The 63048-nt window shown below is 44.3% G+C and overlaps 1 protein-coding gene across 1 annotated transcript; it reads right to left on the bottom strand.

Moving 5' to 3' along the window:
• Window positions 1–5547: 5547 nt before the first annotated feature.
• Window positions 5548–30975, bottom strand: YWHAZ (tyrosine 3-monooxygenase/tryptophan 5-monooxygenase activation protein zeta). The gene is made up of 6 exons (XM_072327863.1): window positions 30817–30975; window positions 28648–28951; window positions 12913–13036; window positions 9956–10119; window positions 9760–9855; window positions 5548–6594 (listed from the first exon to the last, which is right to left on the bottom strand). Exons 2-6 carry the CDS (start codon window positions 28939–28941, stop codon window positions 6535–6537), a joined length of 738 nt encoding a protein of 245 aa, XP_072183964.1. The 5' UTR covers window positions 28942–28951; window positions 30817–30975; the 3' UTR covers window positions 5548–6534.
• Window positions 30976–63048: the final 32073 nt, after the last annotated feature.

Here is a 63048-nt window from a genome sequence, read left to right as displayed (position 1 = left end):
CAGGGAGACCCCTGGGACAGGCAGGTGGCTCTGAGGGCTAAATAGCTTTTGCTGGTTCTTTGCTACAGGAGCTATTGCAAGGAGTGGTACAGCCTCATTTACTCAAGGGACAAGTATAGAAGCAATAGAAACCCGGAGGGTTTTGCAGGAGCTGCTCGGCTGCGAGGGAACCAGCCACACAACAGATGTAGGAATCATCCCACCGTGCAAACCTTCACCTCCAGCCCCACGTGGGGTGCCTTTTGCAGGAGCCCTCCCATACACATTAGCTCAGAGCCACCCGCTCCCAAGGATACAGACTTCTAAGCACAGGCACAAGTCAGGACGCAGGGACAGCTCCTCCACCTGCAGCCACCAAACCAGGCTGACTTATTATGGCCCTGTGGTGCACGCAGTCAGGATCATTAAGCAAGTCCATTATGACTGCAAGGAATCTTGGATCCATCTTTTCCGTTTCTTTTGGTTCGGAACATGATGTACTATTAAAATATTATCAAAGGACTCCACAGGAGATGTTTTCAATTGTTACAGCTTCCCAACGCATCCCAACTACCAGCACCATTCCCTCCTCCTTGCTGAAACTTGATCCAGCCTTTCCTTCTCACAGAATCGTTTGAGTTGGAACAGACCCTTAGGGACCATCTGGTCCAACTCCCCTGCCATGAGCAGGGACACCTACAGCTAAAGCAGGCGCTCAAAGGCCCTCCGGCCTGACTTGGAATGTCTCCAGGGATGGGGCATCCACCGCCTCACTGGGCAACCTCTGTCAGTGTCTCACACCCTTACCATAAAAAACTCCTTCCTTACATCATATCTCAATCTCCCCTCTTTTAGTTTGAAATCATTTCACTGTCTGATCACAGCAGACCCTGCTAAAGAGTGTGTCCCCTTCTTTCCCGTACCCAGCTTTCAGGTACTGAAAGGATGCTATCAGACTTTTCTTCTGGCCAATTCCACCCCTCTCCCATCTGCCCACCGCACTTGGTGGCAAGGCAGCCAACCCTGACCACAGCAGCCCCTTCATCCTCACCCCCAGCTGTGTGCCGGGTGCTGCTGTAGTGCTGGGGGCAGTCCTGGGCAGCTGGGAACATCAAGGCTGATTTTGGTTTTACTTTTCGATCCCACAGAAAATCTCTAGCCTTGTTGATACTGCAGATTTAAGAGCAAGGAAGAATTATTCCTTGTGTATATTATATCACTCTAATGGTCACTGAAGTGAAAACCCTCTTTGCTGAACGACCCCTCAGGATAATCCACGTGAGCTGTGCAATAATAGCTAACGAGAGAGCATTGAGCCTGTGATGACATTCCCCAGCACTTGTCAGGTGCTGGCAGCTTTTTTATTTCAGAGAAATCAGAGTCAGTTGGGAGCTTCCTTTAAAACCCTCATCTGTGCAACGCTCCGTGCCTGCACTCTGAAAACATCCCTTCAGATACCCGCACAGCCTTCATTAGCACCTGAGTTTCCAATGGAGACAGGCCACATTCTTTCTAAAAATTCTCATTTCACGAGGCCACGTGTGAATAGTTCCCCAACCCTTCCCAGTCCTACACAATGGAGGAACTACCTCCCTGGATGCGCTGCTCTGATCTCCCTCACCGCTGTGCGCAGATGTTGGGCAGCGTAAGCCCCAATGTGCTTTGAGGCTGGCTTCCTGCTGCTCGCTTCCCTCTCTCTCAGCAGCCTTCTTACTTCCTTTTGTTGTGGGCTTGTTAGCAGAACTTTCTTTGCTCACTGCTCCACAACCTGCTTGGATTCTCTTATTATAAAAGAACGATTTAACTCCAGAATATATAACACCACAGGCTTATCCTAACATTTAAAAGTAAGCTGCTCCTACAGCCCCAGCCACGCCACCTTCCAGCACATAAATAATCCTGAATCTAACAAAATGCATCTAACAAAAGAGACTGGAAAAAGATCAAGTGTACACAAAACATGCTATGCAAAATTAGGCTTCTTTATTACTACTGATGGGCAGCCGCAAGTAACTCACATCCTCATGCTGTGGCAGGTCAGCACTAAAGCTCCATCCGAAACTGCAGGCTGACCACCAGCTGCTTCGTCTTGGAGGCAGTCACTTGTTGCTGATGTTCACTGCTTTAAGTAACGGGTCTGTACTTCTGTTTTGCTGCTATTAAGAGGTAACAGCTTTGCTGCAGGAACTGACTCTTTTTCACTCTCATGAAGGAACCTGTCGCCCCTTCACAGCTGAAACTGGTGAAGTTTGAAAGCCGTTGTACTTCTGCATGAAACTGTTCTTTAGTATATACTCACAACCCATCTTTCCACCACAGACATATGGCAGGATGAGAACATCAGAGCTGAACGGTCTGGGTTCACACAGAAGCACCTTATGTCTTCCAGCCTGGCTGACATCTCATTCAGAATCAAACCTTTCCCTACTTTGAACATTACTGTGAAATCAACTAAAGGAACAGCGTTGGGTCTCCAAAAACACACATACAGATGTTTTGCAGAGGTCTGGTGTTCTCTGTCTGAAGCATACAGCCCTGCTACCTCCGGGCAGCCAAGGACACATTAAGCAACAAGGGGCAATGCTACATCAGTGTCTTCAGTCAGAGAAACTGTGCTGCCTGTGGGCAATGGACAAGCACCATATTACACAGCACTGGGTTGGGGAGCACCCTGCTGTGTGGCCAGCAGAAAGCCTCAGCTCAGATCACAGCACGTCTCAACAACGAACATTAAACCTCTGCAAGGTTTACACCCGCTGGCAAACTGCTACTGGTCCCCTGGGATGTCTCTGGCTATTTGCAGATGCACTCGATCTAACTGGTGGAGGTGAGGGATGTGCAGCAACACCTTTGTCCTGTGAGCCAAGGGTCCCCCCACATCAGTGGGGATGAGCAGCACGTTCTTGTGTGGACACACGGAGCACCATGTTAAGGCCACAGAGCCAAGCTTCATTTTCTGGACTCGTATTGAAACCAGCTTTTGTCATGAATGTTTCTGCAGTTCTTATAAAGCAGGTAGGGGTTCTGGCAATTAGCACTCGACAGCTTTAGAATGATTTTTCTTTTAACTCCAGGCTACACAAGGGTAGGAAAAGATTCCTTAATTCAAGTATTTTGGTTACATTAAAACAGAAGAATAAACCGATCGACCTTTACTGCACTATCCAAAGAGCGGAAAGGCTCGGGTGTTACTCACCACAATGAGCAGCTCCTCCTCCAGCTGAGCACTAATTTGACTCCAGGTTGCACTCACTTTTCTAAAGGTGACGAGGACAGAAGTTATTCTCAGTCATATCCACAAGATTAACACATGACCTATGAATGCAGCTTAAAGGCTGTTTACAACAGCTCTCACTTTCAACAGATTCCTTATGTGAATTCTGAGGCACTTAAAGCTCCATCACCAGCAGCTTCCCCCCTCTGAAAGCGTACTTGGAGTAAATGCTGAAAGCAGAAAGCTGCTACCTCGAGTCATCCAACAACTTTTAACCACACCACTGAAGAAAGTAAAGCAACTTACCATAAGAAACCCTAGGGAAGGGTGGAGAACAGGGGCTAAAATCTCATTTTCCAACATATTTTCTTATCCACAGAGCTGCTCTTCCCTCTTCCATTTAGAATCTAGAAACATTGGCTTGCCAGGACCTTGATGAGATGTAAACTACTAGAAACAAAGAAGCACACCCAGTCACACTGCCAGCTATGCACGCACCTTATCAATACAGGATGTGGCTAGCTTAGCTATCCAAAAGGACAGAAGCAAGAGGCATGATAAATAACAGGTAACTAACTGGGCTATCAGAGATCGCTTCTGAGGTATCTCCAACTTGTATCTCTTTCCTTTGGGCGAAGCTTCCACATGCCCACACTGTCATTGTGTTAGTGTCTCCCTCCAGAAGGGCAGCACAGCAGGTGGATGATTTGCTGTCCTGAGTGCAAGACGTGGTTCTGTTTTAAGCACTTCAACTTCTCATTGTTCAACCTGAGCTGTCTGGACTGCAGTTCCCACACAGACAGCTTTGTGTTGCCATAGGAGGTGACTAATTGTTCACATGGGAAATTATTTCCATGATCAAATGCTGTGGATCACTTTCTAGCTGTGGAATGTACGAGATATAAAGTCAAGGACAAATCTCTTATGGTACTTAGATCAGTTTAGACACCCCAATAAGAAAAGGCTTTCAAAAAACAGAAATCCAGTGACTTTTTATGTAAAGGCTCCTTCACATTCAGTGATTAAAGATGAAAAGAAAAACACTCCTGATGCTATATTCCACTGGTGCCCATTTAGTCACCTGCCTTTTCATTACGGATTTCTCCAGATACATGGGATGGCTGCACAGAACCCTATTAACTCAGAACTTTCTTAAACAGTTGGAAAAAGGTTAATGAAAGAAAAAAAGCAGCAATTTCAGGTCAAGCTATTCTGTATAACTTCCCATTCTGGGAATGGTTACTATTGTTCCTAATTACCTTTATTTTAAAGCCTAACCCTAACCCCCCCTCTTCTACTAACCTCAATACTTAAATTCTGGGATAAGAGACTCAGCTGTTTCCATGAAGCACACACTGAATGCAACGATCAAAAGTGTTTTCTCAGAAGTGTTTTCGCCTTTCATTATTAAAAAAGAAAACAAAAGCAGGAAGAAGCCTGCACTGAATTTCTAAGAAGTCTGACCTGTAACTTAAGTCCACCCCATGCACAAAAGGTTAAGGTAATGCTGTTCCCTTTCAGCAGCTTGTTTCATCTCATTCCTTCCAGCAGCAAAACAAACGTGCTGACACTAAGGTAGCTTCCCCCCCAAATATAAGGTAGCTGACATTACAAAGTACTTCAATCTCTGCTTACATGAGCAGCTCAATCAAGAAAATAAGAACAACAAAAACCCACTCCAAGTTCCTTCGTGGTGATTACATAAATACGTTGCAACAGGAACTTGAACAAAGTTTAACCATTTTCTAACAGTTTCAGCTCCTGACAGATGTGATGCGATTTGAAAATATAGTCCACTTTCCTGTTATTTTTTCAGCTTTAAACTAAATGTCCTAAAACACCACAGTTATTCTGTGAATACCACCAGTGCAGACATCAATGGGGACAAGGAAAGGAAGAACACCATTACTCCATGGAACCTTTTGCTTGGCTGAGCTAAGAAGTCCAAACCTCCTGAATGCTATGGAGGCTCCTGCTCAGTTGTACCCTGAAGAGCTCAGAGAGGGAAGCTGGGCGCTTTCCACTGGCTAGAACTGAGCCAAAGGTCAGCTCTTTAATTACTGCGTATGCATTTTGCCCTCAAGTATGGAGACCGTATGTTTAAGACCACTCCAGAGTGCCAGCCAAACAGTCAGAAAGCAACAGTCACCTAAAAAGCTGTGAATTAGAGCAATGAAAAATCTGATGTGAAATATTCAGTGTCGATTCCCATGCATTTAACTCTACACTCAAGTGTGCCTTAAGATTCCCCTTAAGAGAACCTCTTCCATATTTAATCCATGTATGATAAAACTGCTGCTACTTTAAGAAGAGTGGAAAGAGATGACATGAAATCTACAAAGGTAGTTGAAAAGTCCATTCATAAAACTTTTATTCCACTTACATCAACTTAATACACATGTTCTGAACAGTTATGCTTGGATTGTTCATGAAAATTTCATAAGACATTAAACAAAGCTAGCCATCATCAAGTTATTTCCCTGTTAACTATTTTTACAGCACATGCATGTTAGGCAAGTATCAAAAAAAAAATAATCACAAAAGCAAAAAACCTAAAAAAGTTAAATACATGGGTTTTTGTTTTACTGCTGTGCTCGATATACAGTGTCATTATGGATATCAAGCAATTCATTTTTACTGCATCTTTACTTGTACATTTGTTCTTAGGTTGCTTAAACCATTTAAATACAAAGAAAATGTGTAGCAAAAATAATGAAAGCAACAGCAGGTAACTTTACAAATAATGGAATGTGAACCGTTTCTCTGTCCTTCTCTAGAGAAAGTTGACTGGGTTATCAAACTGCCTTAAGGAACACTTCAGCTGCAATCAGAGATGTACACTTGATTGGTATATTCCACAGATTTCACATGTTTACTCGACATGCAATATCTATGGGACATCAGTTTATTCACAGCCATGTGTGTTCCAGCTTGATTATTCATGCTAACTACACCTGTGGCTGCAACCGATTATCCCTTTTATTCGACCACGACAGACCAATATGCAAGCAGTCTTCCTCGCTTGACACAGAAAGCTGTTTTAACACTGGCCTTGTGGAAGCCACAATGTACCAAAAGTACTATGCCAAACATGTAAAACTCGTATAAAAATTTCACAACCCTATATTGGCCACCTCAGATGAAGACAGATAAATTCCCCCAATGTTAACTGGCTCTATTCCCCTAATATTAAACAAAACCACATGGGAAATATAGAAATCCAAATAGAAGTAACATAAACCTGTCAAATCGTAAACAAAAACTATGTGTGGGACAGCATGGATGACGAATGGTTTACTGTGTAAATTTCAGAATGAGGCAGACGGAAGTTGGAAGGCTGGTTAATTTTCCCCTCCTTCTCCTGCTTCAGCTTCATCTCCTTGGGTATCCGATGTCCACAACTGTTTGGGAAAGAAAAGAGTGAAATATGCACGATGTTAATATTTACAACAAACAATCATTATTTGGCAGGCTAGCTTTCTTGCCAGTAATACTGTAAGAGGTTACGTGAAGTGCATGGGAAAAAAGCACACCCACATATTGCTCTTTGCAGACAGCAGGAAAGGTAAATAGCTTTTACTTCTACATGAAAATGCACCTCTAGTCCTAGCTGACCTAACCCTACACTGCTTTTAACGAGGAAGTTCACGACTAATCAAAACCAAGACTCCATTCACATGGTTCAGTATGTTAGAACCACAAGCAGGCAAGAGTCCGATACAGAACAGATGCATGTGATTAAGGAACAAACAATATTTGCTTCTTTGAGACTTCAAGTGAGATTTACGCATCTTTCACTGAAACTTTTCCTTCAGAAAGTCTCTCACTGCGCCCAACAGAAGACTGAATGCTCCCTTTTCTTCAGTACAGGCATCTAAAAGGCTTGCCTGATTTGTTTTTAATTAATAAAACCAACAAGACAAACAACAGAACATTTCACTGAAATCACTATCCCTTGGCTACACAAATAAAGAGTTGCATAAAGAGCAGCCCATAGTGCTTCCAAACCTGGAGGGCAGGGAAAGAAGGGAAGAAAGATCTGGCTGAATACGTTGTATGCACCAAATCCTATTTTCAGCTCCATAAAACACGTTAAGGAGCCATATATCAAAGTTAAGCATCACTTAGGAAACTAAGCATCAGCTCCAAAGCAACGTCTGGAGCAAAGGAATTATTATTATGTGAACAAACTATTACCAGCCTAATGCTGTTTGTAATCTCTCTCTGGAGGTTCAGCAGCCTTCACCGAGTCCTTCATGCTCTATGGTAGTAAGCAGTAAAGCCAAATAACAACTTAATTCTTTGCCTACCCACATTCTAGCATGGTTTGGGATCTAACCTTTTGAAGGTCCCATATGAGGCAAAAAAACCCAAAAACTTCACACCAGAAACACTTTACCCTTTTCAGAAAGTACAAGACAATAGAACTCTTGCACAAGCCCAATAGCCTTGTTCTTACTACAAATAACACGCAGTAGCTGCACTAAGCACTCCTTACTGAAGATATTAAGCAACAAGGTAGCCTACTTGAGACAGCAACACACTTGTCTGTTTCTAACATTCAAATCCATTGCTCTCTATTTCAGCACCACTCCATGCGTTTCTAAGAAATGCAGGAAGAAAAGTTTAAGCTAGAAATGTATCAGATGCTTCACTTCTAAAACCTTACCTCTAAAATATCTAGGAGATACATACATCACTTTGTTCACTAAGAGCCTGCCTGGCATAAGGATTGCCAATTGAGACAGCAGAGTTTAAATAATTAGCTGGGAAAAAAGCCTTCAGGGGAACAGGAATGGGCAAAGATACCCCCCATTCCTCAAAACCAAACACATATGACCATTTCATAACTCAAAGATGAAATACCCAGCAATCCCAGTAAAACAAATTTTGATCTGATGTATTAAAAACATCCTCTGAACACTTCTCTGCCTTCAGTCCCCAACAGACTTCTTCAGACAGATGAAACTCAATCCAGAAAGAATTAACAACTGAGAAAAAGCTGCTACTACACGTAAGTGATCAGCATGCTGAATCACTGTCAAAAGCCTGCGTCTAAAAGATGAGAGGACTGCATAACTAGCAGAGCAGACCCTTTTACGCTTAAGATACTCACTGCAGTCTTTGTCAGAAGTTGCATCAGAGGTCATGGAAAAAACATGGAATTAACGTAAGAGCAATACTCATGCAGATCATGGTAAGCACCTAAGACAGGATGTATCCATCTGGCAGGGACATGAAATCTTGCAGCTATCTAGAAATACTTCCCTTCCAATAGAAACCTGACGTCAAATCTCAGGCCCTGCTAAGGTAACACATACACTGCGGCAGCTCAGTCCAACTTTTGCTCCAGGATGAGGCAATGCTCTCAAACTGTTACGGCAAGCTGTACGTTATTTTCACTCGGAAGCTGGCAATTAAAGTTGCTTCTATTCTCTATTTTTGATCCCTCATTCAAGGGACAGCTCTTGAGCAATCTCACCCAAGTGACAGCACACACTGAGTAAAGCCAACGCTGTATCTGTCTCCCTTATAGACATTGAGAAATTTCTGCTATTTGTTTTGTAAGCAACAGCTGGAACTATTGCAAGCAGTTCTCCAGAAATATATTGTGTTGTCATTAGTGGAAAAGGTTCCAAGAAACAGACAAAGAAATCCCTACAAACAGAAACAGAAAATACAGCAGCTTCAGTTTTATGTAACTGAACAACTTCGCTTTGGTTACAGTAAGAAAAATCCAGGTATTTGCAAAGGTCTCCAACACCAAATGCATCTAACATATGAACAAGGAGTTACACCTGGCACCAAAAGAAGAGCTGCTTCTTTCTCTGCTCTTGCTTGTAGTTCCCCCTTTCCTCCACAAGATGACTGGCAAGTGAACTATGTCATTAATTACAGCACTGCATGCTTGCTTAAGTTCACAGTTTCGTTTAGATGTTTATCTTTGCCTTTTTTACAGTTCAAGGTAGGTTACAAAAACTACAAGATGAACATTTTGTTTACTCTGAGTGACAGCCCCCATCTTACACCACAGGTAGCTGAGTCCAAGTAAAAAAGGAATAAGACTCTGTGACTGCCCTGCAAATAGTCTGTCTTGCAACGATTCCAATTTTAGCTTTACTGAAGTTAAAAACAAGCCAGAAATCCACAACAACAGGCCCCTGGATTTGGTATGAAGTCTTCATACAGTCTCCTATACATGAGAACAATGAGAGCAACAAAGAACAAGCAATATGAAATTTGACTGAAGTTTCAAAGTGGCAAATGTAACCGTGTTTGCTGATGCTGTTACAATAAAAGGTAACTGTTTTGTTTCCAAACCATGTTATTTTAGCATGCTAAATGAATTGAATAAACTGACTAAAACATTTGGTCAAATTGTTTTTCCTGTTAGAAAAATGTGGCAGTTGCCTATAGAGACAGGAGAAAGATATACACTCAGAAACACAACGTGAACTTGTCTGTAAGTGACAGGCAATCCCACAGCTAGGGATGAACCCAGCAACCCTGAGTGCTGGAAGGACCGGTTCTGCTATGAACAGCCTGTGAAATGTAACGATACTCACTGTCAAGTTGTCTCTCAGTAACTGCATTATTAGCGTGCTGTCTTTGTATGACTCTTCACTTAATGTATCAAGTTCAGCAATTGCTTCATCAAAAGCCTAGAGATGAAAGAGACACCCAAAGCTCGTTAGCCACACAACAGAAGGTTATGCAAATAATAATCGGTGGAACGCCCTCCCAGCCCCCCCGCAAACCTACCGTTTTTGCAAGGGAACAGGCTTTCTCAGGGGAATTGAGAATCTCATAATAAAACACGGAGAAGTTTAGAGCCAGACCTAATCTGATAGGGTGTGTTGGCTGCATCTCCTTTTTACTGATTTCAAAAGCTTCTTGATACGCCTGTTGTGATTGCTCCACAATCCCTTTAGGATAAAACAAACAAAACCCGCGGCAAGTAAGTAACTCAAATACTGTACTCTGACATACAATCAGTTCACAGTTGTGAGTCAATTGTGTTAAGAGTGAACACTTACAAACAAGGTATCTTAAATGTTCATTAACATCCCACTTTTTCTAATCATCTAAAAATTTAGTAAGTTATCACTGACTACATCACAGATTTAAATATCTCTGTTACCCTTTGACTGCCTGTATTAACAGGTCAGATATTTACAACACTTTTTCAGTGCTTCACCAACATAAAACCCACAGTCTACAGGAAGGAGATACAATTTTGAAGGTTTAACTACACACAGGTTTGATGCAATGCAATTTCAGCGTATTCAAATACTGCAAAGCACTACAGATGCACACTGGAGTCACAGAAAGTCCCAATGACCTTTGCCTATCCTGTTCAATCCTTTCCTTAACAGTCACCTGTGACGTCTCATTCAAATTGCTTAGCAAAGGTAACGTTTAGCACACCTAAACCTGAAGTAAATATGGCCCAGCACAGCTCAGAAGCTGGACTATGCCCTTGATGACCACAGGAGGCAGACACTCAGAACAAAGGGACCATTATTCTGCACTCTCAAAGACTGTTAGACTATCTGAGAAGGAGGTGGGCAGGAAGTAATTCAATTCAGACAAGAAAATTCATTCCTGATTCACATCCTGATGTTTCTGGATCAAACCAGAAATCCACGCAGAGTGATTTCTAAGTGCCAGTCACATGTATTCAAAAACAAAGGGAAAAAAATCTTTAGGTTAAATAACTCAAAAATACCAGTATTTGCTTTCAGATTTTGAGTGCTTCTCATACACAATATCTACTGTTTCAGCTTTGAAGATTTATAGACATTAAAGCATCCAATTGTTGTCCTCAGTGTGGAAGAGGGAGGACACACTCTGCTCTGCATGTTCGGGCAAGGCTCTGGCTCTCTTAATTCACTGCTATCACATGAGCACTTCAGAGAAGTCAGACAACTGCTGTACTGCCCTGAAAAGGACCAGCACTCTGTACACTACTGTTGAGAAGAACTGGTTTTACAGGAAGTTAAATTTAGAAACAGTGGGAGGTGTTTTACTATTTCCATAATGGGGAAAGTCTTAGAAAATGGTGCTGCTTATGAAAGCCAAAACAAGCAGCATGAAAAATAAGCAGCTTCAATTAACTTCAGCATTTTATTTCAATATGTTTTTGAGGAAAAGCTCCCAAAAAGCACGTTTTTTTCCTTACTTGACAGGGTACTGGAGAGCACTGATTCATGGAATTTATAGCAAATTTAGGTATATTCTGTTTATTTTGAAGTGAGTCATTCAGTGTAAGAAACATGCAGGAGTTTCAACCTTGTCCTCCTCAGACAGCATCGTACAGCACCAGAGATGAAGGCTGAAGCAGCAGGGTGAGGCTACCTGCTTGACATTCCTGCCCACCAGATTGCCATAAGATAACTCTGGTCAACATAATAAGCCGATTTACAAAGGCAAAAACCCAGTTCCTATAACTGAGAGCTATATATGGACACCCTAAAAAAAATCTGCTTAACTAAACGGACATTATTTGCTACAGTCATTATCAGTTGCTCCTTTTCAAGGTTAGGCATCACAGATAGCATGAAGAAAAAAGCCTCCAAGATGAAAGACTTGAGGAGCCATAGCAACTGAGAGCCAGATGGGCTTTCCAAATTGTTTCTTCATCTGGCAAGTCAGAACCCACTGGTAACTGCTGAGCTGAATAAAAATGAAGTTTAAAGTTACGTTAAACAAAGATTTTACAGTCAGTAAGTACCCTTGTGAGAGCATACCTTCCAGTCTGTAAATGAGAGATTACTGAACAAAAATACATCTGCATGGTACACAGTAACAAGTTTATTTATTATACACGTGATTCTGCAGTCACCAAGACTAGGCCAGCTTGCATGCAGCAAACACCAGAAGTCAAATCAGACCCTTGTTTATTAGGTCTTATCTTACTAGTCTTTGTAACCTTACTATCCAGCATACTGTGGAGACTGACTCCAGGAAACAGCCTGGAGTTTGCAGTGAACAGTGCTATCTAAACGTAATATATTCTCCTGAACTGAAGGTGACTGCACAAAGGCAAGGTGTTATTTAGGTGCCTCCTCAATACACTAGGTGGCTTAACTGCTGCAGTTAAGTACATTAGTTTAACTTTACTTACCAAACATGAGTAAAGGCAACTTACCTGCTATTAGGACAAGCTACACGAGAAATTTAGGAAATAAAAACCATTTAGAAATCAAACTACCGTTGTTATGGAAAAAATTTACTGAACAATAACATCTTTTATGAATCCTTTCCTTCCCCAGGTGTATTCTAGTCTCTCTGCTCACTAAACCCATGCAGACTTTCTTGTATGCTGCAGAAACGCAGAACTAGCACGAAAAACACTTCATTCAGAAAGCTACAGTGACTCCCTGCAAAGAGGTAAAAACAATACTCAGAGAGCCAGGAAAAAAAAGCACGAACTGGTATGTCAGTGATAAGGCACATTCTTGTATGCATACACTGGACCTGATTGCAAGATTTTGTGACTGCAGACTGCACATCTGCTTCAAACTGCAGAGGTACACAAACCTTCACAACTCATCTGAAAGCCAGCAGCCTATGATTTTCCTCTAGAAAACAGGAAGGTTATTACTAAGGAAATTTACATCTGAAAAAGAAGCATTCCAAAAGTTACTGTATAGCGTTGCTGTCCACTAAAAGCAATACAATTGACCAAAGATTTAATGACAATTGACATACAATACCTTTCTTGTCATCTCCAGCAGCAACCTCGGCCAAGTAACGGTAATAGTCACCTTTCATTTTCAAATAGAAAACTTTGCTTTCTGCTTGCGAAGCATTAGGGATCAAGAACTTTTCCAACAGAGACTAAAACAGAAGCAAAGAACAGCGTTTTGAACATGCATACTTTCACAGCTTTTGAACCAACAGTTTGATTATGCTACCATCTATTTCAAAGTCAAGACAAAAATAGGCAGAAATAAAGCTGTCACATCCTACATAGCGTATTCAGCTAAGGAAAAAAATGTGTTCTGGATGACAATTCTGGGTACTAAAAGGAATGATCCATGCTGTGACTCTATAGGGAGAACAGGAAAGAAGTCTGTTCATTTAGCAGATGAATGCTGAAGAGCCAAAGGAACGGTTTCTGTAGGCCCTGACAAAGATAATGTCATCCAAAGAGTCTGGGCAGAGCATACACAATGGAACGAAGTCAGCATCCACAGATGATAAAAGGACTCAAAATATCAAATCAGGGACCCAAATATCTTACATACACAGGCAGTGGTAACTAGGCCAAGCTAATGAGGTTGTTTATTTTTAATTAGTATTAAGTGGAACTAGAATCACCAAAGAGAAACTGCACAGTGAATCTGGATTCCTGCCTTTCTAGACAGTTGAATCAACAGCTGTTGAGCTATGTGACTACATGCTGCCCATCCCTTCCAAAGCAACGGCAGCTCTCTGGAGTCACCCCACCAAATCCCCCCCTACAAGCTGCCAGTTAAGACCAGGTGTTTTTTTTCTAGATTGTTCTAACTGCTTATTAAATTAGCAATGCAAGTTACCAGCTGAAGCAGTCATGTAATTTAGCAGGAGTTCTATTATGATGAAAAGAAGGAAAAAAAAAAGTATCACTAGCTCCAACACATTTAGTCAAATTAAGGCACAAGCCTGTCAAACTTCTTGATAGTGAGTGCTTCAAGTCAGACTTCGAAAGAAAAGCCAGTTATTTAAAAACCAGAATAAGTGCAGAAGTGCTGTTGAGTACTCAAAATGAAATTAGAAGCAGTTACATAAACTTTGCTAAGGCTATGCAACAATTGCATGTTTTATTTTTCTCTGAGAATTTTTGGATGTCTTCCCCCTCACCCCCCACTTTCAATTAGATGAATGACATTTCAGTTTTGCTGTTTTCAGCTCATCTTTCCAATGACACCACAGAAATGTGTGATGCAATGCAGTTCAAGCCCACAGAATTATGGCTACCTTACAGTACTTCCTTGCAGATAGCAACCTGTGTGTTAACTGCATGTCTCCTGTGATAGGCACAACAGGAAAACAGCACCACTGCACCCCAATGGTACCTGTGCACTGCTTTGGCCAATAAGCCAGCTGACATTGAGCTACAGAAAACTTTGTCAGAGACAGGAAGAAAAAGAGTGAACAAGTTTAAGTACTGCTAATTTATTTATACAGATCATGAATATTTAGTCTAGTAGACTCAAACTTGTGAAAACTGTCAAAGTGAAGTGACCTATTGCAGTAGATCTCTGCCAGCAGACAGGGTAATGTAGAAGTTAGGCTGCCAGAAACAGAAGTTAGAAAAGGTTCAGCCACGCTTATGCTCCAGTTAGATTAAAATAACCCATACTAAGTGGGCTTCATTTGTTTCAACATAATGGGGGAAAGAGTCATCTTTACTAATTGCTATTTCCAGCATGGCCAGGGCTGGCCTATAATCTCACTTTATAACAATGCAAGGATACATCAAGAAATACCGTGCTCTTGCTTCCTGTTAAGAGTGACAGCAGAGATGATCCTTTGGCAGCAAAGGGAACGTAACATGAGCAAGGCAGCAGAAGCACAGTCACAGAGTCAAACAGGCTGCCAAGCTGCCAGAGGCATCATTCTGGAAGGCACAAGCTATACCAGGAGGGCTTGGTGCCACTGCTGCCACAGCACTACTGGCACAAGCAGAGGGCTGCCAAGTACACAAGGCACACATTGACTCTCTGTAACTACTTACAGCTCTGCTCTTACCCTTATGGAACTTCAGCATTCACAGCTATGATACTTATCGTCCTTGCCAAGACGGTGACTTCAGTGACAACTGAAGGTTTTTCTTACTACTGAGAGTAAGTCTTATTATAATTAGGCTGTCTTCATAGGACTGCAATTAAGGCAGTTGCAGACTGCACCCACCACCCTCCCAGCACCGTGGGGAGTTGCCCTCCTTCCATACACTCCATTAATTGGCCTGATCAAGGTATTTGCACTGATCAAGAAACAAATTCTCCATTTCTAAAGGAAGCTGACTGAAGAGTGCAGCTCTGCCCAGTCCCACTGCAACAACCAAGTTTCCAGACCTGAACTTCACTTAAGTCTCAAGCGAGTTAACCATACAAATAGACATGGAGGAGAAAAGGCTATCAATTAAGTCTTAATTATCAGATAGATGCCAGCAGGGCGATAGCTGCTTGGAGAATAAGAATCCTAGCAAAAAGTGATCTAAGCCAACATTAAAGACTTCTGAGGTAGGAAAACCCCTTTGAACAGCTGCTCACATACACAGCATAACCTATGTCAAGTCTAACTCCTGGACTGCACGTGCAGCCCATTCCTATCTGGATGAAGGAAGTCTCTTCTACCTTGATACCAGGTAGGACTGGTAGGTCACCTATCTTCATGAGCATGCTGAATTCAGAAATCACTGAAAGATCCTTCTCCTACTATTTATCTATTAGGATTTAGTACTACATATTTCATTTCTCTTACTTATACCAGTGTTTTCATTTCACATTGTACCCCTTTACTGGCATGAAGTTATAAACACAGAACACCTTTAAATGCAGCATGAAGATTCCAAGTATACTCAAGTCATCCCATAGCTGCAGTGACAGCAGCAATCCACATGGTGTGGCTACTGAAAGTCACACATGAGACCAATGAGACCAGTAAAATAAGTAACCTTTTAGAATTGAGGTACAGAATACACCATAAAACAAGGGGGGGGGGGGGGGGGGGGGAGGGAAAGGAAAACCAACAACAAATAATCTAATGTTATTTAATAGCATCCCCCCTTCAGTTTCTGGGGAATTCTGTCTTAAAGGAAAATTGAACTGCAAGGCTGATTTGTAAGATGCAAATTTTTCTCTCACAGGGAGAAAATCACATTATTTGTCCAAAAATAAGATTCCTTCGGAACTGATTTGACAGTGCTGTCAATGCTGCACTCAACCGTCCTAATATATGGCTACCTTCTTTGTCCCTTACCAGCTGATATGACAATGTTTATCAGCAGAGTTTATCACTGTGTGGGTCACTGATGTGGTAACAGCCAGTCCACAACACCTCCAACATGCTCATCTATTATTACAAAGCTTGTTAGGTAAGCCACATCACCGCAATACATGTGGCATCCCAACCACTAAAGGAAGCCCATACAAGAAGGGTGCATTACATCTACATGGTATGTACCCAGGCTCTCATGCTCATTTAAGATATTCCAGCTATTGTGCCAAGCTCCTGTCCATTTCTCATACAGGTATTAGTATGCAGTAAGTACAATGCCATGGGCAACTACAATGCCCAAACAACAACCTAGCAGAAACACCTGCTCAAGGAAAAGCCACCCCTCTTCCCAACCCATGACTTCTCAGCTGTAGCTGACAGAGGTTTTAATATGGCAGCAAAGGTTAACTGCTGTAAAACAAACCATGGCATTGCAGTCAAGCAGACAAGTGCAGCAACAACTCAGAGCAGCTAAAACCTGTAACAGCTTGTACAAGTGCTTCAAATACTTTTCATAGCAAAGTTGAAAGCACTCTTTCCAAGAAGATTTTCAATGAAAAATTATATTTTCCTATCTGTTTAACATACATGCATTAAATTTGAATATCAGCTCTTATCAGTATGCAATGAAAAGCTCAAGCTTCAACGCTTCCCAACCAGTTGCAATCACAATTGTGGATAATAGGTTTTGTTATGCTGGACTGGGACAGACAGCACTTTCAGGCTTACAGATGCCAGCAATGCTCACACATACCACAGATAAGCAATCTCACAAATGCAGTGCGTTCCCCCACTAAGTATGCAGCAGAGAAAGCCTTTGTCTCAAAAGATGTGACAGACTGAATCAGCACAATTTTTTTATTCCACCAGTGAACTTCAATTCTGGCTTATATTAAACACTAAATTAGAAAGAGTTCACTTTCCTACTTTCTTAATTAAGTTCTTTAGCCAGAGCAGGACATACTCAATGACATTAGCCATAAGCACAATGAGTTTTGAGCCTATTTTCATAGAAACCTCTATGAACTTGTTCTGCAGTTTTGCAAGCCAGTCTTAAGAATTAAACTCAGTATCAGAGAAGTACAACAGAGGTCATTCAGTCTTTAAAAAAACAACCCAACACCCTCTACAAAAAGCTTGCCAGCTTCTACTGCAAATGAGTGTTCCAGAACAAATGCTTCCCATTTTATTATGTTAGCCCACGACATCAGCAGCAGATGTTGGTACTACGGCAGTAGAAGCAGAACCTTCCCAATAGCACACAGTTGCATGTTGTTGCTGTCTGACAGATGGCAGCAGAGGGGCAGTCTGACTGAACAGCATCTGACATGGAAGTCTGTAAGGAGCAAAGGCATATTACTGAATTCCCCCATGCAGGAAAAATGGCACTCAGTGACATCCACCAACACTTGCTGAATGCTTATGGAGACCCAGCTGCAGATGCCAGCACAGTGCGGTGGTAGGTGGTACATTTCAGCAGTGGCAACAACAACATGAAGGACAAGCCATGTTCTGGATGGCTGTGCACAGCTGCAACACCACAAAATGAAGAGCAGCTCCATCAGATCCCCCAGGTGAACTGGCTAACAGCAGTGACTATACCAAAGATAGCTGAGAATTTGCTCAATCAAACAGTGTTATTGTACTCTTTGTATCTGCTGTATATTCTTTGGAAACAAATAGGAGGCATTATTTTTGGAGATATATGCTTCTGTCTGTCAAGCTTTTGTGAGAACTTCTGTTGAAGACAGGAAGGCAACCTATTAGAAACTCAAATAGAAGTTTTTATTTCTTACAGCCTCCAAATATCCTTTTGAAAGTATCTGTCTGTATCTCTGGTAAATGACTTGTTTGGGCCCCAAAGACTATTCCCAAATCCACTATACAAGCATTAAAAAAAAACCCCAATACCTCAATTTCATTCCATTACCTGTAGTTCTGTGCATATTTCCCTTTATTAAAAGCTCAGTTTCAGTACTGTTATTGCCTGGGAGCTTTATATAATTACTAAAGTGCCTGAAGATTTCAACAGCTCGGTTCTCTATTTAAGATATCCCCCTCCTGACAAACAAGTCATAACAATAAAATCACCTGATTCTACAGTAATACAGTTGTAAATGAGCAGGTAACTTGCTGTTTAAGTACTGGGAACAAGCAGCTCTCTAATTACCAAGAATTAACTTTCAGCAAGGCAGGTAGTTGAGTAAAAAGTTCCAAAAAGCGCAAAGAATTATTTGCCTGCAAAAATTGAAAGGAATCCATTCAGAAGCCAATTTAAATGGTTATCAGTTCGGCTCAGAACTAACATGGCAGGGCTTCTTTTTTCCAGTAGCATCAAAAGCCATGTGACAGTTATGCCATTATTCCTACTTTAGGAGATAAGCTAAGCAGGAGTATTTGCAGAATTTTAATTACTTGTCATCAATTTGTGCTCTTCTTTCCCCCCAGTTCACCCAGAAGACATAAAAAAAAACCCCAGCATATCTTTTTTAAGCTCAGCCTGAAAACCCATTTCTTTGACATTGGGCATTAACTGACAGTGTCCTAATATTTTCACAATGCAGGCTGCACGCCATTATCTTTATTCAGGACATGACATGAACACCACTGTGACTGTACTGGCCAACAGGACTATTGTCTACTACCTCACCTCTAGCAACGTCCCACAGAAGCTTCTATTAGAAAAAACACCATGCTGCTGTTGATCTCCATCTACATGTAGGGACTTTCTGAGCTAAGTGTGGTTTTGAAGACTGTAGTAGCCTTCACCAGGTCTATTTTTTTACCCACGTGTCAAAGAAGCTGCAGATACTGAACTACCTGGGCATGAGGAAGCATTAATTAAAGAAGAGAAAGAACAAGAAACATGGGATGGCTGTTAAGAAAAGCAACATACAGCTGAAGCACTGCGGTAGAACAAGCAACACAATTACAGCCAAGTGAAGTTCAGTGAATCCTATGATTTAGCTTCTCAGATGTATTGATACACTTACCAGCTGATACCAGGAGAGTACTGAGCCCCTCTACTGTTCCAGAGCTTTTCCAAGGAGACTTTGAAGTCTGAGGCACAAAACTACCCAGAATGTTTGTACAATGACTTGGTGCATTATGCCTTACCTGCACAGCTGAGCTCAAGTATTTTCAAGAGCTATAAAGGATCAGGTATATACAGGCAGACATTCAAAATACTGATCAACATTTCAGGCACACACATTGCAAGAACTGCATGTACTTAAAGCAGATCCAACTACTTAACTAGAATAGTAGCTAACAAAGATTTTCTGCACTTATTTCCTTACATGCTTCTATTTTGATGACAGAATCAAAGCAGATCACAAGTGTTGGACAAGTTGAAGACACCTATCATTCCTATAATAAGCCAGCATTTGGCTTTCCATGCATGTTTTCTGTCAGCACCACAGCCAGGGAAGTTACACAAGCTATGAAATGTTACGTGCAATTAGCTACACACAGAACTGCACAGATCTGCACACTCACTACAGAGGGTTCAACCAAGCCATCTGTGGCCAGCAGTTTTATTTTGACACACCTACCTGAACAGTAAGAGGAAAATGACAGTTATTTTTAAGAGGGATGTTTTCAAACAATCCCTTCCCAAGCATTTTTGAAACAGCCTATTAGGATGCTTTTGATGACAATTCTACTCAGAGTTGAGGATCAGGGCTCTGGGACTGCTGCCTCATGGATGGCCTCCAACTCTCTTGGTTGGGGGGGGAGAGGGAAACAACCCACAGATGCCACAAGAGGACCATTCTGCTGCCAGCCTTCTCTTCTACTAAGGCCAAAAGCAAAGGCTCTTGTTTAAAGCCAGCTGAAGATTCTTTTACCCACTAATTCACTCAACAGAACAGGTATATGAGAAGGTCTGACGAACACCAGTAGCTGCTATTGCACTGGAGATCTCTGATGGAACAGCTGAAAACAAACCTGCTGCCTGTTCTCACTACCCATTATCCCTTTCCCTACCAAACTGACTGCCCACACAGGAAGCAAGCAGCAGCTTTAGTCAGGCAAGGAGAGAAAAGATGAGCCTGAGAAGAAGAATTCAGACTTTGGGATGATAGGACAAAGGAAAGCACAGACCATCCTGTACGCAGGGATTCAGCTGCAGAGTTCATGCAACAGTAGGACATGCAACATGCATAGGGACACCTGGCACTGGTGAGCAGGAAAAACGTAGATCTGATTATGGCAAAGCAGCTGCTTATCTGATGAAGAACTAGAAGGGGAAACATCACAAAGCCTGAGTAAACAATGAAGGGAGGGGAAAAAAAAGAACTAAAGGATTAATGGAAAAAAAGGAATCCTGTGTAGCAGAAAGAACAGCAATACATTTGAGCTCATGCAGAAGATCCTGTTAAAACAGTCTGAATGTGTTTCTGTAAAAAGAGAACAAAAGCAGTGTCACACATGGGCAAGCGGAGGAAGACATGGGAGAAATAAGTAGGACACCCAGGAAAATCATCCTCGTGCTCACACATGCACCAGGGGATAGAATGAAGTCAGTAAGTAGGTGTATGCACCAAAACACCTAGAGGTGTTCAGAGCCAAAATCCAGAATTTATGGCCACGTTACCCATCTGCAGTGAAGGGAAGGCATTGGAACTTAGGCAATGACTAGCAGCATCTTTCACAGCAGGCTTCCACAGCCAAACATGGAGTAATCCTTGTGGACTTGTTTTCCCCAGCGCAACCTTCACGCCTGCCACTAGCTCCTTCCTTCTACCACTGTCTTCCAGTTAGAACTGATGGCATAGGAAAGAGATGTGCTTGATATCAGGACATATGCTTGGAGGTTATTCAGAAGACTAACTCACCCAAACTCATTGCTACAGGCCAATGAGTTACCAAAGCACAATGAAGAACACAACAGTGAAAGAACTGAATTCTGACTTCTAAGTGAAAACACCTTTCCTATTTAGTGGAATCTGAGAAAATACATACAGAAGACAACAGCCAATAAAGAATTTACTTTAATCGTAATTATTTTTCAAGGTTTTATTAAGGCATTGCTATAGGCATTAATACTCAACGAGAAACAAAACTAACTGCAGCATTTCCCTGTGCTTTTGGCAGTGCAGTGATTTCTTGAATGCTATGGACTTGCAATAAAGCAATAAGAAGCAGTAAGGTGCCAAAAGCACAAATAATCAAAAAGCCACAGAACTCCTAAAACACTTGTGATAATCCAGAATTGGAACTGCTCGAATAGGATGAGAATTTCTGCAAGGCAGGTAATCTACATGAACAACCATGGCTGTACTGCAAACTGGAACACAGCACTGAAACTGCCCCGAGGTTCTGCAGTTTCAGTCTCTGAAGAGATACCGTTAAAACCCTCTAGAAACATGATGTAACACTATCCTTGCTAAGAAACAGAAGTAAGAACAACTTATACTTAGTAACTTTTTCTCTGAGGAGACCTGAAGCCTGCAGTATACCACACTAAGCAATGTATCTATCAGTTCTTTATGGCATACAGTACTAATAAAAGCAATTTACTACCAAAATACCATTGCAGTGATGTAAGACTGCTCTGCCCTAGGAGGATCTAATCAATTAGAGACTGAATATCGGATCAATTACAGACTGAAGAACTGGGATTCCTGCTGTTAAATATTTCTTTACCTGCATAATTACAAGGGGTAATGACATCCAGAAATAAAGCTTGCTACTTTATTTGATCTGCATTAAATCTGATTTAAAAAAAAATGCACTGGCTTCTTCAGCAGCAGCATGACTTACTGCTGCTGGTGAGTAGCGGCACTGCAAGTCTTCTGTCAGACTGCAATGAAATATAAGCAACTATGCAAGAGCATTCAGTAAAAAACAAGTTTAGAAAATAATCTTGATCAATTTTTATTTTACTGCTTCTTAACCGTATCATTTTCAAGTATATGAACACTCAAGATTGCTTTTAAGTAAATCAGCTGCTAGCTGGAAGCTACTGAACAGGACAAGCTTTGCATGTAGAGCTTTAAAAAATAAAATCAAAGCCTGTTAGTAAGCATTAACATAAAGTAAGCACTAACATAAAGTGAATACAGCAGGCTGCTGTTGAAAATAAAGACTTGCTCTAGATCCAACCAGTCCAAGAAGATATGGAGGACACAGATACGTGTATACACACATATGCACAGCAAATACAACTATCAGAAGTAAGACCATACTTAAGACTTTGTTAGCATTTATGTAAAGCAACTCATCCAATTTTATGATACATGGGTGTGCTAAAAAAAAAAGAAACAACCCAACAACATTATAGACACATTTCTTGCTAAGACTATGACGTACAGTCTCACCTTTACTCTCTGGACCCATCCACCAGTAAGTTACTTACATAAGCTGGAATTGAAAAATCCTCCCAAACATGAGCTGAAGTTTCACACATTTACAGATAGTTACACAATGTAAAATAAACAGAAACCAACAGATTAATTTTGCATGATTGATATCTAAGAATCAGTTTCATTTGAACCAATCCATGGGTGTTTTCATTCTGATTCAACAGCTTTTCAACAGTTTCGATCATAGAATGGTTTGGGTTGGAAGCGACCTGTAAGATCACACAGTTCCAACCTCCCGCTATAGGCAGGGACAACATAATACACCACCTGTGCTTCAAAAAGGAAAAAGCACAAAAGAAATTGCTTAAGTTTAGGCACTGAAAAGACAACAAAACCAGAAACACCTGAAGGGGTGTAACTACAGCCAGGAAAGTGATTAAAATGATTAACAAAGTGAAATCATGAGGTTGATACAAATCATCTCAGCCTCTTAACCTTAACGTGCTTGAGTAATTATATCAGCAGAACCTTAACTTAAAAACTTGGACTTGGAGAGTTAATTAAAAGCTTTGATCATCCTGGGCAGGACAAAACCCCAGCCATACTCTGCTCTGCAGCATCTTAGAAATCATGCAGATAAGCAGGTTTTGAAACATAAATACTGACTTATTTTCACACACATCACTAACATGTTACTTGTTAACATTGTTCAATATTAAATTTAGAAACAGGAGAGGACATCTGGAGTTCCATCCTAGGCTTGAGCTCCACAGTGCAAGGCAGACATACTGAAACAAGCCCAGTGGGGACCCACCAGGATGATTATGGGGCTTGGGCACATAACACAGGGAAAGGCTGAGAGCTGGGTTTGCTCAGCCTGGAAAATACCAACAGAGTTTATTGCATTGGACTGGACAGCTGCCTAGAGAAGATGGAGCCAGATTATTCCTGAAGGTCTGTAGTGCAAGAGGCAGCAAGTGAGCTGGAACACAAGGAGTTCTGATTTTACAGATGGATATGGCTTTGTTTTAGCTGTAACGATAACCAAACATTGCACAACCTCTCTGGACAGCCTATTGTAATCTCCACCCTCCAAGATATTCCCAATTTGACTGGACAAGACTGACAAATGATCAAAGCATACCTGTTTTGAGCAGAGTTGAACTTTCCAACTTCCTCCCTCCCCACGCCTCCTCCCCCTGCACCCCAAGGCATCAGTTATATAGCACAGGTCTCTCAAAGACAAAAAAGTATAGACAAAAGTAATAATAAAAAATAAGTCTGAAGTAGTCACTGAACTAAACATATTATTCAGACAATATCGCAGAAGTACTAACAACAAAAAAAAAAGCCATGAAAGCATTTGAAGTTTATGCATGCAATCAGTCTACCCCTCTGCTGGTTACCACCACTATGTAGGCTAGCCACACTCCTTGACCATCAAGAGGACACTGTCAGCTTTAGGAATGGCCCATATGTACATGCTTGCCTGCAAGCATCAAAAAGCATGTGGCTGCCTGCAGGAGAGAGGACATTCCTTATTCTGCACAGAAGCAGGTTTTACAGATGCTAAAATAGTAACATATTCACTGTTTGCAGGCATCTAGAAAATAGTCTCTGAGGAATCTGTCAGTACGACAGCAACAAGCAATAATTCTGTGCTATGTTCTTTAGGAAGCCATTTAGATGCATTCTGAATGGAATTTTGCTCTCAGCCCCCAATGAACTGCAGTCCCATAAACTGGTTACTTAAGCCTTCCCCCAGCTTACCCTGAAAAATAAAGTACATATGAAAGGACTGAACGCCTAAAGTCATTTAGTTGAGATTTAACTTCACTTCCTCTTCTCACAAGAATAACCACTATTATGGATACTCCACTCAGAAAACAGAAATCCAAATAGACACACAAGGAGCACCATTTTATGCTTTGGAACTTGATGTTAGGAATGACAAGGGTAAATGGTTTCAAATTAAAAGAAGGTACATTTGGACTGGACAGAAGGAAGAAAGCTTTTTTTTATTATTATGATTACAATAAAAGTAGTGAGGCACTGGAACAGGCTGCCCAGAGAGGAGGTGGGTGCCTCATCTCCAGAGACATCCAAGGTCAGGCTGGATGGGGCTCTGAGCACCTGCTCTAGCTGTAGGTGTCCCTGCTCACTGCAGGGGAGTTGGACTAGGTGACCTTTAAGGATCCCTTCCAACTCAAACAAATCTATGAAATAATAACCTAGCAACAAAAGTAAACATCTTAGATAGTCCTCAACAGCACCGTTATCCTTAAGCTTCCCTGGCAGGGAAGGGGGATGTCACACAGCACCTACAGAGACAGTTGGAGGAAGACACTTCAGACAGTAAAAGGAAGAACCCAGAGAGAAAAGAAATAGTGTAAGAGTAGTTGTTCACAGCAAGCCAAGATCCACTCAATGTGCAACTATAGGGAACTTGGGGGAGGAGGACAGATCATCCAGAAGACAGGGCATGGGGAGCAAATGAGACAATTTTGGAAGAAATGCAAGGGACTCCCATTGTATGAACAGAAGGCAGCCATTTAGAACTGCATTCATACTAAACCAAAAAATGCTGGTCATGTTTTACATTTTTCATTTACATTTAAACTCATATCAGAAACTGCCTTAAGGCCTGTTGGTTTTCAGGAGGTCTGAAATACTACATGTGAGCAGTAAGAAATACCAAATACCAGCCATGTAAAGATCCCTCCACATATTCTCTGTATTTCAGAATCCTCATTAGTTGGAAAACTCACCTTCCTGTAAGTGTAATGCAAATCACTTCAGCTACAGTTGGTTCCCACTAACTGCAAAAAAGCATTTTGAAGAAAATCCACATCTGTTGATTAACATCTGTTGTTTTGTGTTTGTTTTTTTTACAATGGAAGTGATAAATAAGAGGTTATTATACAGACATATTTCAGACATACTTTCTACTGTAGAAAGTCAAACAGGACGTGAAGCACACACACTTAGCTAACATAAGGAAAATTACTTAAGAGTTTAATTTCCTGTATCAATATGAAAACTTACTGAAGCTGGAAATTTTCTGTAATACTCAAGTAAATACATCATGCATTACCATACTCTACATACTCAAGCATCATCTGTAGATGTTCCTCCCCCCTCTCCCCCCCACTATTCTTGAAGGATTTGGAAATTCAGTCTTCATTACACACAAGGTCACAATTATCTGCAGTTTACCAGTGCTACCAAGACAACTGCAAAACCGGAGTTGGTTATAATATGCCTGAATAGACTACAGCACATATCTGACAGAATTGGTGCTGGATCAAGAGTTTCGATGTCTCCGCAGCAGCAAACAGGAGGATGAGTTCACTTGCTTAGAGAGACACAGATGCTGATTTTGTAGCAAGATCAGCATAAATCAAACCAGCTGGATCAACCCATACAACTGCCAATATTTTTTTTAATCGCTCCATCTCGTAGTTACAAACCAAGAAAGAAGTCCAGCATTAACCACTCTTATTTATTCACCCCCTAAATTAGCAGCAGGGCTGGAAACAGAACTCAGACTGAGTTTGGTATATATTCCGCACCAGGTGGGTTAGAAGGGCTGTTTCCTCCAACCCACTGGTGGTTTGATTCCAACAAATGAGGAAGAGTAAGGAGCAGTAGAAGAGCCAGCCCTGGCTGCACCTCACTAGTCACAGCCTCTTCTTTGCTTTCCACCCCTCAACACAGAAGTCTGAGCAGCAGTCACTTCCACATTCAGCCATGATGTAACACTCCAGGGCATTAAATATTACTTCAGAGCCTAATAAGCGATTGAAGACTACAGCTCAAACAGATACACAGTCTTAATAAAGGATACAAAAGTTTTCAAGCCACATTTGTACCAAAATGGATAGGTTTGGTGACTGAGAACTGAAAATTTAACACTTCTAGTTATGCTAATGGTATACTTTGTAAAAACTCTAATTTGCTAAGCATTACTCTTCGCTCCTGTGAGCTGTTATGCACCAGACTACACTGTGCGAAAGCTAGAGAATCTAGTAAATAAGTAAAATCTAGTTCTTTGCATATGGCAACATGCAGACTCCTGTTCATGGGGGAAAAAGGAAAGTACTTTACTACTTGCTCCTCCAGTAAAGCAAAGTGACTTTCAAGTACAGCAATACAGTCAGTCACATTTCTAGGCAGGTAAGAACATGTGTGAATAGGACAACTCAACCAAGAAACAAGTACATTTTAACATATAATCTAATCCTTGACTGCAATTCTCAAACTTGGTGCGTACTGTCTGTAAGCATCTTTAAAATTCGATCACTTGAATATCACATTTCACCCCTTCCCCACCCCCATTTTAAAACAGCTCTTTCAATTTAGGTTTAGTTACAGTAAATCACTGCCTGAGGCATTGCTTCAACTGGACAGTGATTTTCCCCTTAACCTATTAAGAAAAACTGGACTGGCAACACTGAAAACGAGCAAGACATCAGCTGCCTAGAAGTAGTAACAAGTAAAGGAATATTAATTTCTTTAAATGCTTTACACTTCTCTTGGTACACACACACAGATTCAATTCTTATTGAGATGGAACAGATTTAAACAAGACTCCCCTCCTGCATTCCCCTCTCCCCAATACTACTACTGCAGCAGACTCAACAGCCAGGATTTTTTTGTTTTAGTCTTGTATTCAGCATGCACAATAAAAGCAAGCTAGCTTTGCCTCCATCTGGTTTTCATTATCAGAAAAATCTAATTGCAAACACTTTGTTAAGTTCTGCTAAAAAGGGTTTCTAAGCCCAACGGCATAATTGAAATTATTCCTTCAACACAAGCTGAGTTTACAAAAGAAACTCAGCTCATTCTGAAGCACCGGCCCTCAAGGACTTTCTCCATTAATAAATTAATAAAAATTGTAAAGAAATAAGGAATTACGATGTCAGATTATAATCTCTACTTCCCAGACTTAAAAAGATGAGTTACCACTTCACATAACAGGCAGTAAGCCAGGTTTTCCTCCTGTACGTGTGTTTGGCACTTGGATTTTCAGAGGAAGTTTAAGAGCTATCCTCACAGAATAAAGAAACCTACATCCAGGATTCATTACCAGAACCGTGGAAGACAAGGCTCAAAAGTTATCCATGCCGACTTCCACATGCCCCCAGAGAACCAGCCTTCTAGAGGCAATTAGCACCCATGGCAATTAGTTATCCTACACAACATGTGAGATTTATGCTACTTATTGATAGTAATTTTACTTCGACATCAGGTCTTCAAACACATGCTCAGCTTCTTAAGACTTCCCTCCTAACACACACCATGCTCACATCCATGTATATGACCTGGTCACACAGGATGACACACTAGCAGGGTCCATGTCCAGCTGACAGCACCAGCTACCTCACAGCTGGCAGCAGGGCAGGGCAGCCTCTGCTCATGTGCTCACTGGAGCACTACCGGTACTGGCAGTAGGAAAAACAGACACTGTAGAATAAGCATCTGGAAGAGGTTCAGATTTGATGAAACCATTTCCCACTGAAAAAACGTATCTACCAAGCAACAGTGTACATAGACTTTAACATAACTACAAGTCACAGAAAATCTTAGCTTTGAACCCTCCTTTTTGGTTTACTTCTGAAAGCCTAAAGTTTAAGAGGCTATCGTAGCATTGCTACTGCCTCTTCCTGCAGACAGCTTTCTGCATGGCTGAGTCATAACTAACATTACATCATCTTACCCAGGGAGGGGCACAATTTCCGTAGAGTAAGAACTACCTCTTACAACCAGTGCAGCATCTTAAAGTCACAGAAATCAGTGTGATCTGGGACACAATTACCGTGTAGGGGAGGGCTGGAAGAGAAAACCCCAAAGCAAACCCCAAAGCAAACCTTACCCTCTTCAGTCTCAAATAAATACTGCATATAAAGGAATAGTTATGAAAAGTTAACATAAGGTTTAAAGATGTCTCCAAACATATTGGTGCTGGTAACTATACTCCCATCTAAAAGAATTGATACGTTAGAGGGAAAGACAGTTTTCTAATCTTGTCCTTCAGAAATGCTGTAGGACACCATCTTGAATTAAAGGTCAGATAGAGGCATCCCTAACAGGACCCAGCACCATTCACCCTGCAACCCTAAGGTAAAACAGAACAACAGTTTCATTATTTCTCACCAGCACATCATTGCAGATGTCTCTTAGCTCAGTCTCAATTTTCTCTCTGTATTCTCGAGCCATCTGCTGTTTTTTCTCAGCGCCTTCCGTCTTTTGTTCGATACTTGAGACGACTCTCCAAGATGACCTACGGGCTCCTACCACATTTTTATAGGCAACAGAGAGAAGATTCCTCTCTTCATTGGACAGCTCGGCTCCTTGCTCGGTCACGGACTTCATGCAACTTGCCATGTCATCGTATCTTTCAGCCTGCTCAGCCAGTTTGGCCTTTTGCACTAGCTCATTTTTATCCATCCTGATATTTCTGAAGAGGAAAAATAGCGAGGCATTATTAAGACAATGGTTAAGGACAAAGATGTTTCAATCTCACACGCAGAACAGCCATCCTCTAAGTAGCCTGGAATTGCAAGAAGTACAGCTGAAATCTGGAATGCAAGGCACACAAACACTCAAACACACAAACTGAAAACTTAACGTTTTTCTTTTTTTTTAAGAAAGAAGCAAAGTTAAATGGTTTAAGTTATTTCTGAAATGCAAATAAAAGCATCCAAAGAAACCAGAAGCAAATAAGTCCCATCTTAAGTGCACACACGATCCCAGTTCCTTGCCATCACTCTCTCTTTAGAGCACATTCAAGCTTCGGTGTCAACTGCACCTAATTAGGAATGCAACTAAACTGATAAAGAAAATAGGCAACATTGTTTTTGTCAGAGGAACTGACAAAAAGGCCAGGCAAGCAGTACCACAAAACTCTGCGCCTTAAAAGAATCTTACTGCTCCATCCAGAAAGGACTGGAAGAGGGATCTGCCAATCAAACCCCACATCTGATGCTCTAGAGCCAGAACAGAGCAGATCTCTAAGCTCAAAGGACTGCACCTCCAGCAGTGGGAACCTCCCTTCTCCAGCTGGGCTATGCTGGCCTTCTGACCCAGATACAGCTCCCAGGCCGGAAGGGTTATCTTCCAGAGACAAAAAGGAATTTTTACTATTGGGAAGAAACATGACGTCAACGTCAGTATTTTACTAGCATGAGCTGCTTGGGGTGCTTTATAACCTGGATCCAGTCAAGGCTTGGGCTTCTGATAGAGACCCTAGAGCCTACTGGGGGGGAAAGGGAGAACAATCCTTCCCCACCCCCCCACCTTTTTATGTACCTGGCACGGTCCTGAGGCCCTAGCAACGTGTTTGGGGACCTATCATCCTTTAAAGCTCGTTGATTTAAAGCTCGTTTTGATTAAAACCCGGTTTGATCAGGATGCTTTCTGCATTCCCACGCGTTCCGCACACAAAACCCCGCACCTTACCCGGCAGCCTTTTGTCATTTTAAACCACGACCAACGACCGCGCTGCCTCCCACAGACGACAAAAACCGAACGCGTTTCAGCCGTTCGGTCACCCGGCACTTTCAGCAGCCGGGGCTGGAGGCCGGAGAACCGCACGACGATCCGCCCCGCTCTCAGGAGCCATTTTAAGGAGCGCCGAGGCCCGCGCTGCCGCGTACGGCCCGCCGCCGAGCGCCGCGACCGCGGGAGGGCCGCGCACCGCCGTAAGATGGAGCCGCGGGCGGCGGGGAGGGCAGCGGACGGCCCCCGCCTCAGGGCGGCTCCGCCCCGCGCCGCGCCCGCCGCATCCGCCCGCCGCCGAGCCACAGAGCGCCGCGCCCGCGCCTTTGTCATGGCGGCCGGGCGCCGCAGCCCTGCCCACCTCTGTGCGCCTTAATCCCGTTCACCTCCGCCCGGCGCCGGGGGCGGCGGAGCAGAACAGCCGTAGGAGAAGGAGGATGCCGCCTCCCCGTCCCGAGCGCGGGGCGACCCGCGGGCCCGGCCCGAGGCGGCGACGGCGGAAGGCGGCGGGAGGGAAAGGGGGGGGGGGGGGAGCCGCGAGCCGTATCCCCCCCCCCCCAGGACCGCGCCGAGGGCCCCCGCGCTCCCCGCAGCCGCACACACACCGCGCTCCCCGCCCCGCCGAGCCGGCCGTCTCCCCAATGCGGCGCCCCCGCCGCCCTCACCTGCAGCCGCCGCCCCCCGCCGCGATCTCCCCCCCCCCCCCCGCCCCGCTCCCTCCCCGCCGGGAGCCGCTCGAAAGGAGGGGCGGAGGCTGGGCGCTGCCCGCCGGCCGGTCGCCTCGACGCGGAGGTCGGAGCGGCGGGCGGGCACGGGCCCCGTTACCTGCGCGAGGCGGAAGCGAGGCGCGGTGTCTCGGGGAGGGCGGCCGGCGCGGACTGTGCCCGTCTCGCGGCTCGCTGCGCTGCAGCCTCTTTCCCAGCGCCACACTCGGCGTCTCCGCCAATCACCGCGCCGCTACCGCACGGCCAGCGCACCGCCCGTGACGTCAAGCGGCGCCATGGCAACGGCGAGGGCGCGAGCACGAGCCCGCGCCTCCCCCGGCGCGCGGCGCTCAGGGCGGCGGCCGAGCCCGGGCCCCGCCCGCGGGAACGCGCGTCCCCCTGTCCCCGGCGGCCCCCGCCGCTTCCCTCGCCGCGGGGCCGCGCCCCGCCCCGCCCCTCAGCCCCGGCCGCCGTCACTCGGCCGGCGCGGGGAGAGTCGGCCGGCCCGGAGCTGCCCCTGGGGCTGCGGCGCGTGTGGGCGTCCGCCCCCTTCCCCCCCGACCCCCTCGTTTCCTTCCCTCTCTGTACCGCCTTTGTGTTTCCCACCCGGCCCGAGCTCAGCGCGAGTCGCAAAGTCACAACGGCCCCGCCGTGCCCGGAGCGGGGAGGGCAAATCCCGCCGGGATGGGGTGCGGGCCGAGAAGGATGGCGGGCGCCGAGGGGGGGTGGGGGGGGGGGGTAACGAGCAGTAACGCCGCACACAACGAGTGGTAACGCCGCGCTCCGGCCCCGGCTCGGCGTGCGAGGCCGGCAGGCCGCGGTGCTGCGAGGAGAGCTTCCCTGTCGGCTTCCTCAGCGCGGTCGGTGACAAAGGAGGGCTCGGGGAGGTTCCCCCTTAGAGACCCGCAGCGGAGCAGAACCATCTTCGCTGGAAGAGGGAGATCCCCTCAGATGGGCTCCCTCCAGGCTCATATTTATGGAGGTTCCAGCGCGCACTCCACCCTGCTGCTCAGTGCAAGAGCTGACACACAGCCTTACTCGGCGGTCACGTGGGCGATTGCCGCATCTCAGCTGTGGAGCAGGGACTGGAAAACAGCGGCGGCTCTGCCCGCTGCCCCTGCCTGCACGACGGGCGTGTGCTTCGCTGACCACGCGAACGGCTGGTGCGGGACAGACGGGTGTTTGTGTAGGCAGAGTCCTCCAAGTGTCTCGGCAGGGCAGCGTGTGGGATTAGCATAGGAGGAGCGAGGTGATTCTCGGAAAGCAAGAGGAAGTTGTGAGCATGCTTGTGCTCTCGACAAGTAACTGGACAGGGCTGGGCTGGAGCGCTACTAGAGCACAGCGTGTGCGGCGTCCCTGCCTTCCTTTCCCTGTGCGCTGGTGGAGACCCGCGAACTGAAAGTATGGCCAAGCGGCCAAGATGGGGATTTTATTTCTCAGTCTTAAAAACAACGTCAGGAAGGCTCCAAATTAAGCCCTGCGTTACACTACTGATTTCTTAAGAAGAGGACTTTCATTTACCTGTGAAATTGTGCAATATAAAGAACTGTTACTTTTCTGCGGTGAATCTTTACCCGTAGCACTGGCTTATGGACCTCTTACCGCCCTTTCTTGTAGCCCAAGATACATGCTGAGGTTTGTAACAGTGTGCATTTTTATCCTTGTTTTGTCCAGCAACTTCTGCTATCTCGTATGCTGATTTAACACTGGATTACTTTCCTCCCTTTCTCAACCATTCTGGTGCCTTCCATCTACTCCAGCATTTACAGAATGTCACCCGCTTTCACGTGGAACGGTGCTGGGATGTTTGAGAAAGGAGCTGAGAAAAGCGGTGTTCAGAACGGTATTGGGTAGAGCAGGGCCCACCAGGCTTTCCTGGCTGGGACAGGTGAGGAGATCACCCACGCTCAATCTAAACATGAAGGAGAATATAACCTTCATTTTTATTTCCCCGGGGATGCTTTGTTGCAGTATGCGGATACAGAGGTTTGTTTCTGTAACAAGCATGGTAAGGCTCCGCTTCATCGTGTATTCCAACACACGGTGCTGATCTCTAAGGGTCTCCATCATATCTGTTTTTATTTTTTATCATTACTGCTTTAGGAAGCAATAGGAGGAGAGCTTGAGAGCTGTACATGAACACAGATGGTATCATAGCACAGCAACTTGCTTCAAGTTAGGTTTGAGAGTTCATTTTTGACATAAGCTTTAAACCTTTATTTTGTAGAAAATTCTCATTGAAATGGCAACCACCCGAATATAGAATATACGTATAATAAATCTTGCTGGAGTGTATGTCAGATGAAGCACAGGTACACATCTCTCTTTGGTATCTCCAGGAGGTATAGGAGAACCCCCTGTGAAGCTGCAGCACTGTAAGTAGGCTGCAGCACTGTAAGCAGCGTTAGTAGTTTTGCAGAAGGAAAACATCGGCCTTTCCATTCACTTTGTTCCATTATTTCTGGTTTTGGAGTGAATGGAACGTTGCCCGCAACACCCCCAGCAGCCACTAACCATAGTTTTGTTTGCTAGCAGCCCCATTTGTCGATAGGCTCTGCACTCACTCACCTTTAAGTGGGCTATTTTTGCCAAACACCATTTCCACTTCTCTGGGTTTCACGAACGCTGCCATTTGAAACCGATCCAAGGAATTAGGCATTACTCACCTTTGCATATGCCGGCTCTCAAACAGATACTCTCCTGCTGTCTGCTACCCTTATCTTTCCTGCACTTTTCCCCTGGTGTGGAATGCTACGTTTTGTCTTCTTGCTGCCGTTTTGACCAAGGAATTCAGCCTCTTAAAAAGAAACGCTTTAAGCAGTTTCCCTTTTCTTCAGCAGCATTTTCTGTGCTGCCTTCCACACAGCTCTTTGTTCGGTGACTTGCACTTTCACTATCTCAGCCTGTCAGGCATACTTGTCAGCAGCTGGGAGCTAGAACTCATTTGTGGAGTTAGACACATTAGCATATAAAAGTATATACATGTATGCTTATTTACAGCGCTTCTCACTTTACTTTCTTCTTACGTGAGAGGAAGAAATGGAGTGGGAAAAAATGAAAACAACCCCAGATATCTTTCCTTCTCCCTGCAGCACAGCGTTCAGTTCTTCTTCCCTGTCATCATTTTTCCCTGGAAGTGTTTAGTCATTCTGCTCCGTGCTTAACTGTATCTGATTAAAAGTGGATGAGTAGCAAGGGAGGGTTATCTGCTTAGTAGAGTGGGGATTTTGGGGGAGGTTACCCTCACTCCAGTCAGGAAGTCGGCTGGAATAGCTCCTACAAGTTGGTGAATGCTGCCGGGCTGGGAGGCACGGTGCTGCTGGATCTGGTGTAAGGAGGCAGCAGAAAATGGAGATGTTCTGACTGACTGTTGTTTTTGTTCCTGGGAATGGGGACATGAGGAAAGGCAGCCTAGCAAAGGGCACTCCTCTGGAGAGATGATCCTGCAAATCTATGGCCTCTAGTGGGGGTGGGAAGGAGAGATGGCAGCTCTGTTTTGTGGGGTCCTTCTGTCTTGAGCCACTTTTCTAATAGCTGCTGCTCAAAATCTTTGCTGTTGTGAATGTTACATGCTCTTATGGTCGATTTTCAGGTTATTATGTTGTATATAGAAGTATCCTTTTGCCATCTTTTTTCACTTCTGTAGGGCTTTCAGCTCCTTGCCCTCCAGTTATCAATAGTAAAATCTTCAGAGTATCACTGCCTCTATGGAGTAAAACTTACATCAACATTTTTAGGAATCTGTCCTCGGTACCTTCATTTCTTTCCATATCCAAAGCCTGTGATTTACAAGTCAAACTTAAAGCTTTACTGATGGCGTTAGTAGATGAGATGCCTCGTTCCTCTCTTGTGCAGTCTGTTTGGGCTCTTGAATCAACTGACCCGCTTTGTCCTCAGGGCATTCTTGTAGACTGACCAAACAGAGACGTTACTGTAGGGTGAAGTTTGGACTTTTCATTTTGTTCCTTTTTTTTGGTCTACAGTGAGTCAGATTTTGACTCTGTGTCAGGTGCCAGTGATAAAAAACATGCATTGTGGATAAGGCTGCTATTTTCCATCACCAAATGGAAAGCAGTTAAAACTGCTGGGTCTCACGTGCTCTCTCCCTTTGCTTCATCAACAAAGTGCTGAAAACCCTCTCTAAACCCCTCACCTCTCCATCCATAGTCCATTGTTTATTAAAAATGATGCGTCTGGCTGAAGAATCAAAGTTCTTGTTCCATCATCTTGTACACTGGGTTTAAATCTTCAAACATTTTGGGTATGGACTGATGTTATGGGCATAGAGTTAGTGTCCTTCCAGTTAGCTGGGAGTTAATGTGAGAGGCCTGGCTGACCAAGTGTAAAGTGTAGCTCCATGGGCATGTGTGTGTGTGCCTGTTTTCTTGTTTCAGAACAAATGTCTTGGTGCTGGTGCATTCACTTTCCCATGGAAAATTCAGTTTGTTTCTGTGTTGTACCTGGCTTGATTTTGGATCATTAAATGCAAACTAAAAAGCTACACAGAAGAATAAAGTACAACACTTTTGAGTAAGATTGATTAATCAGACTATTTTGAGATGCAACTAAGGACTGTTTTAGGGATGCTGCTGCACTTATCAGAGCTGTGAAGAAATCAAGTGAACATCTTCAGCCAACGACAACAAAAAGGTTTGGTGTGAGTGTTTGAAACCACTTGGCTAGACAGAGACCTGCAAGTGAAATGTGTATGGTTTATATATCATGATTTTATTATGTTCTCATTTTTAAACAATTGGCTAATGCTGAGGTTTTTGTGTCTTCCAAACACATACTGAAAGAGAGTTTCAGGTTTTCTTCTCTGTTTCAAGGTGGGTGGCACTGAAATGAGCACATTTTGTTCTGCAATGTGCTGGGATCACTAACTGGACTTGGGTTCTCTGGGGCCGAAGGTGAGAGTTAAAGTGAACGTGATACAGAATTGATGAATTCACCACACATTGGTCTTGTCCTGGTATTCTACATGGGCCTGAATTACACCCTGAGTCACTAAATCCTGAGTAATTCTGTTGGTTTACAACTGAAAACAGTTCTTTGCTTTTTGCAAACAATAGCCATTGAGATTAGGGTACCTGGAACTCTCTTTAGCATGTATTCATTTCCTTTATGTGTAAAAGTTCTTGAGTGAGCAAGATAATACGTATAAAGTGTTACCAGAAGAGACAGGATGTCTTGAAGCAAACTTGAGACTAACATCATTCTATTATACTTACTTTGATTTATTTTTGGACTTATTTTTTATTTATTTGAGCTTACTAGTTAATGTTATTTTAACGTTGATTGTCAGGAAGAAGGCGCCATACTGTCTTGTTTCATATCTGTTCTGTCACTTAATTGCAGTCATTCTTGTCTTGTATGCATTCATTCAGTTAGTTTGCCTGATATTTTTAAGTGATAAATTATTTACTTTATTTACATTCTTTAGAAATATACGATGGCATCGGAAAAAAACCACTGATGCACTCGTAATTCATAAAAATGTAAGTTGCCAGTTTCACAGGGTACTCCTTGAGGATCTCTAAAGGAACTTGAGCTGCTATGTGATGTATGCCAGCTCTCACTGAACGCATGTACTCTTACTGAAAACACGTTCTCTTCAAATGGTTTCAACAGGCAATGTGTTGAACCTATGATTTTAAAAGGTAATCCAAGGAATTACTGATACGGGAAATTTGTTTATAATGATACTAAGAATGGAATGATAGGGCACCTCAAAGATCATTTTGTGACCGACAGTTTCTAGAATAGAAAAGTCTTGCAGATATGGATAAAGGACAATTTGCTGATACCTCCTATTCAGACTTTTACAACCCTTTGGTAAAATCATCACAACAGGCGAGGGTAGAAATTCAGAATCCAGTTCAACAAGGGAAGCTTGGGCCCCTAAGTGTGTATTTAAGGAACTTTATTCAAGTTACAGGCATTAATAACATTTATAACCTTGAAGGTTTGCTTAATACTGTAGGAATTTACATTTTTCTCTGGTAAAATCTCTTTGTTCCCTTGTTTTTGCTGCCGAGCATGTGCAAAACCATCTTGACAGCTCCAGGCTGCTAAACCCCAAAGAAATACATGAAATAAGCATTTTTATGCAAGTTTCCTCTCGACTGCCTGTCAACTTCAGTTTTGCATCCCAGCAACCAATTTCAACTCATTTTGTTTTATACTGACTACATTTATCACAATTTATTTTATATTCTTGATAGGGTATTGAAAGAGGCTCTCAGGGCCACAGATTGCTGCTGAAATGTTAGACAACATTTGGCATGAACAGGATCAGAAATTAAAAACTGGCAGTTTTTTTAGCCTGGTTGCCTTTGAAATTAAGTTTATGACATTGTATTGTTTATCTCTCTGTACATTCAGCAATTCCCCTTAAACACTTTGGTACTCCATTTCAACAAATTGGAAAGATGAGCTGCAATCTCAAGATAAATAAGGTTTGTGAAAAACTACAGCTGTACAGAGGACAAGGAGCATAATTAAATGCCAGCACTGTGGAAAGGCAGGTGGAAGCTAGCCTTTATATAGCAGTTGAGAGCAGCTAGCCAGCCAGAGTATGCTCAATGATTTTGATTGAGCATAGCACGTGCCCTACATGGAGGGTGGGTTTCAGAAGAGAACCTGAGGTTAGAATCATAGAATCACAAGGTTGGAAAGGACCTACAAGATCATCTAGTCCAAGCGTCCTCTTATCGCCATTACTTCCCACTAAGCTACTAAACCAAGTTACTGAAGGGCTATTATAGCAAAGGAGGTTTTAGGAGACAAAGAATACAAGTCCATGAAAACAATAAACCAAACCCAATCAAACTTTGTTTGGTTTATTTCTTGCAGAGCAACTTGGCTGTCTTTTCTTTCCTCTTCTTCCTCCGTCCCTTCCCAAACACCTTTTTTCCTCCCAGAATCTCCAGAGTCTGTTACTATCTTCGTATTCCCCCTTGATCTCCTGGCTCACTATCAACTCCTGTAACTTAACAGGCATACAGATTTTGTCTGATTTAGTAACGAGGTCTCAGATATACCCTGTTGGGAGCCAGTTAATAGCTATTTCTTCATCCAAAGAAGTTCAACTGGGCAGTTAAGATGTGTGTGTCAAGAGCTGTAACAAAACTAATTGGTACTGACCCCTTTCCATCCTGACTGGAGAATCTGCTGCTCTGCTATACACACTCATTAAATGTCTATGGATTCTTGTTGCGCCCACTACCAGCTACCCAACATTTTCAAGATCCAGTTGTGTGGTGGGTCTAAAGAATCTAATTTAGAGGAAGTCAACTAGAGTTAAGCAAATGCACTTTTTCTATCCTTTTTAAAAAAAACGGTGCTCACAAGTCAAATAGTATATCCAACCTAACACTACAAAGTTTGCAGTATATTCCTGTATAGTACAGAGGCTTAAGACTGTCTTGTAGGGTCTTTAGTGTTCTATAAACCAATGTGAGAGTTGTATTCTTTACAAATTAGTTTAGCTTAGCAACAAAGAGAAACTGCTTGTCTCCTTTTGGTCTTTTCCTCAAGATGGTTGCCTTATCTAGATGAGAAAGTTTTAGAAGATCTTCTGTGGGCAGTTATCTTAACAGGACAACACAAGTGAGTTGATGTCAAAACAGAGAATATGTACACACAAAGTACTGTCCTGTGATAAAAGCTGCTCCTCTGCAATGTCCCTGCTTGTGAAACCTGCCTGGTTTTACATAATAGTAAAACCCCAGGAAGTATAACATTAGTGGAAGTGCTTGCAGTGTGGCCACGTTACCCTTTTACAGTTGTTTGAAGGTCAGCAGCAAATCAACATTTACACCCAGTCCTGCATAATAAAGTTCTGTAGGGACAAAGCTCTCAGGCAAATGCCTTTGGCCGTATAGAAGAAACCCTGGAGTGAAGAAGGGACTGAGATCCCGCTCTGTTTCTTGTAGGCCGTGGCAAGAGCTACCAAACCAATCTTTCTCATTGTTTATCTAGCACAGACTGAGCCATGGGCTTTGGGGAAAAAACATTGAAGTAAAAACTCCTGGCATAAGGTCTGGAGGAGCTACGCTTCTTTTTCTCCCCTAACTTCTGGATTCTCTTGTTTTACTGAGGTTTTTATGTGAAGTAAGTCAAACTGCTGAAGGAGACTAACAAGTTTATGGGTTCTCTTACCTCCCAAATAGTTAATGCCTCACTTCTGAGTTAAACATTCATTTCTTTCGAACTTGGTAGGCCTCTGGCTAGGCTAATTAAGAGACCTGCTAGACTGTAATCAAATGATCTCAACAGCATGATAAGCAGCAAGCAAGCAGCAATTGTAGCTGTACAAGAACTTCAGAATGCTGCAAATACCTCACCAGGTTCACCCAGTGTGTTGATCCAGATTTTACGACCTTGTTTCCCTCGTACTTCATTCACAGGAAAAATATCACCATGGCTGGTTATACTTTTGCAGGCTCGTGCCCACAGTGTCAGTTCTCAGATTTGGAGCTTTGCACCAGGAAAGCTCATAACTGGGGATTGGATGCTCTTCTAGGGAAAACCTGGACATTTTTGCCAACGCTCAATGACAGCTGGAGGGACAAGATCAGGAGACAGAATCTAAAACCCCAAAAACACAGCATAGAAAATGTTTCACCTGTTGTGAAAACAAAAACGAAGGAGGGTAATAAAAGAAGGTGGAAACATTTCTAGCTTCAGAATTCAGCTGTGTAAAAAGAAGTAGTAAAAATCACAGCTACAGATGAACTCCATAGATGATCTTACAGGAGGGAAAGAGCTGTACTGCATCCTGTGACTACCAGAAAGCAGAGGCACATGGGGGAATTAATAACCAGGTCATAAGACTGGGTAGACATTTGGTAGCGCTATGGCTGCTGAACCTGCAGGAGGTTCTATGCTTGAATGCTTGAATACATGAGTCAGTAATGTCTATGCTACAGCTATTTAGCACCAAACATAACAGCTATTAGCACCAAGTCATTGCAGAGTCTGTGGTGATAGAACAAGGGAAAATGGCTTCCAGCTCAAAGAGTGTAGACTTAGGTTAGATACAAGGAAAAAGACTTTTACAGTGAGGGTGGTGAAGCACTGGAACAGGTTGCCCAGAGATGTGATTGATACCCCGTCCCTGGAGACTTTCAAGGTGAGGCTGGATCAGGGCCTGGGCAACCTGATGTGTCCCGGTTCATTGCAGGGGAGTTGGACTAGACGGCCTTCAGAGGTCCCTTCCGACTCTAAGGATTCTATGAGCGTATGACAAAACAAGAAGCTCTCCAGGCTGTTTATTCTGTCTCCTACAGATATAGGTGGTGATGAAGCAAACATGATTAAGTATTTGATTTTTTCTGAAACATTTAAGCTCCTGGTGCACTTGTACTTGGGCTGCAGTGCCAGACCTTCCCCTGAAAGAGGCAGGCATGAAGCTGGGGAAGGCTTTTCCTCCAGATTCCCGGGGAGAGAACAGGCTGCCATGCCTGTACCTCAGCTGTCATTTGAAGGCCTTTACTGCAGCTTGCGCAGTGTGAGATTTGGGAGTTTGCTAGGCATGCCCTTCTCACACAGCCCCTGGCACCACTCCTGCATTCACCGAACAGCTTACATCTCTGGTGTGTCACCTCTCCAATGTGATCTCACCTAAGAAACAGCCACTCAAGGGGGACGTTCAGAGAGCTCTGCAAGGCATTCATTTAATGGGGCGTTCAGCTCCCTTTCTCCACGCCTTAGTGTTTATCCACCAACCAAAAACTCCGCCCCCAACCCCCCCCACCCCAATGATCTTCGTCCCACAGACCAGCCTCGCTCGTGCTTTTGGGCTGCTCCTCCCTTCCCCAGCCAGCTTCTTGCTCTGACAAATTCTCCCTTGGCAACAATAGCTCCTGCTTGGTCCCTCCTAGTCTGTGGTCATGGCTACTGGGGTGTGTGGTGTTCTGCCCACCTGAGTCACAAATGCTGAGCAGCTCCGCCGACAGCAGAACAAAGAGCAACTCATCGGCTGGCTTGTGCTCAGGGCTGGCTGTGCAGAGGGCTGGCTGTGCGAATTGCTGGCCTCACAGCTGCAAACTCTCCGATTAGATTTTGCAGTACTGAAAACCGGTTCAGATTAGGAGTCTGTCCTGCATGTGATTTAAAACTGCTTTGTGTTTGGGGGGAGAATCATTCAATGAATCTCTGAAATGTTTTCAGGGAAGGCTGACTGATGAGTCTGCACTGACACTGCAAAAACAGGGCCTGTGAGCAGCGCAGAGCTCACAGGGTGCTCATTCCGTAACATCCCCATTCATTCTATGCGTGCATTTTTCTGAATCGAGTGCATGTGCTCCTCCAGCATCACCCTGCTTGCACCTTCTCTGGAGCACACCTTCCTTAATGTCAAGTGAGCAGCCTCACACATTGTGCTGGTTGCAGTGCTGAAGGGAATGCTTTTGATCAGGCTGGAGGGGGGGAGGGGCACCACGGTGTGTGTTTTTTGTGTGGAGGTGAAAATGGCAGATTTTTGCATCTCTTTGTTTCTTCCCGTCTTGTTTTTATGATGAATTCACGTTAATTTGCTATCTGTATGTTGGTTTCAGTCTTTCTCCATACCGCTTACTGCTTCTACAAAGGTGCTAGGGAATGCTGACATTCTTTGGAAAGCTAACCAGAGCTTATTTGATTTGCACAGTATTTTTCACTGGATAGGACACCACAAGGTTGTAACCCTGTCCAGCATCCATCATTGCTCTCAGCATCGATATTCTGCTGTTCATTTCTGTACAAATATAGAATCATACAATCATTTTGTTTGGAAAAGACCAGTAAGGTCATCTCGTCCAACCATGGACCCATTCCCACCATGCCCACTGACCACATCTCTCAGTGCCACATCTACACATCTCTTCAACACCTCCAGGGATGGTGACTCCACCACCTCCCTGGGCAGCCTGTGCCAATTCCTCACTACTTATTCGGACAATTGTTTTTCCTGATATCCAACCTGAACCTCCCCTGTCACAACGTGAGGCCAGAACCCCTTGTCCTATCAAATTCTAGCTAAAGATCTCCTTGTGGGGCCCGGTAACAAGACCCTATAGAAATTGATTTCTCTCCTGTAAGATGGAGTGAATTGAATCTGGGTCTTCCAAATCCTGGGTAAATACTCATTTCATTGAAGAGCTGAGTTAAAGTAATGGGGAAGAGAAGACAGGCAACTTTCTGAAGGCATTCAAAGCCAGACTGGATGGGGCCCTGGGCAACCTCATCTAGTGGGTATCAACCCTGCCCACAGCAGGGGGTTGGAACTGGAGGTTCAAGTCCCTTCCAAACGAAGCCATTCTATACTTTCCAGTATCTGAAAGGTGCTTGCAGTGAGAGTGGGACAAGTCTCTTCTCACTGGTGACAAGTGACAGGACGAGGGGAAATGGCCTCAAGTTGCGCCAAGGTAAGTTTAGGCTGGAAGTTAGGAAACACTTCCTTACAGAAAGGGTAGTTAAGCACTGGAATAGGCTCCCCAGGGAGGTGGTTGAGTCGCCATCCCTGGATGTGTTTAAGAGCCATTTGGATGTGGTGCTCAGAGAAAAGATTTAGCAGATAGTTGTAAGAGTTAGGGTACTATGGTTAGGCTGTGGTTGGACTTGATGGTCTTCAAGGTCTTTTCCAGCCTGGGTAATTCTATGATTCTGTGAGTCTGTGATTCTATGGAATTCCTTCACTGTTTGAAAGGAAAATTTGACACCCACTCGTTCTTCTTCCACCTCACTGCAGAAAAAGCACCTGGCTCTTAACTCTGGGCAAAGAGGGTCTCTCTCCCTCATGCCAGGTTGCAGGCAGGACTGAGGCTGCACCACTGACTTTGTGCAGGGGACCTGGCAGCAGTAGCATGCTCAGGATATGGCTGGCATGGCTCTGATGGGGCTGCGTCATGCACGGAAGGCAGAAGGGATCTGTCTACACGTGCCTGCACCAAAATCTTTCCAGAACTTGATAAGAGGTGGGAGGGAAGGGAAGGGAAGGGAAGGGAAGGGAAGGGAAGGGAAGGGAAGGGAAGGGAAGGGAAGGGAAGGGAAGGGAAGGGAAGGGAAGGGAAGGGAAGGGAAGGGAAGGGAAGGGAAGGGAAGGGAAGGGAAGGGAAGGGAAGGGAAGGGAAGGGAAGGGAAGGGAAGGGAAGGGAAGGGAAGGGAGGTGTCTGTGCTTAATGCTGAGGCTACATGCATACTTAGAAGCTTCCGTGTCTGGGGTCTTTCTTCCTGTACTGCACATAAACAGGAGCCTGCTCCAGTTAGCTGGCAGCTGCATATGGGGACGGCTGTGGGTTGTCATTGTTATTGCCATAACACTGTGTGTAAAGATGTCAGCCTGTACCGAGACCCAGTTAGGCTGTCAGTACAGCAAGCTGGAGGCCCCTGGAGAAGCAGAAAGACAGATGACTTGCCTGCAGTTAAACATAAGTCAGTGGCAAAAAATAGTACCTGGTCTCTGGAATGAACAACCAGCATGGGATCAACCCTTCTTGTCTTGTGCTTCCCGCAGCTCGCAGATGGATGTGACGGATGGAGAGCTGAATTGGGATCTGTTGGGTCTAATTGAGCTTTAATTATAATACATTAAACAATTAAAATAATGAAGATCAGGCACAATCAAATCTCAAAACAAAGAGATTTAGCAAGATTAGGCTTTTAAAACTGTACAGATGATGCCATTAATCTTGGAGGAGCTCCAGCGTAAATGGTACAATCCCCAGACAGCTGGGAGGGCAGCAAACCAGAGGTAAGATCAGATTCCCAGCAAAAAAGTGTAAGGGTAGATGGATTTTCTGCCTCCATTTTACAGCTTTTACATGAAAGCAAAATACTGTACATATCAAAGCACAAATAACACAACGTGAGTAATAGGAATTGTGGATTTCAGGGGAGCAGCTTGTAACGTGTTGTGGATTATATATGCCACTGAACTTCCCATTTATATGTTTGAGAGTTATGCAGCTAGTTATTTATAGTAACTTTGGCATGGAGGAGGATGGCTCCGGCTGAACTCTGGGAGCAGAAGGTGCTCTTTGTCCGTGAGGCAGGTAGAGCACTGTCAGAGATGAGAGGGGACTTTGGGCCCCGTGCTCATTCCTTTCCTGACCTCTCCGGGGATCTCAACATCACTTTTATCAGCAGGAATGCATTTATGGCACTTTGTCATTGGTGAGAAAAACCTGCTGGAAGCCCAGAGCTGATGGAAGGAAGGTCCTGGAGCCTGGGAACAAAGCAGCCCTAAGCAGTTTGTTGGAGGCAGAGTGAAGTGTGACATCTGTAATGGGAGAGTGGGTAAATGTGACCAAAAGCCCGGCCTGAAGTTCATAGGTAAAATGAATTTACCAGAAAAGGAAATTCTTAAACAAAGCCAAGGAACAAAGACATTCGAGGCATCCTCTGGGAAATAAGGATGAGCAATCTGACTGTGGGTTTTCTTTGTATAATCGAACGCTGTATTCCTGGAGGGTTCTTTTTATTTGGTTCTTTGCTCTCTCTGATTCCTCTCGACAATGTACACAAGCTGCAGCACAGAAGAGAGAGGTAGTCAGAGGGAGATATCAGGGTACTGAATGTAATTAGCAAGTCCTTGTGGGACTGGGGGGAGGGGAGCTATGGAGGACAGGGAGCAAAAAGAGATCCCCCTGATGTCTGAATGTATTAAATGTTTCATCGAAGGAAGGCCAAAGAGGCACCAAAAGCAGTCTATCATTTTTGGAAACCTATGAAAGAGTGTTAAGCAATACGTTCTCTTCTCTCTTTCATTTTCACCGTAGCAAAACTTAGTGCTGCACCACTTTCAAGGAGGAGAATTTGGGCCAAGGATTTCGCAACGGACATCTGAAGAACTCAGAAAAATCAAGGGATGGGGAAAACAGAACAAAGGAAGAGACTGGCTCCCTTTCACAGCAACCTCCTTCTCCTACAGCTCCTCAGCAGACATGTGAGCGAGCTCCTGCCAGGGTGGGTGCCACACACACTGAGACCAGAGTGCTGCAGAGCCCTGCTCTGAGCAGGCAGCAGATGGACAGGAGCAGTGCTGCCTGACTCCAGGCTGACCCAGGAGCCCAAGATTTTTGGCATACTGGTCTTGACCTCTCCTTTCTGTCCTGTCAGCTGTTATTTCCCAGTGCCCTTGGATAGGCTGAATTTGCTCTTCCTGATGGCCTTTATATAGTTCCCCCCTCCCCATACTTACGTTAAGCTTTTAGATCTTTGGGTGAATCTTGGAATTGCAGATTAAAATGCCACATCTCAGCTTTTTATTAAAGCATTTGCCGAGGTCCGGATGTTGCTGGAATCCTGATATTCTGCACCATTTACCGGCTGTGAATTATGTAGATACTCATATTTTTAATTTCCCTTCATTTAGTTGTGTGTGCAGGACCTCTGTCATGACCAGCAGGCAACTCTCCTGGGTACAAAGAGGCTATTCAGCTCCTGTGCCAACCCTGGCTTGTAAAAGCCTGACAGCTCTCAACAAACAAAGCCTAGAAATGTTGCTATTAAAAGCATTTATTGAATAAATCCATATGTGACAAAATGATAGCTGCAAAAAGCGGCGGAATTGTTTTTTAATGGATAAATCTTATTTGAAAAGTAAAGCAGAGCTGCAGAAGCTCAGAGAACAGTCACCTGAGGATAGAGCTTTGAGCAACGTGGGAAAAATTAGAACCACTCTGAACAATATAGGAGATAATAGTTTGCAGAACACGTCTGCTTTGAGTGGGAGCTTTTATGTAAAGAAAAGAGAGGATAAGCCTGGCTTTAACTTTTGTGTTTGAACGCTCTCACAAATAGAGGTAGGAGAGCAAATCTTCATTCCCTTCAGCAAACCCACAGTGGCTGGAAACAGGAGGACCTCTGTTCTGCACGGGGTCGGTGGGCTGCAAAGGCCACTGTGGGCAGACCCCTGTCTCCCAGCCAGCTTTGTGATGGGCTGCAAGGTCTTATGTCTGCCTTTGCACCTTGACCGTGCGTCAAGACACCACTGCAGTATGCCCTGTCTGATGCTCTCTCTTCTCTTCCCTTGAGAGGAAAAGAAGAGGGGGGCTTGCCCAGGAAGGGGCTCTGTAGGGTTCTCCTCATCCCCACGGCACAGCACCAGCCCTTTGCTCTGTGCACAGCCCTTGTGCATGAGGGAGGCTGAGCTCAGGTGGCTGCAATCTCCTGAGAGGGTGGAGCAGAGGAGCAGCGATTGTGTAAGGGCTGTTATAGCAACTGAGGAGCAGCTCTGCTGGAAATCCAGAATTGTCATGGGAGAGGATCCTATTTCTATGCCTCTCTGCTTAGACCTTTTTTGCTTTGGTCTTGCTTGGGTTCTCTGGACGCCGAATAAAAGGAAAAAGAATGCCATTCTTTGAAAAGAAGCATCTGGACACTATTTAGCCACAAAAATAAACTAAGAGCAGCTATCTCAACTGTTTCATAGGTTGCTGAAAAGAATCTGTTGCGATGGGCTCTTGGCAGGTGACATCTGGGGGTGGAGAGCCCTTTGCTGGGACTGGCAGAGGCAGATGCCGTGACCTTAAGGGGCAGGAATGCCTCTCTGGGAGCGGGGGGTCTCCAGCAAGGACAGACTGCTCCCCAACTGCTGCTGCCATACGTGAATGCAGGATGGAAATGCTCACACTAAGGGAGGAATTTCTTGGCGCTTATCATGTCCGCATTAGGGAAATGTTTTACATCACTCCGGGGATGGTCTAGTTCGTCTGGTCTCTTCAAAGAGATTGCTGGAGAAACTATGAAAACAGCGTATCAGGATTGTAACAGTTTACTGGGGGATCAGATAGAAATGAAAGGGAAGACGGGAAAAATGTTATGGAACGATTAAAACAAATAACATTGGAAAACATAATAACTGAACTGATCCTTCAGAAATCCTGGATGAACATCACAAGAAAACTTGATGGAAGAGGATATTTGAGAAGTAATGAGTTCAATCTAGCGAGGAACAGATTTTTGAAGTCAAACATAGGAAAACAGGCAGAAGCGCCTGCTATGTTTGGAATATTACACATGCAGGTGCAAGTGCCCAATTTAGAAATGAGTTGCTGACATTTCTGCTAGGAGCAAGTGAACATTTGTGTGCACCTATTGCTGCAGACCAGCGTCGTCACGTAAGGCTATCCTGCTTTAGGAAATGTTCAATATTTATGGAAAAGAATGCCGTCTCCTCAGTTCTTTCTCAATATGGGATGCCTAATATCAGTAACACTGTAGTCTTCTTATCTAAAGATAAATCTATGTTGGCTTTTCTATAATAGCAGTTCTCGCATCTATTGCTTCCCAAAGTGGCTGTGATATATCATCAAAGAACGTCTTGTGCTCAGTGCTCACAAGCCACCCTTGTATCAGAAAACATCTAGGTGAAAAAGAACAGTTGTACAAAATCAAGGCTATTTTTAAACTTTACAAAGGGCCTGGGATCCTTAATTTCTGCTTTACTCTTCAAACCGAAGAGTTGAGTAAAAGTCGAAAAACTCAGTTCAACACTCAGTTCTCCTTGTCCACGGAGAACAGCTAGAAAACAGCCAGCAGAGACACTTTGTGTCTACTACACCTGCAGAGTCTCTCCCTTGCATTACTGAGATGTTCTGGCCCCAAACTGCAGCAGCTGCCTCCCCATGTCAGGAACTCCTCTCCCTGCTGCATGCCTTTCTCCCCTCCTTTGCTCAGGGGACAAACACCATGGGATGCTACCGCTGGGAAGAGCAGGAGGGCTCCGTGGTATCAGCCAGACTTTCAGCAGTAACACCATGGCTTTACCAGAGGAGAGCTGACATCCTGGGCAGCAGCTGCTGTGTGGGGCAAAAGCAGGGCCCCATCCCACAGCAATACTTCTGCCTTCTCCCTTCCTATCTGCAGCAGAGGCAGCAGGCCTGGTTTTCCGCCTCAGTGCTGCCCTTCCTTCCCCTTTCCTGTGGCAGGAGCAGCCTGAGCCTGTCTCCTCATCCCCCAGCTAGCAACTTTTAGAGCTCCTGAGAGCCTGGAGGTTGCTCTGCCCCAATTCCCCATGGCAGAAGATGGATGGGTCCTGATGCTGGGGGTTCACAGCCACACTCTGTCCCCAGGGAGTGCACAGCAAAGGTATGGCCCCGTCTATCTTATGAGTTCTCAGGGAAAAGTCAGATGCTTCTGCTAAATTAGGATGCCAAGCTTGAAGCTGGATTCTGCACATATAGACAGGGCTTGGTTACAGCAAGGAAGGTGAAACTGGAGTGCTCAGTCCAGCTCAGCCCATGGGGATTTCACTACCAGCTCATAGGACTGGGCCTCCTCACTGCAGGACCTGCTGAGGAGCTGCTGCCCCTCCACACAGCCCTCACACAGCAAACTGCCTCTGTTGGGGATTCAGGCAGCCTGCCCCGGCCTTCAACCTGCCCTACAAACTAGGGAAAACACCAGGCTGACATATCTTTGAAATCACATCGAGCCTCGCATTGCTCCATTTCTTCCAACAGTTCCCATTTGTGTGCCGTGACACTTAAAGGCCATCAGACCCTGAAGCAGAAGGCTGGTCAATTACAGATGGTGCTGGCTGTTCTGAGAGCTGGGCTGTGCACAGGTAGCTCTGTCCCTGTATGTGCCATTCCAGGCAGTGCCATGTCTGAAGCCTCGGGATGAGGCTTTCTGGCCAGAGCAGGGTGATGGGTGCAGGACTTTACCATGGGACAAGGCCTGGGACTGCAGTGCTCACTTTCATCTCCAGATTCTCCTTCCACATCCTTACAAGCCAAAAAAAACCTGTCAAACAGAGAAAGCAGAACTTGAATCTCCCATGCAAAAATCCCACCTGGATCTCTGTTTGCAGGCTGCTTTCCTTTCTGGCCTGTTCATGTGGAAGGCTGCTGTATAGTGTTATTTATTAACCACCATTTATTAACCCAGGATTAGTTATAATTTTTGCTTGTATTCTTAAATGCATTGCACCTGATTTCACTGCCCCTGGCAGACACAGGGAATTCAGCCTTGTGGTGCTGGTCAGCAGGGTGAATGCTCTTCCTCTGGGCTCTCAGTACCCCCAGGGTGTCTGGCTGTCCCCTGAGGTAGATCCTAACTCTGGGCACTCCCAGCCCTGGGGTCCATGCCAGCTTCCCAATAACAGGGCCAGCAGAAAGAGAAGTGTGCAAAGGATTCTAACATCCCAATTAAAGCAGTTTTTGCACGGATACGGTGAGCCTTTAGCAGAACTGGTGGGTTGCAGGGCCCTGGACCTGCGTCACCCTCAATCATTCCTACCCAGGGACAAACACGGCCAACAGCCATCGCAGAATCACCCAACACTGTGTGGCAGAGACCTCAGTGTGACCCAGGAGCTGTATTTGTAGCGCAGCCAATCTCTTTTCAATCAGAGTCATCCTTCCTTCCACGCCTCCGTGTCACTTGTTTCAACAGTGGTGGTGTTTCTCCAACACGATGAAACAAACATGTGTAATGTAATTATTATTTGTTTTTCCTCCAGCTCCTGAGTTTATCTAAGCAAAGCGTTTTTAGGAGCTGGATAACAGAGTAGAATGCCAGCCTCAGAATTGTAACTTTTAACGTTGGGTGAAAAATTAAACCAAATTTAAAATAGATATTAAATTTGAGAGAGGCTGAAAAAGTTCTGCTGGAATTTGGAGGAGTTTCAAATGTTATTTTTAACCATAGACATTCAGCTCTTATGGGAAACAAAACTTAGAAGGACAGATATAATTAGGTCAGATATTGAGAAACTTATTATGCTTTGCTACAGATGATCCCAGGAGAACGTAACTTCAGCCCTTTTTTTTTGTATTAAGATTCAATCATGGTTCTTCAGGTTTTTTTTATGCCGAGTTCTGTTCAAAGAATAAGATAAAGTAGGATAGAAATATGCTTTGTATTGCTAACTGCTTCAGCATGCGAAGCAATGAATGTTTGACAAGAAATCTAGGGACAGAAGGCAAGATTTGTATTTCATTTTGCACCAAAATACATAACGTTATGCTAGCATCTGTGCCTGCTTTTGTTCACTGTGTAGATACGTTGGTATGCTGATGGTGCTGGTATCTGCTGGGGTGCTTGGCATCTCCAAAGTACCACCATGAGAGCATGAACTCTGCCTTGCAGCATGATTGCAACATAGGCATTATTCATACAATGAATGGGGTAAACCGAGGCAAAGAGCCTAATGGTCAATGTCGAGTCTGTTCCACAGTTGCAGCCAGGACCCTAGAGCTTCTGCCTTTTGCTCCTTTAAAGACATTCATCTTTACATGCGAAACGTACAACTCATCCATAACCACACGAGAAAAGCCTCTATCAAAAGAAGAAACGAGCCAGTAGGTGGCTGATACCAGGTACTGCTAACACATGGATCCATCATTACTCATAGCATCATCATGCCTGTTACTGAGGAACACTGTTCCTTACAGTAGGTGTCTAATTTGCGGAATACTGGTTTTCCCAGCAGCTCCAACGATGTGGGGGAAGCTTTGATGAGTTGCCTGAGGTGAGACATTGCACATCACTTATTGTAAAGCCTGCTCAGAGAGCAGTGGAAGAGGACTGAGGCTGTGGTAGGCAGGACCTGAGCACCAAGTTTCCCTGGCACAGCCCCACTGGCTCAGGAGCAGGAAAATCAGTACTCTCACTGACACAGATTTACTGGCACATCTCCTGGAACCCACAGCCAAGGTAGACACAACATATACAAGCAAGAGAGCCTTCTGGCTAGATAGCTCACAGTTTTAAAAAGATGGTTCCACTGTATCGGCAGCAGGTCTCCATTTGCTGGTATGAAATGTTTCTCCATCCAGCGGGGAATTCATGTGCACAGCTATTAGCAAAACTTGTGCTGTTCTACACGGGTTCTCAGCGGGTGCTGAAATGCAGATTTTTACAGTTAGGAGTGTATGTGGGTTTGGAGTTTGGGTCCAACGCTTCATAGTAGGTGAATGAAAGAGAAGAAGTCTCTTCCTGATACCAGCCCATGTCCAGTCCAGGAGTGCTGAGAAGCCACTTTTTAATCCACCTTGAATCTGAGGTAAAGATTGTCAAAACGCAGTTTTCTAATGTAAGTCAAAATCTCATGCATGGCCTATTAGAAATGTTCATCAGGACAGGGTGGTGGAAGGTAACTGATTCCTGCACTGCACTGGAAAGTGTATTTGTGGAAACATCAGAGTTCTCTCCCCACCCACTGTTGCCAACATCCAGGACTTTTATTTTGTGTTCTGTACTCACAGACAGTAGAGATTACAGCCACAGTTTTCCTGTCTGCCATGGGAGGTATCAAAGTTGATGAGCTGTTGCTAATTATTGCTTATGACTAGAAGGTAGTGATACTGCTCTTCACCTACAAGGCAGTAAGTGGCATCAAGATAATTCCCCAGAATAAACATTGTATTCTTACTTTCCAATGTAAATTGCTCTCCAATTGATGCAATAGACCGCAACTGTTTCTTCGAGCTATGGAAAATGTGCAGTAAACCATAATAGCCTCCGTCATAGACTTCTGCTGGGTGCAAGCTCCTCCCTGTGTTTTGATTGATTCCCTATCAGCAGTGTATGAACTGTACTGAAAGTTCTCTTTTTTCTGCGTGGTTCAGGTAGATCTGGGTATTTCCTGTGTGCCAACACCGAACCTCACTGCTCTCCAAAATTCACATCTCTTGAGTTACAACTCAAAGCCCAGAAGCAACCCTTCCAAAGACTGTGCACCTCTTGGTAACGTCCGTACCCTAAACTGACAAATGAAAACTTGTTGACATTAATCCTGGCAGAGAATACATGTACCTTCCTATGCTGAGTAACTCTTCAATCACACTTCTACAGGAGGCCTTTCTTTCCCAGCTGCTTCTCTGCTCTCAGTCATCTGTCAAGTCTATCTCAAGTCTTGGCTTGTACTGCTTGTACAGTTCTGCAAAGCAAGTAAATTCCCTCACTCAATGTGTACTGGCTGAAGGAAGGAGGAGTCTTTTTCTCCTTTGCTTTTTTTTCGTTCTTTCTTTTCTCTCCCCCATGGGAGTTGGTGTAACTCTTCTCAATCTACAAAAAAACGACTCCAGTTAAATTACTGTTTGTTTGTTTGTTTGTTTGTTTTTCTTCTGCACCCAGACTCAACTTTCTCCAGCTTGGAAACATAATCTGGATGTGTGACTCTGCACACCAATGGCTGATGTAGCAATAGCAGCTCACTCCTGGCACAATGGCCAAGCTCTGAATTTGACATTTGGGTGTTCCCTGCTGTAGGCAGCCCGTGTTTCCGGAGTAGTGGCAGAGGAGCAGACTATACAGAAAGCAAACTCTGCCTTAGGTTTTCAGGACGCTCAGCTAGAAGATGTTATCAGGCAAACAGAGCTTCATCCTCAGGCTTTGACAGGTAAAACTGTCTTCCTTTTGATCCTTGGAACATCATATTTCTGCTAGTATTCAAGGCTACCAGTAGAATAGCTACTTGCCTTTTCTATTTTTCAGGAGAAAGCAAAACCAAATTCTCCCTGGTTTGATACCGGAGAGACACTGCCTATCTGAAATAGAGCCAGCTTTTGAAAACAAGTTAAAAGTCATCTCCTTGCCAATTTTTGTGGGTGTTCATCCTGCCTGGATAGCAAGAAAACTCCTGCAGGGAAACTCATGAATGTCAGAGCAAGCAGGTAACGAAGAGCTAAGCTCCTGTAAAATGTCTTTCTTCCTTCCTTTGAGGAGGAGGAGGAGAGGGGAAGGCAGATGGTAAGTCTTCACTGGAGCACTGTGCGTATGTCTGTTTTTGAAGCTTTACCTCTCCAGAATCGATGTGTTTGACTAAAGAATTTCATTCTTTCTGCAGAAAACAGAAGCAAGATATCAGCACGTTCAATGGCTGCATTCTCCTGAGTGGAGGAAAAGTATTGGGGAAAGCAGTGAGAGATGAGGAGCTGCCTGCTGCAAAAAGAACTGCTGGCTAGAAGAGAACCTATCAGGACAACTGCTGGCGTACTGAGCAAGAAGTGTTGGGAGGGTTTGTTGTTCACACTTACCAACCTGATGTGACTTACTGTGCTTTTATTTCATCTCCCTCCAAAGATGCTATGTCTGTTTAAATACCGTTTTCACTCTGTTGCTCCCTACTGGAGATGCTTCACTCAAGGAGGCCCAGTTAATACAATGCAGCTTCTCCCTGGAAGCCCAAAATAATGTTTAAATTCTTTTCTGCAAAGACTCTGTAAAAACTGAACGCAACCTCTGCTTCGTTAGTCAGTTTGTGGCAGAACAGCAGGAAAGCCTGTCTGAACTTGAATCTTATGGCTGCATTAAGACATATTTTTTCACAGTAAAGACGTAGCCTTGGACTCCATCGTCTCAGAATAAAAGAGCTAAAGTATTATTTGTTCATTAGTGTCTGATCATATTCTAGAGAAGAAAAAGCAGTAGATCCTTTTCAATACAAGGGGAATATTCCCTATTTCCTAAATTTGGGGTATACGTTGAGTTTATTCCAGCCAAATGGGGATTCCATCACACTGCAGGGGCCGGCACAGCATGGTGGGGTTGTTAAAAACATATTTAAGTCTATGCCAAATGCACAGAGTATTATTAGTTTCAGCAGCCACCTTTCTGAAAACACTGTATTTCACCACATTCAAAATGAAGCCTCATTTCTTTCACATCAAAAAACACTTTCCTTTCAAGTTTTACCTACACTTATTTTAGTGAAAATCAGCTTATCTCCCCAAAATAATACACTCCTTTTGCCACCGTGTCCAGCTCTGACATTTTGTTTCTTTGCTGGCTTTCATTTTTACCTCAAAGAGCAAAAAAGCTCAGAGTGCAGAGCAGCCACAGGACTTCTGGCTCTTTATCCATTGGGTGAAAGCAAAAACTCAGTAATTTGTGAAGCTGGGCAGAACCAAGGGTGTTCACACACCGTGGGCAGGCAACACTGCTTCCCTCTCAGAAGCAAGTTCTGGATAGGTGGAAAACCATTCCATTCAAGGAGCATGGGGTTGGGGCAAATCCAGGTCATGGCAACCACCCGCCCAGACAGTGTCCATCACATTACTGCAGGGATGCTGGCTTAATGTTCACACAGCAACAATGTGCAGAGGCCATGTTTTGTCCCTGGCCTTCCCCCCACAGTCCCAATACCTAAGGCCCATTCTGCCCCTATGGCATTGATTAATGCCAAATAAGGCCAGCAGGTGTCACTTCCATGTGTTGCTTCAGTGACATGCAGCAGGACGATGCTAACACAGAAGAGAGTTTTAGCCAAAGCAAGCAACCAAGGTTACAGTAAGGAACATTATGTTTGGGTGTTACCATCACCCGATCACATGTGCCAGTGGGAGTCTCGCAGTCCAGGCAGCCCAACTGTTTACCAGAATCAGTTTTCTAAACAGTTTGTGTCCGTGTGACTGCCTGGCTCCCATTCTGCAGCAGACAACAGAGAGGGATGGAGGGGGGGGAAGGGGAAATTAAGTTGTTGTGATCCAGGGAAGAATGAAGTGGTCTGAAGCTGCCTCTTCTTCTCCTCGATGTCTCATATTACTCCAAGCCAAGGACTTGAAAGGTGAAGGAAAGAACTGCTGGAGACATTTCATTGCTTCAATTTTATGGTGAGGAGAAAAAAAAAAAAAAAAAAAAAAAAAAAGAAAGAAAAGAAAAAAAAAAGAAAAAAAGAAAAGAAAAAAAAAGAAAAAGCAACTCAATTATTTATTTAATTCTGGCTAGTCTGAAATAATTGACTTTGCTTTTGTGTCTGTTCTCCTGCATACGAAGCCCTCAAAGCCCTTGCCTGTTCCCTTCTGTCAGGTATAGCTAAAGACGACTCAGGGCAGTCCCACTGAGTCAACACGCAGCTCCGCTGACTCTTTGCTTCTACTGAGATCTCAGCAACACACGCAGCAGTTGTGGAATGCCTATCCTGCTTTACATTCAACTCTTAGCTTATTCTAAAGCAACTTTCATGTGTAGACAAGCCAGGGCAAGGCTGCAGTGCTAGCTACCCTTTCTTTCTGTCTTCAGAAATCCTGCCATGGGAAGGCAATGCTTTATTTCCTCTTTAAGGCAGCGATTTGTCTGAGTATACTCCACAGCTGCACAAAAGGGGGGAGACTAAACATCAGGATTTGTTCAAAATGAGATGGTCTGGATCTGGAATAAGCAAATCAAACTCCCTTCCCGTGAACGTACCACCTTCCACTGCAAGATGGACCCAAACCAGAACACTGAATGCGGCTCCTCTAGTGCCAGAGAAATTCAAATCCAGGTCTAACTTGGAAACCTAGGAATGAGAGGTGAGGTAATAGGACACTTCCCCTTGGGATGACTGCAGAAAGAAAGCAGGAAGGAGGAAAAAATTAACCCTATCTGCACACAAAATGAGCCACATCCCTCCTGCTCTCCAATCCTGGGGGAAATGTTCAAGATTTGAACATTATTCCTATCCTCCAGGCAAGAAAGAGCATGATACAGTTCTAATGAGCGGGATCCAGGGGAATGTGGAATTCATTATGAATAATGATGATATCATTATGATATGATGATCATCATTCTATGATAATGACCGCAGACTTTGCTGTGCAGTGAGGAAGAGGCATGAAGCAATAAACATTTGTTTGCTTTCATTTGATGGAAGAAAGGTGGTTAGCAAATAGGTCGTACTCGATATGTATGGCATTTTTACAGGTGAGCCTCACCTACACTTGGGTGTTCAGTCAGTTGTGTAGCACTGGATTCAGAGTGAATGTCGTATTCTTGTCTGTGCTGAATAAAGATGATCCTGGAATTCAGCACCACTAGCACTTGCTGTACTGTTCCTTTTATCATTGTTTCATCGCACTTACGGTATGATGTAGAAACCACAACGTGATTTTGGAGGCAAATGCAGCAGCAATAACACCCTCACTCAGAGCTTTCATTAGAATCTTTTTTGGAGAGGGACGAGATGAGATTTGAAGGAGATGAAATCTGAAAAAGAGCCCAAGGCAATGGCTGATTTCCACTCCAGCAGATATCAGAGATGGGCAAGGGAATCTCAGCTCCGGTTCCACCTGAACAGTGACACTTTTAGTTCAGCAGCACCTAAGTGTCATCGGCCATCAGCCAAAGTTTTGTTCAATATTTGTACAGAGACAGCACCTATAATTTCCTGGTTGAGAGGCCGCAGGAGTACCAACTAATGTGAAGAAGTAGTACCTGCTAATGCAAACAAACTCACTACGGATACACATATCTATTTGCTTGACAGTGCTATGCTTGCTGATAAAAGGCCAATATTTAGTCCTGAGCGTGCAGATGTACTTTGTCAAAGCTGAAGAAGTGGAAAGATCAGGTGGGAAGCACTTACGACATTAAAAACAGGACTCGCATTCTGCACAAGATATTCCATTATAGAAGGTTTCAAACATGCTGTGACTTTACTTACTCCTACCTTTTGGATCAGCGACTGTTGAAGTTAGCTGGAAAAAACCCAAGGCAAAACGCAGCCAAAACCACGGAGCTGCATATGGTTTTGACTCCAAATTGTGCAAAAATGCAGTTTTTCAATGATTTTGGAGTTGAAACCATAATTCCTTGCCCCCCCCCCCCCCATTATGTGCTTCATGGTTCCCATGGGCAAGGATGCCCATTGGGAAGCTCTGCTCTGCTGCACCCCAGGTGGGCCTTGGTTTGTCACAAAGGACTGTGGAGCAGTCAGGGTACTCAGCTCAGGTTCAGTGCTGGAACAGTGAAGCCCACAGCTGAACTCTGGAGAGGTCTCAGCTAGATCTATTTAGAAGCTATGACTTCCATCAAATTAGTTATTGCCCCCTGCGGGCTTAGATCTAGGCCAGTTTTTAAATGATTGCAGCCTATTATATTTAAATACTTACACCCTGCTTGTGTGGTAGCAGTGCAATTTCTAAACCAGGTCGATGACTAATCAAGGGCAGTTTGTGCTAAAAAGGAGACAAGAAATTGTGGCAGAGGCCTTGTGTCAAATGTGGGCTCTGCAGCTCCTCCCACAGTGTTCTGGGCATTATCCTGGTGAATACTGAAGGGGAATCTGGTGTTTTCACTCTGTTTTAGGTACTAAAATGATACGATGTTCCAGTTATCCCACTGTGGGGTTAAGGGAACTGTTCACATCATTTCAAGGATGATATATTCACATGCACTTTGGTATAACGTTGCACAGGCAGGTGTCTCACACAGAACTGTCTCCACACATAAGGGCCTGATGTCAAGACCCTGTGTGGAACTGCCATCATTTCTAAAGATGCAAAGGGATTAATTTCACTTAACTTCAGTGCTTACCACGTCTCTTGTCTCAGATAGCCAGCTGGGCTCCCTCTGTAACCAGAGAGAAGGAGGCACATATCTGCACAAGGACAAGAGGAATCGGGTTCTGGAAGAGCTGATTTCTCTCCAGGAGTCTGTCACGGGTATGTACTGCTGTGATCTCCTCCTATTTGTAGACTTATTTGTCTTAACTACCTAGTGGGGAAGATTTCTCCTTCCTTTTCCTCTCCTCTTTCAGCCTCCATGTTTTGCCCACCCTATGGAACTGCAAAACATCACCTCTCCAGGTGCTCCCCATCACCCTGCAATGGTAGCAGCCTGCAGAGACATTCACAGCCAGAGCTGACCCCACCTGTGCTTGCTTTACCCTGCCTGGACATAGCAGCCTTTTGCTGGAAGCTCACTACCCAAAGATGCAGGGAATGCCAGGACACAAGGAAGCTGGCCAGTAACCCAAGCCTACCCCGGGACAAACAGATCTGGCAATGAGCCTGGCCTCCCATGAGCTCCGAGGAGAAGTAGCACGATGAGCAAATGTAAAATATGAAGAGAAGAGGCTGAGGGAAACAGCTGAGCTTTTCAGATGATCCAAAGCAGAATCTAGTGGGTGTTTCATTCCTTTCAGTTCCCTCTGAAAACCTTGGCTCGCACTGACAAGATCACATGGGTGCACAAGCCACTGATTGCACAATCTTGTTCCGGACTGCTTCAGAGGCACTGCGGCTGTTTTTTAATATACACTGCCCCCTCTGGCTTCCCTCTTTGCTGCTTCTCTGCTGCTGCCAGGTGCCAATCTCCTGCAGGAATCAGGGGGCAGGGGTGCAGAGGCGGTGGCAGAGGTGTGGCTCTGTGGCTCCTTCACCAGGCGGTGCGGTGGGGGAGGAGATGGAAGGGTGCTGGTCAGAAATCTGGCGAGCAGCTGGCATCGTTTCTAGGGCACAATAAGTGCGAGAATGCTTTTCTGCCTCCGAGTGCCATTCCCGCTCCTGCAGCTGGCACTGCGTGGTGATAGGGTTCACTTTATTTCACTTCCATTTATTTTTGTTTCTTCCACGGTTTTCCTTAGCAAATTTCGCACTTACATAATCCCTATCAGCCTCTGATATTAACACCTCATTAAAATGAGCAGGGAACAGGATTCGCACGCTCCTGTTGCTGTATCTGCTTGGAGACAGGTGTTCTCTGAGATGCCTGAAAGAAAGAAGATTTTTGTGGTGAAAGCTATCTTTATAGGAGATAGGGCTAAGAATAGACTAACTCTTTGGCTTGGACCCATCTCTCAAAGAGACATCCAGATGGGAATCCTGAGTCCAGTGAGTCAGAGCGTCTGTGCACGATGAGAGGGCAGAGGGCTCCTTCTATGCAAATCTTTGTGCAAGATAATCAGGATTTAGGGAGGATTTGCACCTCACAAAAGCTCCCTGTGACACTGCAGGGTGCTGTGGGTACTTATGCAAAAGGTTATGGCTGTGGATAAGACCACTGCCATGCTGTTCCCCAGCCAGCACAGCCACCAACACCTCCCTCATGGGGGGCTAGACATAGGGAATACCCTTTCAAGAAGGCAGAAAGGGAAACACTGGCACTGCTCCAGGAGAGAAAATGATGTAGTGAAGCTCTCAGAACATCTGAGGAGAAGAGGCTGTCCTATGGGTTCAGAGAGGACTTAGCTCAAAGGAGAGGAAGAAGAAGGCGATCCAACCAGGCTGTGTGATTCCCCATTGCCTCCCCTTGCTGCCAGTGGGAAGGGTGGACAAAGGCCAATATTCCTAAAGCAAAAATGGGCAAGGAATGGACTGGTGAAGGGACTTCTGAAGCTGCTTGTTAGATATTTTTTCCAACATAGAAGTCACTAACTCTTATTTGACTGGACATGCCAGGAGTGAACTCACTTTTCGGTGTATGGCATTTCTGAGCCAGCAGAAAAAATCTGGCCAGATAAATGCAGTATTGAATTTGGTGTTCTTTTCAAAGTGTTTTTAAAGATGTAAGGATCACTGCCTCTGCACGAACTGATTTCAGGAATCATCCCTCAGGAAGGAATTGGGTCATTCAGAAATGCTGGCAAACCACTGCCCAAATGAAGGTCTTCTAAAGGCAGCCCTTGTAAGAGTGAATATAGAAACCTTCAGTCTTTCACCTGCATGCTCGCAGGTGACTGAGATGTCTGCTGAGGTTCCATTGCTGCAGTAAAATGCTTCTCCTGGGGTGCATCAGCAAGCTGGGTGCTCATTAACCCCCTACTTTTGTGTGAATGCCAAATAAGATCTAAAAATGCAGCCACTTTGCAGATGTTTTCTTTAAACCTATAAAAATAAGCATATATTTTATATGGATTCACCCATTCTGAAAATCACAGCCTAAAGGAATGTCTTTGGCGTTCAAAGAAATGGCACAATATGTATCTTTTCTTCACTGGTAGCTTTCAGTATTGTGAACACTTCCAGTGCACAAAGCGAAATAAAAGGTGTTGCATATCTCTTTGTGTGTGGGATTCATTCTCGATTCACATGGCAACTTAAATTATACTGTCTTTGTTACGTGAAACAAATCAGATCTGCTGCTCAGTGTCGGCAACTCGAAAACGCAGCTTTGGGGATTGTAGGAAGAAGTATTGCTGTTGTGGTGTGCCATTACTGGCCCAACGGGAAGATCTTTCTTATGGTAGGGAAAAATAGTATCTCTGTTCATCATTTATTCTTAATCATTTTACAGGGATTTCTCTAAAACAAATACAAAGAAAAGCAATCGTAGAAGGGGTTGTTCTTGTTTCTTTCCTATTGCATTTGCTACGCAGGAGAGCAGCAGTGGTTCTTTGTCAATCTGCCTGAGCTGATCTTGTTCTTGGCATACCATGCATCAGGGAAAGATCACTTTTATTTGTAAAGCGCTTTTAGATGCTCAGAGAGAAAAGATATTATAGGTTGAAGTGTTACTTCTATCTCATCTTGCTGTTATTTCTATAAATCCCAGAGGCAAATAACACCAAACACAGCAAATCACTCCCTATCTATTAGGGATGGCATTTCAGGGTTTGGTAGAGCAGCAAATTAATAGTGCATTCTGGATGACTGGTTGAAAAGGTCTGATCATCTCTTTAGCTTCTGTGCTCATAGATTTTAAATGTTCAGTGTTCAAGGATGCTGACATATTTTTTTCCCCAAAAGCTACTCCTTTGTAAAGCCATCTGTGTAACTCAATGCAGTACCATGAACCACATGTACCTCTTTTGCTTACCTAACCCTTTTCCTTTTGCTTGCTTTCAGTGTTCGGAGTGACTAAGGTCCAACACACCTTAATACCCACAGCAATGAATGGAGGTGAGACATCTGTCTTCTTTGTCATTTTTGATCTTTTTCCTTCATTTCCAGGTAACCTCATAAAGATCAGCTGCTTGTATGAGAGGGAATGAGCGTATGTGTCTGGGAGCATTTATGCTGGGAACAGAATCGATGTTCTGAATTAAGGCAAACAAGTGCACTCTTCCACAAGAGAAGTAAAGCAGAGAACTGCCTAAGCATACCTAAGGATGACCAGATGCAGATGCTCCCTGTTCAGATTTTCCCCTAACCTTTAGAGGCCACGTTTGCCTGTTAAGGGCAAGCTCTTAGACATGAGCGCAGACTTGGACCGCATCAAATGGCACCTGAAAGCACTGTGGATACGGGGGCCAGCAGATGGAACATGTTCAGATGTTTCCAGAAGCTCTCACAGAAACCTCCCTTAGAGACAAGCCGGAAATGTTCATCAGCTGAAGATAACTGCTATTGGAAACCGGTTTTGGTGCTGGTGAGGCCTAGCATGTGCCTGGCAGGTCAGGTAAACAGGGTGCCCTTCCTTCCTGAGGTATTGAGTCACACAATGGATCTGTCTTTAGAAACAGCCCAGGAATGCCTTTGCCAGGCTGGAGCAGTTGATAGCAGCTGGTGGACTTGATCCTTATCTTGCCATGGAACCAGCAGGGCTAAAGTGAGGATCAACCTCCTGCCTTGTTTTTGGAGGCCAGTGCCTGCTGCATGTACCCTGGGAAGAACTACCTCAACCAATGGACTCCATCCTCTACCCAAAAGAACAGGTCCTTCCTTCAGTCAATGGCCAAAGCAAAGTCATCCCCTCTGATCCCGATGCCATCAAGTATGCTTCAGTTTCTCTGCAACACCCCCTCACCCATATGTAGCAATACATGTATGTCAATACACTGTGATGTATTTACCAGCAACATATTTACCAGAAGGAGCCACGGCCTACAAGGAAGTAGAACCAACACAGCATGAAAGAGTGGAGGAGAGTTTGCCTTTCTAATTGGAAAACTGCATTATATTCAACCATAAGGAGTAAACAGAACTTGGCACCCGGCACAGATAAGACAGTATTAAAGAACTGCACGCTCTCCTACATAGATATTATTAAATGTCAGTAGATCAGTCATGTAATCCTCTTAATTCTGTACATTAGAAATGAGGCCCTAATTGCAAGCGCTCTAAACTACATCAGAGTAAAGCTATGCCTGCTCTGGGCTGACACTTCCCTTTAGTTTGTACAGTGAATGATGCCTAGACAAAAAACTATACCAAGGAGCCAAGTGGAACCTGTCGAAGCATCAAGATCTGTTTCATAGGAATTAAATGTACAAAATGAGTAAGATTTATGCATAGTTAAAACATATTTGCCAAATGCCGAGGAAGTGGGAAATATTAATTGATAGTGCTTTTTTTGTGTTTTTTTTTTTTTAACAACAGAAAATTAATTGCAATAATTCAGAGTCCAGTTCTGCTTTCCTTGTGCTGTGACTAATCTAATGGAGATTAATAGGCTACTTGTGGAACAAGAAACTACTCAGCATGACTAATGGTGGTGGAATTGAGCCCTCCATGAATATCAGGAACCAGTTCTGAAACAGTGCTCATTTTGTGTCCCACTGAAAGACAGATGATTTGGACCCATCTTTAGGTTTCCAAGATGCCCAGAAAGGAGTCCTTCCAAATTATACTAACTAAAAAGACTGTCACGAGAAGTGCAGAATGTATTCTTACAGCTGCAAGATAGTTGTGTACGAGGAGTGATATCAAGGTTCCAAACATTAAGTCTCAAGAGGGCAGGACCTCTGCTGGGGTGTTATGCTGGTAGAAGTTTAACATCTTCAGTGTCAAAACAATGCTTTGGGCATTCTGGAGTCAGCTGAAGGCAGCTGGTCTGACAGCACAGCTCAGGACCATCCCCTGCACTTCTCTGTTCTGCAGCCATCTGCTGTACAGAGCTGATGCTCTCGGCTGTGTTCATTATGAGACATGGTTTTGAAGCATTCAACATAACCACAGTCTGACAGACAGACAGGAAGATGTTTATCCCCTCAGGGAAGACAGCAACAAAAGTGCATCTGGAAGCAAAGCTTTTGGATCCCGTCTTTGTGGCCTGACTCCATACATGATGAAACCAAACTTTTTTTCTTTGTAGGTGAGGTGCTCCAGCTCTCTCAGCAACTTCATGGCCCTCCTCTGGACCCGCTCCAACAGCTCCACATCTTTCCTGTGCTGGAGACCCCAGAGCCAAAGGAAGTACCTCAAGTGGGGCCTCCTCAGAGTGGTGTAGCAAGGGAGAACCACCTCCCTCAGCCTCAACCTGCTGGCAGTGATTCTTGTCACTGATGAGCACCTGGCTGCCTGTACAATGTTAAGCAAAAGGTCTGCACTCAGCTCTTTCAAGTGCCCTGTATTCAACAGCAAATCCTGGTCTTAAAGGCATGCAGGTCTTGCTAACTCACCATCATGGAGGGACAGGTTTTAGGAAGAGATTTAGATGCTGTTTTGTCACCCAGAGAACTGGCACCTTAAAGCAGTCCATCTTCCTGCACTGTCCAAATGTCCCCTCCCCTCAGCTAGACTCAGCTCCTTATGCCTCACTTCTCCATGGGGGAAGATCCACGGCAAATTCTTTATTGGGGTATTTGTATGAGAGGGAATGACTTGTTTCTGAGCCATTTAGCCATGAGAGCTAATGCAAGGGGATGTTCTGGGCCCTGGAACTGGATGGTCTCTGCTGTTTGTTTGTTTGAGTACTCCCCAGCACACTGGGGCTTGGAGCAAGCACTCTCCAAAGAACTTCCCAGGTAGTTCAGACCAGATCCAGGCCTGGGACCTTT

The sequence above is a fragment of the Excalfactoria chinensis genome, chromosome 2, assembly GCF_039878825.1.
Source record: "Excalfactoria chinensis isolate bCotChi1 chromosome 2, bCotChi1.hap2, whole genome shotgun sequence".
Classification (NCBI taxonomy): Eukaryota; Metazoa; Chordata; class Aves; order Galliformes; family Phasianidae; genus Excalfactoria; species Excalfactoria chinensis.
The sequence above is the reverse complement of the archived record's forward strand: the minus strand, read 5'-3'. Positions and strand labels throughout refer to the sequence as shown.

Excerpts from the sequence above, each read along its gene's own strand:
- YWHAZ (XM_072327863.1), bottom strand. The coding sequence starts at position 28,941 with ATGGATAAAAATGAGCTAGTGCAAAAGGCCAAACTGGCTGAGCAGGCT. Across the intron at positions 13,037-28,647 it reads ACATCTGCAATGATGTGCTG|TCTCTGTTGGAAAAGTTCTT; the intron begins GTGAGAAATAAT and ends CTTCTGTTTTAG. Across the intron at positions 10,120-12,912 it reads TGCTGGAGATGACAAGAAAG|GGATTGTGGAGCAATCACAA; the intron begins GTATTGTATGTC and ends TTTATCCTAAAG.